The 72,089-nt window shown below is 31.2% G+C and overlaps 3 protein-coding genes, 1 long non-coding RNA gene and 1 other non-coding gene across 6 annotated transcripts; 2 read left to right on the plus strand and 3 right to left on the minus strand.

The window, feature by feature from the left end:
• Positions 1–171: 171 nt before the first annotated feature.
• LOC148764062 (small nucleolar RNA snoR8a) lies at positions 172–261 on the plus strand. Its single transcript, XR_016024957.1, has one exon. It is a non-coding gene; the product is annotated as a small nucleolar RNA snoR8a (small nucleolar RNA).
• Positions 262–23,356: 23,095 nt separating this feature from the next.
• Positions 23,357–25,820, minus strand: LOC18608871 (Uncharacterized conserved protein UCP015417, vWA). Its single transcript, XM_088803289.1, is given in 2 exon segments — positions 23,357–24,980; positions 24,983–25,820. Coding segments are annotated over 2 exon segments (1,827 nt in total). The 5' UTR covers positions 25,407–25,820; the 3' UTR covers positions 23,357–23,577.
• A 5,745-nt stretch (positions 25,821–31,565) lies between these two features.
• On the minus strand, positions 31,566–33,578 carry LOC148764063 (uncharacterized). Its single transcript, XR_016024756.1, has 3 exons — positions 33,296–33,578; positions 32,565–32,644; positions 31,566–31,700 (listed from the first exon to the last, which is right to left on the minus strand). It is a non-coding gene; the product is annotated as an uncharacterized LOC148764063 (long non-coding RNA).
• Positions 33,579–36,595: 3,017 nt separating this feature from the next.
• LOC18608872 (uncharacterized) lies at positions 36,596–38,562 on the minus strand. 2 transcript variants are annotated; one of them, XM_007043781.3, is made up of 3 exons: positions 38,302–38,562; positions 37,872–38,073; positions 36,596–36,896 (listed from the first exon to the last, which is right to left on the minus strand). In XM_007043781.3, the coding sequence occupies exons 1-3, from the start codon at positions 38,375–38,377 to the stop codon at positions 36,848–36,850; spliced, it is 327 nt and encodes a 108-aa protein (XP_007043843.2). In that variant the 5' UTR covers positions 38,378–38,562; the 3' UTR covers positions 36,596–36,847. The 2 variants fall into 2 exon arrangements, with proteins under 2 accessions (XP_007043843.2, XP_007043842.1); XM_007043780.3 differs by having other exon boundaries at positions 38,329–38,534.
• A 20,296-nt stretch (positions 38,563–58,858) lies between these two features.
• Positions 58,859–60,455, plus strand: LOC18608873 (GRAM domain family protein). The gene is made up of 3 exons (XM_007043782.3): positions 58,859–59,358; positions 59,511–59,785; positions 60,002–60,455. The coding sequence occupies exons 1-3, from the start codon at positions 59,001–59,003 to the stop codon at positions 60,209–60,211; spliced, it is 843 nt and encodes a 280-aa protein (XP_007043844.1). The 5' UTR covers positions 58,859–59,000; the 3' UTR covers positions 60,212–60,455.
• The last annotated feature ends 11,634 nt before the right edge of the window (positions 60,456–72,089 follow it).

A 72,089-nucleotide genomic window follows, 5' to 3' on the forward strand; every position in this document is an offset into this window, starting at 1 on the left:
TGTTAGAATAAAATAATATTAAAAGATTAAATAAATTTTTTTTCTTCTATTATAATAGTATAAAAATTTAAAATTTATTTGTCTTAATTTTTAACTTGAGCTAGACTCAAATTAGCAAAATAAAATTGATTTAGTTTTTTCTTTTAAAAAAATGAAGAAGGGAGATATGAAATTATGGATGATTATAAAAATAATTTCTCGTTCTAACTTGCTTAATTTGGGCATGACAAACCTCTTATTACACCCATAGAATCTAAGCTACTCCACCCTTTTAATTATGTATTTATTTTTTTATGTTTTTATTTTGTTTAATATTTAAGGTTATATCTTTTAGGTTGAAATTTCCCGAATTAAAGATCGCATTTATGACTGATAAAGTTAAATATAATTATAAATATTTATACCATTTTATTTTGTATTTAGGAATTTTTTGTAGATCTAAATTAATAATTTAAATTTAAATTTAGAATAATTTGATTGTGGTATTTGAATTTAAGTAAAATTATTTTACAAGAAACTTTGAGTAAACTTAAATAAAAGGTAAATTGGGTAAGGGTTGAATAATTTCAAAAGAATGAGTATTTGTAAATTGTGAAAGTTGTAACTAAATCATCTTATTTTGCTAATTTGAGTTCAGTTCAAGTTGAAAACTAAGTCAAATAAATTTAAAATTTTTATACTATTATAAATAGAAAAAATAAAGAATTTATTTAGTCTTTTTATATTATTCTATTATAATATAATGCAAGTTATTTGTCTAAATTTGAATTTAGATATGAAATTTTTTTTTCAAATCTCTTTTTATAGAAGGAGAATTCAAACTTAATTTTTGCAAAGAAGATAAATTAATGTATATATTCTAAAATCAAACAATCAAATAAGAAAATATTTATATATATTTTTTAACATCATAAATCTTTTACATTTAAATATTTGACTTATTAATAAGTATATCTATTATCTACTTAAATATTTAAAAATTTCAAATATTTTTTTAATTTAATTTCTTAACATCTCAATTTTGTTCAATTTAATCCCAATAACGTGGCAGAATTTCTTTTTGAAAATTTTTTTGATCTGCCACGTGACACTGACATGTTAGCATGTCAGTGCCACATTGGCATTGTCATGTCATTAAATTAGTGCCACACGGCACTACCATGTCATTATGTCGGTGCCACGTTGCATGCCCATGTCATTAAAATGTGCCACGTCAATGTCATGTTAATGCTGACGTCATCCCCTTTAACGGTAAAATTGGATGCCATTAAGAGGAGGGACTAAATTGAAGCAATTTCCAAAATCAAGGGACTAAATTGCTTCAATTTTGAGTATAGGTACTAAATTAAACAAAATGCATGAATACATGGACTTGGTAGGTATTGTGACCAATTATAATTTATAAATGATGTTTTCTCAAATAAAAATTAAAATATTTTGAATTGATTACAGTCTTTGGACTTATAAGTGGGAGAAAAAGAGAAGTAATCTACGAACAGATTTCTTGGCACACGACATCAAGATCTTTGTTTTTAAGGGTGGGCAAATAGGTGGATTGGTTGATTTGATCTGCCTTATCTAAGAACTAAATGGACTAAGTGTCAAACCCTACTTTGTAAAATAATTATAATGTCATTCACATGCTCGATAGAATGTTTGTATATTTAAGAAGTTCAAAAAATCGTTAAAAAACGATATTGCCCATAATGGTATTATTAAGTCGATTAAGCCTCGAACTAATTCAAATAGGAATTTTAAGGTGAAATTAAGAGTTTCACAGTTCAGGAATGACTCAAAATGGTAATTAGGAGTTCGAGGATCAATTCGGAGTCAAACCGAAATTTTCACTATCTAGGGGCAAAATTGTAATTTTTCCACCCGCGGATAAAATTTGAGATTTTGAGAGAATTTAGATCACATTTGACAAATTGGAGAATGGTATGAGTATAAGGGATGAAAAATATGTCTATGGGTAATTTTTTAGTTTTTGAGGTAAAAATGTAATTTTTCACTTTACGGGGGTAAAAGTGTAATTTTTAAAAATTTGCTCCACCAAAACTTTGGAAAAGTCTAAAAATTTCATGGAAGACATGGATAAGTGAAGAGGATTGAGTGGTAGAAAAAGAAAGTCAAAAAGATGGCTAAAAATAATAAAATAATAAAATATTCAAAAGGTAAATAAAATAATAATATTTTATTAAGCCTATTAAAAGGCTTGAAAATTCTAGAATTCTTTATTGGGATGGTCAGCCAAAACCAGCAGGAGAGAGAGAGAAATAAGAACAAACCCTAGAGTGAGAAAATTCAAAGAAAAAGTGTGATTTTTCAAGGAATCAAGTGTTTAAAGATATGATTTTTCAAGCTTAGCTTAAGATTTATCATTTCCATGCATTTCCCATCATTTTCCATGGTTGAATCATGTGATTTGAGGATGAATTCAATTCTGGAAAAATGGGTTAGGAGAGAGAAACTTGTTAGATTAATTTGATTCTAAGTTATGTTAGTGTTTTAAGTTAGTTTAGCATATTTAGGAACAAAACAACAAGAAAAGAATTTATTTTCCTCCATTACCATTATTGGCTGAATTTTCTAGGGGAATGTTGGCTGCTGATCTTGATGTTTATTTGAGGAATTATGATGAATAATGATAAATTATGAGCCTAAAAAAATAATGGAAATTTTCGGAGTAAAAATACGAATTTTTACCCACTAGGGGTATTTTCGTAATTTACTATCGAGACTGATAATTTGCACCACACTGAGGAACATTAAGTCAATTTGGGTGCAATTGAGGTATAGAAACTGAAAAAAATTAATTTGAGATTAAATTGGACGCGTTAGTAATTTAATTGGGTAATAGGCCGAATTAGGTTAGCACCGCATTTAAACGGTAGTCAGATAAGTTGCATGTCATATCATGCATATATACCGAGCCTGAATTGATTTTATAATGGTCAAGCATTGATGTGGTGAATTATGTATTGTACATTGTGGATAGGTGGTGAGCAAATTTGAAATACCCCATACTTTGATATGGTGATAAATAAAGTTGATCGAATGCAAATTGAGGTCAATTAAAATGTTTAAAAGTGATAAAAGACGAAATGAGTAGTTTAGGATAAAATATTTCAAAAGTGAGGCATAATAAGGTATTTCGGGTACCAAGGAGACGAGATAAAATTTTTAGAATAAAATAATATTTTATTAATAAAATAATATTAAAATATTAATATTTAGTCGGATATCGAAATCAGTCAAGAAGAAGGATCATATGGTTGATCCAAGTGAGGGAGAAGATGACAAGCCCGACTCTATAAAATATTTGTCATGACATACATGTGATGGATAGCATGTTTACATGCTAAGAGAGTCTCGAAAAATTTACAAAAGTCGGTATTGTACCTAGAGGTACAACAAAGTTGAGTTAAACCTCGAACTAGATCAAATAGAGAATTCATGATGAAATTAAGAATTTTAAAGTCCCAGAATGGTTTAATATGGTAATTCGGAGTTTGAGGTCCGATTTGGAGTCAATTCGAAAAATTGACCGGTTAGGGGCAAAATGGTCATTTGCCACTTGGGGACAAAATGAGAATTCTTAGAAAAGATTTTTGGCCCCATTTGACTTATTGGAGTAAGATTTGAAGTTTAGAAGTGAAAAATTTTAATTTCGGTATAATTTGAAGTAAAAGGGTAAAATAGTAATTTTGCCATCCGAAATCGAAAATTTAATTTTTAAAAGGATTTTGATCAAATTTAATTATTTAGAGTGTGAAATGAGTATGAGGAGTGAAAATTATGCATTATGACAAATTTTTAATTTTTGGAGTAAAAATGTAATTTTTGAAAAGTTCGGGGGTAAAAGTGTAATTTTGAAAAAGTTGCTCCACCAAAACTTTGGAAAAATCTGTAAATTTCACTTAATACTTGGATAAGTCAAAGGGAATGCATGGTGGAAAAAGTATGACAAGTGGATGGCTAGAAAAAAAAATGAATTAATAAAATATTCAAAATATGAATAAAATAATATTATTCATTAAACAATAAAAAGGCATAAAAAAATCAGCCCACCCATTCTTCTTCTTCAACATTCGGCCAAGCAATAAACAAGAGAGAGAAAGGAGAAAATAAAACCCTAGTTAAGAAATTTAAAGGGAAAATAGGTGGAAATTCAAAAATCAAGTGAAAAAAAAGGTAACATTTCTTAAATTTGTCTTGTGCTTTACCTTTCCCATGCATTTCCCATCATTTTTTATGGTTGAATCATGTGATTTGCGGATGATTTCAATTCTGGTCATATGGGTTTAGAGAGAAAAAGTGCTAGATAAATTTGATTTTAAGCTATGTTAGTGCTTAGTGTTTGTTTAGCATGTTTATGAGTAAAACAACAAGAAAAATATTTATATTCTCCATGAATTTCTCTAAGCCGAATCTAGCCAATGGTATGTGAGGATGAGGTTGACTTTATTTTAAGAGAATTGGGTGGAAAAATGATGAATTATGAGGTTGGAAATTAAATGAGAATTTTCGGTGCAATAAATTGAAATTTTTACCCACTAGGGGTAAAATCATAATTTATAGTCCGGACTGATAAATTGGACCAAATTCACAGTCATTGAGGTATTGTGGATATAATTGGATAATTAAAATTGAAATGGATGGAATTGGAGTCGAATTGGGGATTTTAGGACTTTACACCGTGTATAGGCGAGTTAGGTCAGACACCGCAATTAAGCGATTGTCTAAACATTTCAAATCCTATCTAGTGCATACGCATGGATAAGAGCCTGAAATAATTTCTGATAAATTGACACAATTTATTGAATTTTGTATCATGGATTATGGATAGGTGGTGAGTCAATTGTTTCGGGTAAGAGACTACACCTGAGGGCAGAAGATAGGAGTATTTCTACTCCTAATGCTGTGAGTGAACTTATTATCATCTTAATTATCTAGAGTAGTTTTATACAACTGTGTGATTTTATGGAAAATGGGTTTAAATGGTAAATTGCTATGTTTTAAGAGAAATTGTGATTTTATAAAATGATTTTATAAATTTTTTGAAAAATTGAATACTGGTTTTGAAATAGAGTAATTGGAGACTGCCTGCTTGTGTTGCAAATTTATGGTTTTGAATTGAATGGCTTATGATAATAAATGAGCATGAATGGCTAAATTGATTTTGGTGTTAGAATTATTTATACTGTGTACTTAGCCTTGAGAGGCTAGGTTGCGATAAATTACCATGTCATACTAGAATAAATTTTATTGATTGGTGGATTATATATTAATTATTTACTACAGAGGGGGTTTCGTGGACCAGCCTATTAGAGGGGCACGGTAAACTCCATTATATTATTACCTCGAACGGAGAGGCGCGTAGGGTATCTCCTAGGGTAAAGCTTAGGGTTCACTTCACGCCAAACCACCACGTGAAGGGGAACTCAGCCAACGCCAAGGAACGACTGTATTTTTCTCAAACTAAAATATATTTTAAGTGTATACAAAATTTTAACAGCCTTGGCGGACTCGGTTAGATGCCCTGCGCAAGGTATCACCGAGTATGAGTTTTGGCACGAGCCAAAATTTTAGGAAATTCATAAGCCAAGTTGATTTCTCGATTTATATGGATTGATTTTATTTGGTTGAAATAAGTTGAAAGCTAATGAAATTACAGTATGATGACTTATTTTAATTGTCTCCATTTACTCGACTTTAGATAGTTTAGATGGTATTTGTTTACTCACTGGAATTTTATAATCTCACCACCCTCATTTCTTCACATTTCAGGCTCGGGGAATTTCATAGTTATCTGACTTTGACAAGGACCTTCATTTGGACTCGAATCGGTAAAAACTGTAGGTTTCTAGCTTCAGATGCATTTTGGATAGATATGGGCCCACGTGTCACTGTAAACGAAATTTTATACTTTGGTTATTTGCTTTATAATATATATGAATATAATTATCTTTTACGCTATAAGAATTATGTACTGATAGTTTTACGAAAATTATTTTACAAGAAAATAGTTTATTTTATTGAATATTTTTATTATATTCAAATGGTCAAATTTTCACTTCAAATGAACGTTTTAGATACTTAATTTTTTTTAATCATTAAATATATATTTTCGGCTTACCTACTATATTTTTAGCAAGTTTCGAGATTTTCGACAAAAATGACAAAAATACCCCTGTGAGCCAAAAAAAAAATGTTATGTTATGATTTGGAAATGATTTGTAATCCTTCGTATTTTGATTATTTGATAACTATTGCTCACCGGGGAAGTGCGAAAGCTGATACGAGAGCCTTGCGAGGTTTCGATCGACATTCAGGGTGAAGAATGTTTGTCGAGGCTTCGCGGCGGTTGTCACAGACTCGATGGGGAGTTTCGGGTTGTGACAAAATTACACTAGTAAAAGTACATAAATTGTGCTTGAAGACTGAGATTAGGAGTACATCGACTCCTAGAACTGTGAGTGGACAACTTATCGTCTTAAATATCTAGAGTCATTATACTTGTTTGATGCTTTTATTGAATGGTGAGCTTAAATTATAAAATATTATGTTTTCTAATTAAAATGTTTTTTTAATAAAAATGAGATTTATATTGGTTTTGAAATCAATTATTGTTTTAGGAAAATTGAGTATATGGAGACTGTGTTGAAATTTATGATTTTATATGTTATTGAAATTGGGGCTTATGACACTATGGTAGCATGATGGCTAAATTTTTTGAGTTGGCATGAAATATATGAACAGTTTTGGATTGGTCTCGGTAGACTGAATTACATTTTATTCGCCATATTATGCTACTGGAATTTTTATGGGTCTGGTGGTATATTAAACGGTCACTGCAGTGGTGGAGGTTTTCGTGGACTACCTATGAGAGGGGCACGGTAACCCAATTATATATTTACCTCCGAGGGGAGATGTTGGATGAAGTATCTCCTGAGGTAAGATTTGAATGCACCTCACGGTCACTGCAGTAGTGGGGGTTTCCGTGGACTGCCTATGAGAGGGGCACGATAACTCAATTATATACTTACCTCTGGGGGGAGATGTTGGGTGAAGTATCTCCTGAGGTATGATTTGAGTGCACCTCACGTTCGGGCCACCACGTGAGAGTGAGACTCAGCCAACGCCAAGGAACGGCTGTGTGTTAGATGTGAAAACATGTTTATGGGTATGGGTCATTGAACAGCCTTGGCGGTCTCAGTGGGATACCTTGACGAAGGTACCCGCGAGAATGATTCTAGCAAGGGCCAATTTTAAGAAATTCATAAGTCGAGAAATTTTGATGAAAAGAAATTGTTTGGTATAGATTGAAACGAATTTTGTGTTATGAACATTATTGAGATATAACGTTTTTATATTGTCTCCATCTACTCGGCTTTAGATGCTTTTGATGGTAATTGTTTACTCACTGAGATTATGTAATCATAATCTCACCCTTCTTCCTATCCATTTTTTCAGGCTCAAGACAGTTTGTTGATAGTTGATTAAGACGAGAATTAATCTCGGAGTTGCATCATAGGAAGTAAGGGTTCGTAGCTCTATACCTTCTTGGTTAGTTGGGGGCCCACGTGTCACTGTAAACGAAATTTCATACTTTAATTATCTTTATTACTATATGAATAAATTTATTTTACTCTTATGCTACAAAAGTTATTTTAGAAAGACTTTGAAAATATTGTGTTTTAAGAAAATAGAATATTTTATTTAATGTTTTTATTATATTCAAATAGCTATAATTTTACTTTAAACGAATGTTTTAGACTTCAAAATTTAATTTAAATCATGAAATATGTGTTTCCACTTACATGTTACATTTTTTTTCGGATTTCAAAATTTCAAAAAAAAAAAGACGAAAATGCCCCTGTGAGCTAGAAAATAATATTTTATTATTTTGAGTTGGAAACAACTTATGTTTTCTTGAAATGCAAGATTTAATAGCTGTCGCTCACCGGGGAGATGCGAAAGTTGATGCTAAGCCTTGCGGGGTTTCGATCGGCATTCGGGGTAATGAGTGCTTATCGGGACGTCGCGGCGGTTGTCACGGGCTCGATGAGAGTTTCGGGTCCTGACAATTAAGTTGGTATCAGAGCATGATTTAAAGATCAGAGATTTTGATTTTAAAACTTTGGATTTTAAAGTTTTCGATTTTAAAGTTGTTTTAAGAAATCCACACTGACACTGAGTGACCCCAGATTAAATTAAATTAAGTCGAATAGAATGCATGAGTCTGCATATAGAGACCTATTTGTTTTCAAGGTGTATAAGAGATTAAGTGATTGTCGTTAGACATTCTCCCCCAAGCTGTGGGAGCGATGTAAGTAAGTGGCAAGAGAAGAAAAAGGGAAAACTTAAAACAGACTCGAAAAAGGATCAAGATGATAATGATCCTAAAGATGTTTAGTGCCTTGTTGAAGCTTGTAATAATGTAATCCTAGGCAGATGCAGTATAAGAAGGATAATAATCCCTTGTATAAAAGTCTTAAGAGTTGACTTTTGTTTTGTATAATATAAACGGATGATGGAGTAGTTGTTTAAAGGACAGAAGGAGTATAAAAATCTTTTAGTATGACAAAGGTAGATTAGTAATATAAGTATTGAGGATGAATAATTATCTTAGTGGCAAGATCAGTTATTTTAAATAAGTACTGAAGGCTGAAATAGAAAGCCATTAATGGTTTCAGCAATTATTAGATTTAATAACGATTAAACCTTGCAGCACTATGAATTGATCACCAGTTAACGGGGTTAAGTCAAGGATTATAAATTTGAGTATGGAGGGAATTAAAAAGTGATACCGTAAAATTTTAAGATAAGGAATATAATCGGTTTCGACTATGAGAATAGTGGGATACTATCAATAATGAATCCTTAGGCGTGTGATGAAGTTGTGATCTATTGAACCATATGGGAAGATTGTCCTAAGGTGGGACATAGGACATGAGGATTTTTGGAGATGCTTATGGAGGGAGATATAAATTGTAAAGTATGTTTTTCCCAAGTTTTAATTTATTTGAGAAATTGTCATGGTAAAGATATGTGAATATTGGTAATGAAATATGCCCTAAGGGATGACGGTGGCATATCACATAGATAATATGGATATGTTGGGGTCAGTATCCCGATCATGCATCTGTGATAAAAAATTTACTTAGCTAATTGTGGTATAGACTCAAAAAGGAGCCAAGCCGTTGAGAATGACTAAGGTAGTAACTCCAAAAATGAAAGATTTGTTTTAATTAAGCAGATTCCAACGGCTACATTGAAATAAATTACCTTGTGGAGTATTAAGATCAATAATGTATTGATCAAAGTCAAATCTTAAGAAATAAAGAGGATGAGAGATTAATGAGAAGGAACATCAATGTTAAGTAACGAATTTGTGAATAAAGGATTACGACGGTGGCATAGAAAATGAGTACTATAAAGGATTACTAAGAGGATTTATAATTCTTGTATTAACTCAGTTAAATGAAAAGTGATTAAATGAAGCAACTCTTGTGGTAAACAGCGGAATAGTGGAGTTGATGTAGAGTCTTGTTTATAGTCAGTGACTGCAGCACCGATTATAGATAGGAGGCTACGTAGACTCTTTATCTTGGGAAACCACTTAGTATAATCCTAAATGACATAAAGACTCATGATTGAGAGGATTATTGCTGATCAAACTTCTAAAGGGTAACAATAGATATAAGTGAAGTATTCAAGTTGAGTTGGAAATAAATACGAGGAGAAACTCAAGATTCCCTATAAAGGAGATAACAGGAGAAGTTGAGCATCGAATAAAAGATAATACCCCGCCTTTTATTTGAGTTGATAAGTGAAATTTTGAGGACAAAATTTTATTTTAAGGGGGGTAGTGTTGTCAAATCCTGTTTTGTAAAATAATTATAATGTCATTCACATGCTCGATAGAATGTTTGTATATTTAGGAAGTTCGAGAAATCGTTAAAAGATGATATTGCCCCTAATGGTATCATTAAGTCGATTAAGCCTCGAACTAGTTCAAATAGGAATTTTAAGGTGAAATTAAGAGTTTCACAGTTCAGGGATGACTCAAAATGGTAATTAGGAGTTTGAGGATCAATTCGGAGTTAAATCAAAATTTTCACTATTTAGGGGCAAAATTGTAATTTTTCCACCCGCGAACAAAATTTGAGATTTTGAGAGAATTTAGATAACATTTGATAAATTGAATAATGGTATGAGTATAAGGGATGAAAAATATGTCTATGGGTAATTTTTCAGTTTTTGGGGTAAAAATGTAATTTTTCACTTTACGGGGGTAAAAGTGTAATTTTTAAAATTTTGCTCCACCAAAACTTTGGAAAAGTCTAGAAATTTCATGGAAGACATGGATAAGTGAAGAGGATTGAGTGGTAGAAAAAGAAAGTAAAAAAGATGGCTAGAAAAAAAAAAATATATTCAAAAGGTAAATAAAATAATAATATTTTATTAAGCCTATTAAAAGGCTTAAAAATTCCAGAATTCTTCATTGGGATGGTCAGCCAAAACCAGCAGGAGAGAGAGAAAAATAAGAACAAACCCTAGAGTGAGAAAATTCAAAGAAAAAGTATGATTTTTCAAGGAATCAAGTGTTTAAAGGTATGATTTTTCAAGCTTAGCTTAAGATTTATCATTTCCATGCATTTCCCATCATTTTCCATGGTTGAATCATGTGATTTGAGGATGAATTCAATTCTGAAAAAAAGGGTTAGGAGAGAGAAACTTGTTAGATTAATTTGATTCTAAGTTATGTTAGTGTTTTAAGTTAGTTTAGCATATTTAGGAACAAAACAACAAGAAAAGAATTTATTTTCCTCCATTACCATTATTGGCTGAATTTTCTAGGGGAATATTGGCTGCTGATCTTGATGTTTATTTGAGGAATTATGATGAATAATGATAAATTATGAGCCTAGAAAACTAATGGGAATTTTTGGATCAAAAATACGAATTTTTACCCACTAGGGGTATTTTCGTAATTTGCTATCGAGACTGATAATTTGCACCACACTGAGGAACATTAAGTCAATTTGGGTGCAATTGAGGTATAGAAACTGAAAAAAATTAATTTGAGATTAAATTGGACGCGTTAGTAATTTAATCGGGTAATAGGCCGAATTAGGTCAGCATCGCATTTAAGCGGTAGTCGAATAAGTTGCATGTCATATCATGCATATATACCGAGCCTGAATTGATTTTATAATGGTCAAGCATTGATGTGGTGAATTATGTATTGTACATTGTAGATAGGTGGTGAGCAAATTACACTGGTAAAAGTACAGAAATTGTGCTTGAAGACTGAGATTAGGAGTACATCGACTCCTACAACTGTAAGTGGACAACTTATCGTATTAAATATCTAGAGTTATTATACTTGTTTGATGCTTTTATTGAATGGTGATGTCACGACCCGGAACTCCCCATCGAGCCCGTGACAATCGCCGCGAAGCCTCGACAAACATTCTTCACCCCGAATGTCGATCGAAACCTCGCAAGGCTCTCGTATCAGCTTTCGCACTTCCTTGGTGAGCAATAGTTATCAAATATCAAAATACAAAGGATTACAAATCATTTTCAAATCATAACATAACATTTTTTTTTCTGGCTCACATGGGCATTTTTGTCATTTTTGTCGAAAACCTCGAAACTTGCTAAAAATGTAGTAAGTAAGTCGAAAATATATATTTAATGACTTAAAAACAAATTAAATATCTAAAACATTCATTTGAAGTGAAAATTTGATCATTTGAATATAATAAAAATATGCAATAAAATAAACTATGTTCTTATAAAATAATTTTCATAAAACTATCGGTACATAATTCTTATAGCGTAAAAGTTAATTATATTTATATATACTATAAAGCAAATAACCAAAGCATAAAATTTCTTTTACAGTGACACGTGGGCCCACATCTAACTAAAATGCATCGAAAGTTGGAAACCTACAGCTTTTACCGATTCGAGTCCAAATGAAAGTCCTTGTCAAAGTCAGCTAACTATGGAATTTCCTGAGCCTGAAATGTGAGGAAATGAGGGTGGTGAGATTATAAAATCCCAGTGAGTAAACAGATACCATCTAAACTATCTAAAGTCGAGTAAATGAAGACAATTAAAATAAATCATCATACTGTAATTTCATTACCTTTCAACTCATTTCAACCAAATAAAATCAATCCATAAAAATCGAGAAATCAACTTGGCTTATGAATTTCTTAAAACTTTGGCTCGTGCCAAAACTCATACTCGGTGATACCTTGCGCAGGGCATCCAACCGAGTCCGCCAATGCTGTTAAAATTTCGTATACACTTAAAATATATTTTTAGTTTGAGAAAAATACAGCCGTTCCTTGGCGTTGGCTGAGTTCCCCTTCACGTGGTGGTTTGGCGTGAAGTGAACCCTAAGCTATACCCCAGGAGATACCCTACGCGCCTCTCCGTTCGAGGTAATAATATAATGGAGTTTACCGTGCCCCTCTAATAGGCTGGTCCACGGAACCCCCTCTGCAGTAAATAATTAATATATAATCCACCAATCAATAAAATTCATTTTAGCATGACATGACAATTTATTGCAACCTAGCCTCTCAAGGCTGAATACACAGTATAAATAATTCTAACACCAAAATCAGTTTAGCCATTCATGCTCATTTATTATCATAAGCCATTCAATTCAAAACCATAAATTTGCAACACAAACTAGCAGTCTCCAATTACTCTATTTTCAAAACCAATATTCGATTTTCCAGAAAATTTATAAAATCATTTTATAAAATCACAATTTCTCTTAAAACATAGCAATTTACCATTTAAACTCATTTTTCATAAAATCACACAGTTGTATAAAACTACTCTAGATAATTAAGACGATAATAAGTTCACTCACAATTCTAGGAGTCGATGTACTCCTAATCTCAGTCTCCAAGCACAATCTCTGTACTTTTACCAGTGTACTTTGTTCACCACTTATCCACAATGTACAATACATAATTCACCACATCAATACTTGACCATTATAAAATCAATTCAGGCTCGGTATATATGCATGATATGATATACAACTTATCCGACAACCGCTTAAATGCGGTGTTGACCTAATTCGGCCTATTATCTCCAATTTAACTCCAAATCAATTCTTCTCACTTTCTACACTCCAATTATAATTAAATTACCTCCATGACTGTGAATGAGATTCAATTTATCAATCTCGATAGCAAATTACGAAAATACCCCTAGTGGGTAAAAATTGTATTTTTGCTCTGAAAATTTTCATTATTTTTCTAGGCTCATAATTCATCATTATTCATCATAATTCCTCAAATAAACATCAAGATCATCAGCTAATATTCCCCTAGAAAATTCGGCCAATAATGGTAATGGAGGAAAATAAATTCTTTTCTTGTTGTTTTGTTCCTAAATATGCTAAACTAACTTAAAACACTAACATAACTTAAAATCAAATTAATCTAACAACTTTCTCTCTCCTAACCCATTTTTTCAGAATTGAATTCATCATGAAAACATGTAATTTAATCATGAAAAATAAAGAGAAATGCTTGGGAATAAGAAAACTCAAGCTTAATAGAAAAATCTCACCTTTTTCACTTAATTTCCTTGAAAATTCACACTTTTTCTTTGATTTTCTCTCTCTAGGGTTTTGTTTTTGTTTTCTCTCTCTTCTTGCTGGTTTGGCCGGCCATGGGGTGGAAGATGGGCTGATTTTATGCCTTTTTATAAAGAAATAATAAAATAATAAAGGTATGACACATGGCATCATGTCATTGGCCCGTTTTTAAAATTTTAAAATTTTAATCCTTTTTATCTCCACCACACAATTAGTCAATGGTCAAAATGAGGATAAAGGAAGACCATGTGCTGGAAAAATGTCCTGGTGGTGGAAAATTACAATTTTGCCCATAGGGTGGTAAAATTACCCTTTTACTCCAAATTATACCGAAATTAAAATTTTTCACTTCTAAACCTCAAATCTTACTCCAATAAGTCAAATTATACTCCAATAAGTCAAATGGGGCCAAAAAAAATATTTTCTAAAATTCTTATTTTGTCCCCAAGTGGCAAATGACCATTTTGCCCCTAGATAGCAAAAATTCCGATTTGACTCCAAATTGATCCTCGAACTCCGAATCACCAGATTAAACCATTCTGGGACTTTAAAATTCTTAATTTCATCGTAAATTCTCTATTTAATCTAGTTCGAGGCTTAAATCAACTTTATTGTACCCCTAGGTACAATACCGACTTTTGTAAATTTTTCGGGACTCTCCTAGCATGCAAACATGCTATCCATCACATGTATGTCATGATAAATATTTTTATAGAGTCGGGCTTGTCATCTTCTCCCCCACTTGGATCAACCATATGATCCTTCTTCGGGATTGACTTCGACATCCGGCTAAATATTAATATTTTAATATTATTTTATTAATAAAATATTATTTTATTCTAAAAATTTTATCTTGTCTCCTTGGTAGCCAAAATACCTTATTATGCCTCACTTGATTTCCAAATCTCCTTTTTTTCTCACAAATTCTCTTCTGATAAAATTATTATTATTTTATTATTATTTTCTCACTTGCAAAATATTTCATCCTAAACTACTCTTTTCGTCTTTTATCACTTCTAAGCATTTTAATTGACCTCAATTTGCATTCAATCAACTTTATTTATCACCATATCAAAGTATGGGGTATTTCAGGTGAGCTTAAATTATAAAATATTATGTTTTCTAATTAAAATATTTTTTTAATAAAAATGAGATTTATATTGATTTTGAAATCAAATATTGTTTTAGGAAAATTGAGTATATGGAGACTGTGTTGAAATTTATGATTTTATATGTTATTGAAATTGGGGCTTATAACACTATGGTAGCATGATGGCTAAATTTTTTGGGTTGACATGAAATATATGAACAATTTTGGATTGGTCTCGGTAGACTGAATTACATTTAATTCGTCATATTATGCTACTGAAATTTTTATGGGTCTAGTGGTATATTAAACGGTCACTGTAGTGGTGGGGATTTTCGTGGACTGCCTATGAGAGGGGCACGGTAACCCAATTATATATTTACCTCCGAGGGGAGATGTTGGATGAAGTATCTCCTGAGGTAAGATTTGAATGCACCTCACGGTCACTGTAGTGGTGAGGGTTTTCGTGGGCTGCTTATGATAGGGGCACGGTAACTCAATTATATACTTACCTCCGGGGGGAGATGTTGGGTGAAGTATCTCCTGAGGTATGATTTGAGTGCACCTCACGTTCGGACCACCACGTGAGAGTGAGACTCAGCCAACTCCAAAGAACGGCTGTGTGTTAGATGTGAAAACATATTTATGGGTATGGGTCATTGAACAGCCTTGGCGGTCTCAATGGGATACCTTGACGAAGGTACCAGCGAGAATGATTCTGGCAGGGGCCAATTTTAAGAAATTTATAAGCCGGGAAATTTTGATGAAAAGAAATTGTTTGGTATAGATTGAAACGAATTTTGTGTTATGAACATTATTAGGATATAACGTTTTTATATTGTCTCCATCTACTCGACTTTAGATGCTTTTGATGGTAATTGTTTACTCACTGAGATTATGTAATCATAATCTCACCCTTCTTCTTATCCATTTTTCAGGCTCAGGACAGTTTGTTGATAGTTGATTAAGACGAGAATTAATCTCGGAGTTGCATCATAGGAAGTAAGGGTTCGTAGCTCTACACCTTTTTGGTTAGTTGGGGGCCCACGTGTCATTGTAAACGAAATTTCATACTTTAATTATCTTTATTACTATATGAATAAATTTATTTTACTCTTACGCTACAAAAGTTATTTTAGAAATACTTTGAAAATATTGTGTTTTAAGAAAATAGAATATTTTATTTAATATTTTTATTATATTCAAATAGCTATAATTTTACTTTAAACGAATGTTTTAGACTTCAAAATTTAATTTAAATCATGAAATATGTGTTTCCACTTACATATTACATTTTTTTTTGGATTTCGAAATTTTAAAAAAAAAATGACGAAAATGCCCCTGTGAGCTAGAAAATAATATTTTATTGTTTTGAGTTGGAAACAACTTATGTTTTCTTGAAATGCGAGATTTAATAACTGTTGCTCACCGGAGAGATAAGGAAGTTGATGCTAAGCCTTGCGGGGTTTCGATCGGCATTCGGGGTAATGAGTGCTTATCGGGACGTCGCGGCGGTTGTCACGGGCTCGATGGGAGTTCCGGGTCGTGACACTAAGCATTTTTAAAAAATTAATTAAAATCGATGAAACATAGAGGAAGACCAAACCAACCAAAAAATCGAATTGGTTTGGTTAGTTTGGTTTTGGACCAAAATTTTATCACTTTTTTTTACAAATTATAATTTTAAAACTTATAAACTTCATCCATAATTATAAGATATACAAATTATGTATAAATTAAGTATATGTATATATAAGATATTACTTTATTATTATATAAAATTAATGACATAATTTAGAGGAAATTGTAAGAAATAACCTTCCTCATAAGCCCAATTCAAAAATATCATTTTTTATAATTTTAACTATTTTTGGTCAATTTTGGCATGACTTGACAATAATACCCTTTAAACAATTTCAGACAAATTAAAATGGTTTCAGTTTTCTTTCTCCCGCCATCCAGATAAAAATTTCAAAATTAAATCTCGATTTCTCTTTTTGCTCAAATATGTCTATCTCGCCATTCAATTCGCAGAGATGACATCAAGCTCTTTCTTATTTTGTTTTATTTTTTTGGATGGTGAATCTTGAGGTTCTTAAGGGCGATGAACAGTGATTTTGCTCTTTGCTGGCAGCAATTTTGCTCAGGGAGAAAAAACAGATAAAGCTTGTTTGATGGGTTTTATGGTAGTTTACGGTTTTGTTGTGTTTGGGATTGGGATGATTGTTAAGCATGTTTGCTACAGATTTTGATTTTTTTTATGGGATTTTGAGTTGAAATTATTTAGGAAATATTTTGTAAAGAGGGTATATTTTATTTTTGTATAAAGGGAGCGAGTAAGGTCTCCCGATAGGGATATATTTTCTCTTGCTTTGGAGGGTTTTGGAGTTTTGTAACCTATCTTTTATGAAATGCACAATTTCATGGCTTAGCAAAAAAAAAAGTATGTGTTTTAGGTTCTTGAGTTTATTGGTTTATTCATAGAACCCCAAAATTGAGTTTACTGATTTTTAGGTATTGCGTAACTTAATCATTGTGTGACTAGTTTTTAGGCATTATGTGATTGATTTTAGGCATTACGTGATTAGCTTTTAGACATTGTGTGACTGATTTTTAAGCAATGCCTAAGTCACAAAATGAATTACTAACTAGTCACGCAATGCCTTTCTAACAAATCACACAATACCTATCAACTAGTCACGTAATGTCGTATCAGAAACTAGTAACGTAATGCCTTATCAAAAACTAATCACGCAATGCCCAAAGTTAGTCACGCAATGCCCATCAACTAGTCACGCAATGCTTTATCAAAAACTAGTCACGCAATACCCAAAGTTAGTCATGCAATGCCTATCAACTAGTCACGCAATACCTATCAACTAGTCATGTAATGCCTTATCAGAAACTAGTCATGCAATATCTTATCAAAAACTAATCACGCAATGCGTAAAGTCAGTCACGCAATGCCTAAAAATTAATAACGTAATTCTCAAAAATCACCAAAACTATTAAATTTCATTTAATAAGATCAACAACTTCAAATGATACATCATATTCCATTTAACAACATAATTAACGGATATGAATGCTCAAATGTTCAAAAGTTTTTCTTCATATATAAAAAATTACTTTAAAATGCTTCAAAATGCTCAAAACGCTCACAGGTTTTCTTCGTATATTAAAAACTACTCCAAAATGCTCAAAATGCTTAAACTTTTTTCTTTCTGGTAAGGAATACTCCAGAGATGAATAGTTTGGTGAGGAAAGCTCAAAAAATATGAGTCAGTTTGTGGCGTAAATCTAAACATACTTGATCCATTAATAGGTTTCGGGTTGAGACGTGGAGCCAAATAAATGGGTCGATTTCATTAAAGATAGTTTTGTCTAAATTTTAATTCTCATGGCTAAAAATAGTTAAAATTATGAGGAGGTTTATTGTCAAAAACACGTTATGCATAAGGCCTATTTAAAAAAAGAACCCCATAATTTATATGTTATAATATTTTAATTTTTATATCAAAGTTTGTATAAATAATAACTAATTATAATAATAATATTATAAAAATTAAAATGATAACTAATAAAATTATTAAGTGTATTATATAAATAAAGTTTATTATAAGTTACAGTAATGCTTATGTGTAAATTAAATATAAGTATATATAATATATTACTTTATTATGTATATATGAAATTAATAACACAACTTATATGTTAAAATGTTTTATATCAAAGTTGGTATAAATAATAACTAATTATAAACAATATGTTATAAAAGTAAATGTGATAATTAAAGACGTTATTAAGTGTAATCATATAAATAAAATTTATTTTAAGTCATAGTAATGCTTATGTATAAATTATATATATATATATATATATATATATATATAATGTTTACGAAATTATATATATTCATAACATTTTATATTATGAAACATTACTAAGGTGTAATAATTAAAACATATTAATATGTAAGATATTTACTATCATATATTATAATATTAACATATAAGTTATATCATTTAAAAATATAACTTGTAATTTCATATTAATATAGATTTATAAATAAATAAATAAAACTAAAATTAAATTACTATGATTATGATTTGTATACTTATATATAATAAACTAACATATTTTAAATATATTGTTAATTAAGTTTACTATCAATTCTTTTTAATATATATTAAAAATATTATATATCAATATATATATATATATTTGCAAATATATAAAAAATTAGTTTGAATTTTTGGGTGGATTAATTTACAAATTTAAAACCAAGAACCAATTAAAAAATCAATTGAATTAAATATTTTAGACCAATTGATCTAATAGACTAATTAAATCAAATCGTTTTACTTAAATCACATTTGAATTAGATGAATAATTGATTCGATTGATTTTACTTACCCCTAATCCTTTGGTTCAAGTGATGCCCATGTATACCCAAAGGGACTTTACGCTATCTCTGCTTCACTTGAAGCATACTGCTTTACCTTTTTCGTGCTTTCTCTTTGGACTAAGGAAAAGGGCAAATCAATGTGATATGTTTTTTCCAGTTCTCACATGGAAAATGATACAAGCCTCTCAAATTCAAATTCCGATGAGTTTTTTTTTTTTTTGGTATGCTGTTTTTAACAAATGAAAAATATTTGGAATTTATTTAAAATATTGAAAATTCAAATTCAAATTAGAAGTCAAATGTGGATATAAATAAAAAATATATAAATTTATTTAAATAATCGAAAACTCAAATTGAATTAAAAGTCAAATGTAGATATAAATAAAAAAATTCAAAATTTATTTAAAATATTGAAAACTCAAATTGAATTAGAAGTCAAATGTATATAAAAAATAAAAAACATTTGGAATTTATTTAAAATGTTGAAAACTCAAATTGAATTTAGTGTGTAAGATTGATGTGATAACTAGAGGTGTCAATATGGGCTGGACTAACTTAACCTGACCAAAATTCTTGTGGATTGAAAAAATATAAATTGAGCTGGGTCAATTCATTTTTTACATGAACCATCAAAACTTTAACTTAACCCACCTATTATTAGCCCATAGAGCGAGCTGGGTAAGCTGATTTTTTTTAAAAAAAAATTATTTTTACAATTTTACTTAACAAACTTTCTATCAATAAAATTGTTGTATGATCTAATCTATAAATTGAATAATAAAAACATATTACAAACAAATAAATTACATCAAATATAAATAAGTAAATAAATTATATCAAATATAAATAAAATTTCAAAGTTTAACACAAATTACCATTCTATAAACATAAGTATATAACTAAATAATAAAAACTTCAAAACTCATTTATGTCCTCCTCAATCCTCATCTTCAAGCAAAATAATTAAATTTTATTTGGACGGTAATGATGTCTTAAGGTCTGAATCCTTATTAATTTATTATCTAATATTCATTACCATAAAAGAAAAAAATAAAATTATTAAATTAATTAAATTATTGATTTTTATTGACCCACTCTAACTTGAGAAAGCCCACTGATCAAATGAACTAACTTATTTAAATTTAGTTTTAATTTGGGCCTAAATTTTTAAATTTAACCTATCTCATTTTTAATAAAAAAACAAATTGAATGGGTTAGATCTATTTTGACAGGTACAACACATTTGTCTAATATTCACAAAACCAATTTTATAAATAATAGCTTATTATTTTCGTGAAATGATGGACGTGAGGTGACATAAAATAAATCATAAATAGCATGTGCATATGATCAACTATCCATGTAGTATGTGTGGTAAAGCATCAAAAGCTAAGTGCTCCTTGGTTGGCATCATGTGTATTGATGGAATGCATCATATCAAATCACTTCATTGTCAACAGTAACTCAAAACGTGTACATCATGGTAAGCGTGATTTTGTCATTCCGGTTCAGAAAACTACAGAAAATTATTGCTTTCCGTTTCAGATAGATATTAAGACACATGGGTCATTTAGCATCGATAACATTTTCACTTTGCATTCAACAAATTCGGACACCTAAAAATGGAAAAAGAATAAAAAAAAAGAAGAAAGAGTTTAACCTTTGATCCAGCTTTTACTAAAATGGACTTCTCACTCTTGCATTATCATTCTTGTCCTATATAATTTGATATCTCTTGCAAATATTAGGGATGGAAGGTTGTTAGTCTTTGCCGAGCTTGAAAGCCTTTTCACAATTAGTTGTTCAAAGGAAAAGTAATAAAAGAAGGCAAATACAAAAAAAATAGAAAAGAAAAGAAAAAGAAACCCATAGTAGTGGACTTGTTCATAGACCGTGCAACCCAATAAGATTGTGGGCTTAGCTTGATTGAAGTTAGGGTTTGGACAACTGGAACAAAGATTATTTTTATTTAATTTTAAATTTAAAATATATTTAAAATATTAGCATATTTTTAAATTTATAAAAATGAGAATAGATTTTGAAAAAATTGTTTTGATTAAGAAAAAGATGATGAAAAAAAATTTTTTTTTTGGGTTGAAATTTTCGGTCTTAGGAAATTGATGCCGACAACAACGTCAAAATATGGGTTTGGGAGTCAATCTAGGGTAGGGAAAGAAAAAATGAAAAACAAAACTAAATATGTTTTAAATAATGCCACCAAAACGAAGTCAAAGTACCCAATTGATTCATATTATTCAAATGTTTTTATCAATTTATTCCTTATATTCAAAAATTAATTAATTTAATCTTCAATTTTAAAAATTTATATAATTTAATTCTTCTCCGTTCAATTTTGTTTTCACCATTATTTTAATATAGTGCTAATATGATATGAACATGTTATATGATGTTAATGTGATTTGACATGTTATATCAAAAAGTAATTTTTTTTTTAATGTAGAACCACCTCATTTTATTATTTTTATTTAAAACACATTTATTTTTTCTTTTTCCTTCTTTTCCTCTCTCTAGCTCTTTTCTCTTTCTACTATTCCCTTCCCTGCTCAAGGCCGGCCACCAAACTCAGATTTCGATCCCCAGCTACCGATCTTTAGTGATAAAAAAATTCAAATAAGAAATACCAAAAAATTCATTTTTTCACCATTTTTCTTAATCGGGATAATTTTTTCAAAATCTATTTCGATTTTCTTAAATCTTTTCTATTCCATTTTGTTTAATATTGAGGGAAATACTTGGATTATTTCAAAAGAAAAAAAAAATTGAAATCAAGAATACTGTTCAAACACGAGAGACAATAAATAACATGTAATTTCACAATTAAAAAAAAATTACCATTTAAAAGCAAAGGATAACGGAATATGAGCATAATACTTTTCTAATTCACTATTATTGCCCAACCAAATTGAAAAGTCTGAGCTTGACATTGTCATCACTCGTTCATCAAAGTCAATCTGGACCGTGGAGACTTCACTAATTTTAAGGAATTGTAGGTGCTGATTGTTCCTCTGATACTTTCGTCTTATATAAAAAAAGGTATTTGTACTAACTTAAGAAAAACTAGTGAATTTTCCAAATACTAGGCAAATAATACGAGATCGTATTTGACTAAATTTTCAACCGTTTCAATCCAAGGAATCAAAGCTAAGACATCATTAAACATCAGTAATTAGTATCAAGCAACAAGGAGTGGTGCCAGAAGCAATAGGAATAGGATATTATGGATATGCAAGAAACCAAGTAACTTAGTCCTTAATGTGAAATTTCCAATTAGTATCGGTATCCAAGGAAATGATTATTGAATCACAAGCTCTCAAGCTTGGTGAGGCCCATGGATCTGAGTCTGCCAATTGCAAATGTTTGGAGAACAAGGTTTTGGAATTGTAACCATCAATTCATTTTGGCAGAAGGAAGATATAGTTCTTTTTTTTTTTTTTTGAAAAGCTGGGTTTCATTCAATTCATGATAAATCATATCAACACAACCAGGAGGAGATCAGCCTCCAACCACCAAAAACCATCTGCAAAGATCATCAAGAAACAATCTGCAGATCCTAGAAATCTTTAGATGCCCCAAAAGCAACACATTTAGATCCCCCAACCAGTAGTAAGGTTGGCACAATCTTAGCCAAACACAACAGAGGTAAACTAGGAACAAAACAAAAAAAGAGCCCCCATACATCAACACAATCATTTACAGAAGATTCCAATGACCAGAAAGACAATCAGAAAGACAATAACCAGAAGAAAGATATAGTTGAACATAAAAATCTATAAAAGTTTCAGTATATCACTACAATTAAACCAATATCGAAAATGCAGACAAAATTGATACCCAAATCCCACAACAATATACATGTCAGAGGACACAAAATTACTTATCTACCAAATCCCAAACAGTTCATGGTTCAGATATCTCAAAAAGATCGGTAAGCATAGGCGCTGAAACCTGGACAGCTGCTGTTAATGTTTCGAGAAACAAGTCTCGAGGTTTTTAATTATCAATATTAATCTTGAACATTCATCTGGTTAACAACTACTAAGGGCAACACCAAACCTTGTCAGAAATTAAAATTAAACTTACTCATACAGGCATATTTAACTTTCACAGTGCTAAAATGATCAAACCAGTACAAGCTCTTAGATAAAACAACGTGAATCTGTTATCAACAACAGCCCAGTCAAATATAAAGCACTAATAAACAGAGAATAGACTAGAAAAATATGTTGATGCCAGAATTCAACCAAGGATAACAGCAAACGAGAATTATTGGGCATTCTAGTTAGCAATTTCAAGTAAGACACTAATTAATTATGCAAAAGATTAAGCTGAGCTCCAATAAAAAATAACAGAGCAACTTTTTCATCATTGTCAGAATTCAGAACTACTATGTAAACATCCCAATTACAACAAATGAATTCAATCAAGAACAACCAATTTCTGATACTCCTCACCCGAAATAGCAGCTTCCATGACAGCCTCAGGGTTTATATCTCCATCTTCATCCAATAACATCTTTATCAAATTCTTTGAAAACCCACTAACCAAAGCCACCCCATTTTGACTGCCGGGAACTGGTGTAGTCCTTGAATCTCTCAAATTCCAAAAGACAATTTGTGGAATCGTGTCGCCATACCCTTTCTCAGTAAACTTCCTCACTATAACTTGATAGTCAGTCTCTTAGGGAGACGCTGATGCTTCATCAAACTCCATGTCACTAAACACAAACAACCTTTTAATCGTTTGTTCTGGCTTCAATTGGCCTCGGACAGCAACCTTTAAGATAAGATCAGACACTTTTTGAAAATCAGTGTTCATGCCCCATGCCATGCCCCTCACGAAACAAGTTTTTTCCTTCAAATTTTGACTTTCAACTTTTTGAAGTTTAGGATTTTTGCTGAAAGTAATAAGCTTCCCTTTCCATGGCTCCTCGCTTAGCTCTGACACCAATACTCCCAAAGCAACAGAAACCTCCATTGATATCCCACTCATGCTACCAGAAACATCGCAAACTGCCATGCAGTTTTTCAGCTTTCCCTTTTGTAGTAAATCATTAACCATTCTTTGCCATTAAAGCTCTAGAACATCTCCACCATCGTTATCATCCAACGAGGTGATTATTTCATGAGGAAGCAATGCATCAGCCGCAATTGTGGATTTCCCAGCCTTCACATCCTCCAAATACTTAGAAAACCGCCACTTATCATGCTTTAAAAATTTTTCCTTGTAAAACGTCATAGCCACAGAGGCTACTTTGTTGTAGGGAATTGAATCCCATTTGTTTGCACCAATATACACCTCTAGCAATTCTAAAACTTTATGAAGTGGCACTAGCACTTCTTTCCTCAATCGATCACGAACTCTGTAAGCGTAATGTGCTTCCTCGATGCCTTCATATTCGGGGTAGTTCTCATGAGGGAACATCTTTTTGGCAATACTTTCGCAAAGCAAAGTAGATTTATCAAAAGAAGAGTCAATGGAAGGGCACCACTTAGCAGCAAGACCAACCTTCCTTGATTGACCAAATTTCATCGACTCCATATCGGCCTTAAGACACTCGGCAAAAAGATCAGAGACACGCTCGTATAGGAATCTAAAATCCGGGTCACGTGAGTATCTCTCGAGAACCTTTTTGGCCATAGCAATCTTCTTCTCTTTCCTTAAAGCACTTGCATTTGCCTTCTCAATTTTAGCCATTTCAACAGCATTTAACATTCTAACTTTTTTGGGTACACTACATTTCTGCCCCCTAGTTTTTTCTTTATATTTCTTCGTAAACAGATGTGTCTGAGACTCAAGCGCCTTGTAGTTTTTAGACTGAATTTTCTCTAGTTCCACTCCTCCTTTTAAATCTTCCTAACATCGGAACCTTCAAGCATGCGGTAAAGAATCTCAAGAAGATCCTTGAAATAGCCGAAATCAGCAAACGAATCCAAGTTGCAGGCAAGGGTTTTGGGATGGTGCTTGTGCAGCCAAAACGTTACTGTATAAAACCCTTCCTTGTCAGATTTCCTAGTGCCATGTACACCGCGTAGGTTACAGATGTGTTTAAGAGTGGTCAAAGGGTTGTGGGCCCAGGCTAGATAGAGCCTCTCTTTGAGGGATTTGGGTGGGGTGTCAAGGACCACATGGAAAAACAAGTCGAGGCAAGGGTTGCCTAAGGAAAGAAAAGTGGCTGAACCGTTTTCGGTGAAGCCCATGGGAGGCAAGCTATTTGCTTTGTTGAAATCGGCCACCATGAGATCCATGAAGGGGCTGGTGGTGGTTTGGGGCTGTGGCCTTGGTGTGGTTGGGTGGCCGAGCTCAGGTGGGCCTAGGAGGGGTGGAGGAGCTATTGTTGATCTATTGTGGATGGGAACAGGAAATGGTTTTGGTGTGGAGATTGATAAATGGAGTGAAGAGATGGGGGTTTTGATGAAAAGAGATCTGCTTTCATGAGATATTTATACCGTCTGCCTTACCTTGGTCACCAAGTAAACAACTGTTTTTTTTTCTCTCTTTTAAGTCTACTTTAAATAAAGACTTCACAGTAAGGTTCCAACTCTCTTTCTACGTGTCCATGATCACTGCTTTTATTTTTTTCCCTTTATTTTTTAAATATACAAGTGTTATTTCCTTATTTATAATCAGTGGATAATGATTCCCATTTATCTTCCTTGATTTTCTGCTAAGGTTTTGGGATCTACCATGCTTTCTAATTGTATTGTGATTGATATATGAATATTGGGTTATCATGTTTTTTACTGGGCAGTAGCGGCAGAATCCATTATTTAATTGTCTTCTCATCCCAATTTAACATAGATATGCATTAGTTCTGAGGTAAAATAAAATGCTAAAATTTACATAATTGTTAATGAGTATTCTGCAAGGATTTTTATGTTGACATATAATTTTTTTTTAAGAAAATAATCATCGGTATGGTGTTTTTGATAGTGTCATCAGTCATTCATCAAGGTTAATATGGACCGTTTAGACTTCATCGACTCTAAGGAATTGTAGGTGTTGATTGTTCCTCTAGTACTTTCTTCTAATATAAGAAAAGAAAAGAAAGCACTAATGTTTTGAGATCGTATATGACTAAATAGGAGATGGTGTGGATAAGTTGAAAAGAACTAGTATGGTTTTTCTTCTTTTGATTTTTTTTGCGGGACAAAAGAATTGACATTGAAGCCAGAGGGTATAGGAAAAATGAGAAAAAGAAAAGAAAAAAGAGGTAGAAAGAGAAAGAAATAAATGTTACAAAATAAATTAACAATTATAAGAGAAATATAAGAAAAATTATTTAGAAGGAAATAAAGTATTTAGAGGGAATAAGAAGATTTTATTCAAATATGTCTTTACAAATGAAGTGAGAGACCTATTTATAAGTCAACAACCCTTTGAATCACAATCTTAATATAATTCTATCTAAGAGTTTAAATCATATTACATTTCTTGTATCTTACCTATTGAGCTGTTTAACTTGGTGTGCACTTATTGGGTCATAACGTAATGGACATTTACATATTTGTTCATAACACTCCCTTTGGAATGTCCATTGTATTAAGAATATGCTGAGTTAAAACCTTATAAGGAAAAAACCTCATGAAAAAAAAAAAAATCTAAGTGAAGGAAAAAGAGTACAAATCTTTTCAAGAATACGCTATTGAATACCGCCTTATTAAAAACCTTATCAAGAAAAATTCAATGAGAAAAACCTTGATGAAGGAAAAGAGTACAGTGTGTATTTTACTCTCTTGATGACTGCATTATAGAGATCTTTAAAATGATGCATTCTAATATTTTATACCAACATTTCAAATGTTGCATTAAAAAGGGCTTTGGTGAATAAATCTGTTAGATTGTCACTTGACTGAATTTGTTGAATATTAATTTCACCTTTTTCTTATAGATCATGAGTGAAGGAGAATTTTGACGAACTATATGTTTTGTTCGATCATCTTTAATATATCATTCCTTTAACTATGCTATGTAAGCAATATTATCCTCATATAATGTTGTTGAAATTTCCTTCTTGGTTGACAAATCACACGTTTCTCGAATATGTTGAGTTACAAATCTTAACCAGACACATTCACGACTTGCTCATGAGTTGCTAAAATTTTTGCATGGTTAAAAGAAGTAACAACTATAGTTTGTTTTACAAAACACTATGAAATAGTCATACCTCCACCTATGAATAAGAAACATTTTTGGAATTGAGCTTTGTGTGGATCAAATAAATATCCTGCATCTATATAACTAATTAGATTTTATTTTGATGCATTTGAATAATATAAGCCTATATCCATTGTTCCTCGGAGATATCGAAGTATATGTTTAATTCCATTCTAATGTCTTCGAGTTGGAGAAGAACTATGTTTTGCTAATAAATTCACAGCAATTGATATATCAAATTATGTATTGCTAGCAAGATACATTAGTACTCAAATTTTCAATAAGATACGGTACTTCAGGATCAAGAAGTTCTTCATTATTTCCACAAGGTAAAAAAAAGTCTCCTTTTTTTTTCACATCTAGTGACCTTACAACTATTGGTGAACTCAATAGATATGATTTCTTCATATAAAATTGTTTTAGAATTTTTACGATATAATTTGATTGATGGACAAAAATTCTATTTGCCAAGTGTTCAATCTAAAGACCCAAACAAAACTTCATTTTTTCCAAGGTCTTTCATGTCAAATTCTCTCTTTGAGTAATCCGCGGCTTTTGATAGCTCTTCAAGAGTTCCAATAATGTTCAAGTCATCAACATAAACAACAATTATAATAAATTCATTTATAAACCATTTTATAAAATACATGGGCATATAAGATTATTTCTATAGCCTCATTTCAACAAAAATGCACTGAGGGGATTATACCACGTGTCTAGATTGCTTTAATCTATATAAAGATTTATTTAATTTAATCGAATAAATTTATCGAGAATTTAAATTTTTGTGCTTTAAGCAATTTAAATCTTTTAGGGATTTTCATATAGATATCGATATCAAATGAGCCATATAAATAGGTTGTAGTTACATTATTAGACGCATTTCAATCTTCTCATATATTGCCAGACTAGTTAATATAGAATAGTAATTACATCCACCATAGAGAATATATCACTTTATATTTAATACCAGATCTTTGGATAAACCTTGTGCGACAAATCGTGTTTTATATTTCATAATCTCATTTTTCTCATTCTATATTCGCACAAGTACCATTTATATTCCATTGGATTAACACTATTTGGTGTACAGACTACAGGTTCAAAAACTTCATGTTTTGCAAATAAATTCAATTCCTCTTTAATTGCGTTTTTCCACATTGGTCAATCATTTCTATGTCCACATTCTTTAATAGACGTAGGTTCAAGATTCTCATTTTTTTTCATAATATTGAACTCTATATTATATACAAATATCATCGACGTTTATTTACTGGTTCCATCTTTTCCCATCATGATATAATTTATTGAGATATCTTTATTTTCACTGATTTCAAGTCTCTTCTAGAGTTTCTACTTTCTCTTTCTGACCATCTTAAATATTTGCTCCTTTTTTTTTGGAGGATTTTATATTTAGAAACGATTGGTCTTAACGCTTCTGGCGTGCCTTATCCTACAAGGATATTAATGTTAATAGGAGCATTTGTAGCTGGTATATAAGATTTAGTTATTCTTTTAGGTCAGTAAATACATCTGGCAACTGATTTACTATATTTTGTAAATAATTATCTTTTGAACTTCAAGTTCATATTGATTTGTGCGAGAATCAAAACTAGATAATGATAATTCATTCTAAGAAATTTTCTTTTGTAGCTGCTTATTTTTCTCTCCCTGATGTTGGAAAAATTGTTTCATCGATATGACAATTGACAAACTTTGTCATGAATAAATCTCTTAATGATAATTCTAGATATTTAATTACAAATGGAGATTCGTATCCGATATATATTCCTAACCTCCTTTGAGGACTCATCTTTGTGCATTGTGGTGGAGCAATTGAAACATATACCGCACATCTAAAGATTCTTAGATGAGAAATATTTGGTTCCTGATTATAAACCAAATGTATAGGGAGAATTTATAATAACTCATTTGGCTTGATGCATACAAATGCTATTGCATCTAAAATGGCATGCTCCCAAGTAGACATTGGGAGTTTGAATTTCATAAGTAATGGCCTTGCAATCAGTTAGAAGTGTTTAATGAATAATTTGCTAGACCATTTTGTGTACAAACATAAGTAACATGTTGTTCAATAGTTATTCCAACTAATATGCAATATTAAAGGTTTGAGACGTAAATCCACTAGCATTGCCAAGACAAATAATTTTGATTATATAACTAGGAAAATGTGCTTGCAAACGAATGGTTGCAAATGGTAAATTGCATGCTCATAATAAGCACACATGTGACCATCTAGTCGATGCATCGATTAAAATCGTAAAATATCTAAATGGTTCATGTGGTAGATATATGAATCCACATATAACTTAGAATATTATTCAAAAATATAGGAAATTCAATCTTAACTTTAGCTGGTGATAGCCTTATAATTTATTTACCTTCAGAGCAAACAACACATAAAATTCATTAGATTGAAAAATCTTTTGATTTTTCAATGAGTGATCATATAAATTTTCAATCATTTTTTGCATCATTATTGATCCGGGATGGTTCAATTGGTCGTGCCAAATATTAAAATCATTAGTAAACTTCTGGTTTAATATGAGTTTTAATTATTCTACTATTTGTATAGTTTAATTTTAAGAACAGAGCGAGTAGTTTTTTTTTCAATACACACTTTTTACTTGAGATAATAGATGTAATATAAAAGTATTAAGTGTCTCTTTCATTCGTTGTCTCAATATGATATCTATTCAGATAAATATTTTTAAAACTTAATAAACTTTTTTGAGACTTAATAGAAAATAATACATCTTCTATTATAAACTTTATTTCTCAAGGTAGTAAAATATTAACTTTTTTAGAACCTTCAATTAATCTTATACTACCAGATATGGTATTGACATTGTTTTTTTTTTTTTTATTGTTGTCAAGTGGGAAAAACATTTATTGTCTTTAAATATAGTGTGTGTTGTAGCAATGTCTACTAGACATGTATTTACATTATAGATCTTGAATCCAACAAGATGAATATCCATATTTTCTTCAATAAAATAAAATAAATATAATAAGAAATTTACAAACTAACATGAAATAACATTGAATATATAATTAAAACACATAATAAGAGCATATCCTTTAAATATAATAAGAACATATTAAAACATCTTCATAATATAGTTATACTAAAATGTACCAATTATTATTAAGTTCATTCTCGGATATTCCCATTACCATTTAAATGATCAATTTCCTTTTCAGGACAAGAAAATCAATAATGGATATTTTCGTTACTAATCATATAATCAATTCCTCTTTTAGGGTGAACAAATATCTTGATGTGCTATATCAACTTGGCCATGGTTAAAATCATCATAAGATGTTTTAGTTTTCAGTGATGCTTGATAAAATTCAAGATATATAACAAGTATGTAACCAATGGTCTTTTATGCCACACTAACGACAATACATTTTCTATATTCATTTTATTCTTTCCATTTTTGTCTTTTCATTATTCATCCACTTCTGGTGGGCTGAAAGTATTCATCCACTTTTTTGATGGGTTATTCACTTCTGGTGGGTTAGTGGGTTATGGCATTCATCCACTTCTAATGGTAAAATTATCCATCCACTTTTGGTGGTAAAATTATCCTTAGATTTTGATGTCCACTTCTGGTGGTAAAATTATTTTTTGAATTAAAATAGTGTAGTGTAAATTATTATAACGACCTCTTCCATGTCCATGATCATAATTATTAAATGATGTGGCATTCACTTCAAGGAATAGATAGATTCATGATTATGATTATTGTCACGACCCGGAACTCCCATCGGGCCCGTGACAACCGCCGCGACGTCCTGATAAGCACTCATTACCCCGAATGCCGATCGAAACCCCGCAAGGCTTAGCATCAACTTCCGTATCTCCCCGGTGAGCGACAGTTATTAAATCTCGCATTTCAAGAAATCATAAGTTGTTTCCAACTCAAAACAATAAAAATATTATTTTCTAGCTCACTGGGGCATTTTCGTCATTTTTTTTTTGAAATTTCGAAATCCGAAAAAATGTAATATGTAAGTGGAAACACATATTTCATGATTTAAATTAAATTTTGAAGTCTAAAACATTCGTTTAAAGTAAAATTATAGCTATTTGAATATAATAAAAATATTAAATAAAATATTCTATTTTCTTAAAACACAATATTTTCAAAGTCTTCCTAAAATAATTTTTGTAGCGTAAGAGTAAAATAAATTTATTCATATAGTAATAAAAATAATTAAAGTATGAAATTTCGTTTACAGTGACACGTGGGCCCCCAACTAACCAAGAAGGTGTAGAGCTACGAACCCTTACTTCCTATGATGCAACTCCGAGATTAATTCTCGTCTTAATCAACTATCAACAAACTGTCCTGAGCCTGAAAAATGGATAGGAAGAGGGGTGAGATTAAATAATCCCAGTGAGTAAACAATTACCATCAAAAGCATCTAAAGCCGAGTAGATGGAGACAATATAAAAACATTATATCTCAATAATGTTCATAACACAAAATTCGTTTCAATCTATACCAAATAATTTCTTTTCATCAAAATTTCCCGGCTTATGAATTTCTTAAAATTGGCCCTTGCCAGAATCATTATCGTGGGTACCTTCGTCAAGGTATCCCACTGAGACCGCCAAGGCTGTTCAATGACCCATACCCATAAACATGTTTTCACATCTGACACACAGCCGTTCCTTGGCGTTGGCTGAGTCTCACTCTCACGTGGTGGCCCGAACGTGAGGTGCACTCAAATCATACATCAGGAGATACTTCACCCAACATCTCCCCCCGGAGGTAAGTATATAATTGAGTTACCGTGCCCCTCTCATAGGCAGTCCACGGAAACCCCCACCACTGCAGTGACCGTTTAATATACCACCAGACCCATAAAAATTCCAGTAGCATAATATGGCGAATAAAATGTAATCCAGTCTACCGAGACCAATCCAAAATTGTTCATATATTTCATGCCAACCCCAAAAATTTAGCCATCATGCTACCATAGTGTCATAAGCCCCAATTTCAATAACATATAAAATCATAAATTTCAACACAGTCTCCATATACTCAATTTTCCCAAAACAATATTTGATTTCAAAACCAGTATAAATCTCATTTTTATTAAAAAACATTTTAATTGGAAAACATAATATTTTATAATTTAAATTCACCATTCAATAAAAGCATCAAACAAGTATAATTACTCTAGATATTTAAGACGATAAATTGTCCACTCACAGTTCTAGGAGTCGATGTACTCCTAATCCCAGTCTTCAAGCACAATTTTGGTACTTTTACCAGTGTAATTTGCTCACCACCTATCCACAATGTACAATACATAATTCACCACATCAATGCTTGACCATTATAAAATCAATTCAGGCTCGATATATATGCATGATATGACATGCAACTTATCCGACTACCGCTTAAATGCGGTGCTGACTTAATTCGGCCTATTACCCGATTAAATTACTAACGCGTCCAATTTAATCTCAAATTAATTTTTTTCAGTTTCTATACCTCAATTGCACCCAAATTGACTTAATGTCCCTCGGTGTGGTGCAAATTATCAGTCCTGATAGCAAATTACGAAAATACCCCTAATGGGTAAAAATTCATATTTTTGCTCCAAAAATTTCTATTATTTTTCTAGACTCATAATTCATCATTATTCATCATAATTCCTCAAATAAACATCAAGATCATCAACCAATATTCCCCTAGAAAATTCAGCCAATAATGGTAATGGAGGAAAATAAATTCTTTTCTTGTTGTTTTGTTCCTAAATATGCTAAACTAACTTAAAACACTAACATAACTTAAAATCAAATTAATCTAACAAGTTTCTCTCTCCTAACCCATTTTTCCAGAATTGAATTCATCCTCAAATCACATGATTCAACCATGAAAAATGATGGGAAATGCATGGGAAAGGTAAAGCACAAGTCAAAATCAAGAAATTTTACCTTTGGTCACTTGTTTCCTTGAATTTCTCCCCCTAGGTTTTTGTTTTTCTTTTCCCCTTTGTTTTCTTGCTATGGCCGGCCATAATGAAGAGAAAATGGTGGTGTGGGCTGATTTTTATAGTTAAATAATATAATAATCTAAACTTGCCACATGTCACTACATTATTGGTCCATTTTTTAAATTCTTATCTTTCAAGCTTTAAATCTCCACCACACATTATTCCTTAAAATATCCATAACTTAGATAAAATTCTCAAACTTATCCAAAGTCTTGGTGAAGTAATTTTTGATATTTACACTTTTGCCCCCGTAAAAATCAAAAATTATATTTTTGCCCCAAAAACTGAAAAATTGCCCATAGACATATTTTTTATCCCTTATACTCATATCATTCCCCAATTTATCAAATGTGATCTAAATTCTCTCAAAATCTCAAATTTTATCCGCTGATGGAAAAATTACAATTTTACCCCTATATAGTGAAAATTTCAATTTGACTCCGAATTGATCCTCGAACTCCTAATTACCATTTTGAGTCATCCCTGAACTGTGAAACTCTTAATTTCACCTTAAAATTCCTATTTGAACTAGTTCGAAGCTTAATCGACTTAATGATACCATTAGGGGCAATATCGTCTTTTAACGATTTCTCGAACTTCCTAAATATACAAACATTCTATCGAGCATGTGAATGATATTATAATTATTTTACAAAGCAGGGTTTGACAATTATAATTATTAAATGATGTCGCATTCACTTCAGGGAATAGATAAATTAATAATATTTTATTAGTAGCTCGTTTGTCACATTCACTTCAGGGAATGAATATTATAATTTTTCATTAATGGCTATATAATAGTAAATTCACTTTCCAATCAAGGGACAGAATATAATATATACTATATGATATCAAAATTCATATTAAGGTTGGTTTTTGGGGAATAAAAATATTAAAGAGATATTAAGTCACTTACTTGATTTGTTATAATCAAAAATTAAAGACCAACCATTGAAAATTCTTTTAAAGCTTGGAGATGATGAAAACAAAATAATAGCAACACTTACCTGATTTGCTAAAACTAAAAATCAAAATTGAATCATCGAAATCCTTTTGAACCTTGAAGATGATGAAAACAAAATAATTTCAGAACTTGAGAGATCAAAGAGTATCGTGCTGATAATGTATTGTGCAATAAATTTGAAAAGAACAATTATAAGAGAAATATAAGATAACGTATTTAGAGGCAAAGAAAGTATTTAGATGGAGTAAGAAGATCTTATTCAAGTATATCTTTACAAATGAAGTGAGAGACCTATTTCTAGGCCAACAACCCCTTGAATCATAATCTTAATATAATTCTATCTAAGAGTTTAAATCATATTACATTTCTTATATCTTACCTATTGAGCTGTTTGACTTAGTTTGCTTTTCTTGGGTCATAACATAATAGACATTTACATATTTGTTCATAACAATAAATAGATAGAAAGAGGCCTGTACTAGTTAAGAAAGATTATTCCCAACGTTCTTCATGAAAAGTCCAATTAGGGATTGTATCATTCTTGATGAGGTGAAAATTCCTTTTCTGGCTTTGCATAAGTTGCCAGCAAAGGTGGGGCCAAAGACAAAAGAATAGGAGTTAAAAATTTTAAAAATTAATATGTTCAATTTAATTAATAATCAAGAATTGATAATAAAATATAAGTTTATATAACATATAAGTGAAGAAAGAAAAGACTTACAATAATCTTTTAAAAAAGTTGTGCTCAATTTCTTGAATTTAAATTTATCAATTATTTATTCTGTACTGAAAAATATCTATATTTCTTTTGGATTAAGTATTGGATATTTTGATTTACATTACTTTTATTCTTGAGTAGAAACATTGAGGCTTAGTGGCTCAAATATAGGAGAATCATTTAAACGATTTACATATTTTCTTTTAAAGAATTTGTTAATTGTTTTCAACTTACTCATACTTTAATCAAACTTGACAAAAATTAATATAGTCAACATCTAATATTCTTATTTTATTTCTGTTCAAACTTATAATACGAAATATAAAACTATAATATATAAAATATAGATAGTTAAATACAATATACAGGATTAATAATTTTCTCCTATACAATCAGGTTTGTTTAAAGACTATATATTCAAAATAATTTCCTTTCAACTGAATATAAAAAGTAAAGTATCTGAAAAAGATATATTCAAAATAATTTTCTCTCACATAATCAGAATTAATAAAAAAAATAATATATTGATGAAATTTTAAACAATAGTGCAACACTACAACTTATATTTGAAAACTGCATAATAATTTATTAATTTTTAAAGATTAAAATCATAAAAAAGAAAAATCACATAATAGAAAAAAGAAGAACGTGGGAAGTAAAAAATGAAACCCATATATGGCATAATAATAAAAAAAAAGAATATGGGTGATGGTTCGTAAAAATTTTAAAAAAAAATCTATAAAAACTTAAAACATATAAATAAATAGTATAAATAAATATAAATAAAAATAATAATATAAATTAAAAGAAAAAAATAAAAAAATTTAAAATTGAGTGAGGCATGTGAGATATTTTTTATTATTCATTATTTGTATTAATTATTAAATAAAAAAATTATTTTAAAGAGACTCATTAAGAGATCATATTAAAAATTTTAAAAATTTTATATGGTATAAAAAATTTTTTAAAAATTTTGGGGGCATAGCTCCCCAAAGCTAAAGGAGGCTCCGCCCCTGGTTGCCAGTGTAATCATCTGTTCCTTCCAACTGCTCTGCCCAAGCCAGCTTTTAACGTTAGTGGGAAATACCATTCTTTTGGATCATTCCTCACTCATAATCCAGTGAAGTTTAACTTGACATCCTCCAACGTGCCTTCAAAATCTTCGACTAGCACGCACCTTCTCCCTGATTTCTTGGATGCAGTCAAAATTATCAATAACGTTAACTCTGAGACACCGTACCCGTACGTGGGCGCCTGTATCTCTGCTTGTCTGCGTCACTTTTCTGACAACTTTAGAACCGGAGAAGTTTCCCCTTGCAGTAATTCTTAATAAGGGAATAGAGAAGTTGAACATAACGATTCAAGCCAAGCAAGAAGTCTCTGCTGCTCAAGTATGGAAGTGAAAGAAACAAAATCTTGTGATGGTGGTGCAGAAGGTGTAAAGAGGAAGTAATAATGATGGTAATAGTTCCAGTAGAGAAGGAAAAGCGTTGGGGAGGTTCGAACAAAAGGGAACATAATGCAAATGCAAATGGGATACTCAGAGAGCACTCTCAATGTGAGTTCATAAGTTACAGATCATTGCCTTGTCAAACTGAAACGTGATTGTTTAGAAGGCTCAGCAGGGTATTGAATTGTCTTAGCAAAATATATAGGCTTGCCAGTTCTGAAGCTCATAAATAATAACGTGATGAAGCTCATAGGTTACTCATAGAAATTTCATACAAAAGTAAAAGTTTCGAAGTAAAATCTAATTCCAGCAAGTGGACTGACTACCATAATCATAATTTCCAAGCTGGACAAATAGTGGCTTAAAAGAAGCAGTCCTCCAACAAGCAGCAGCAACAAAGAGCTGCCAAACTGCAAATATAAACAGTGAGGAATTATAAGGAGACAAATAAATGGAGGGGAAGAAATTCCATCAGCCTTTATTTTTCCAAGATTCAGGATTCAGGATGAGATTATGCTTAAGGTTGATCAGTAAATTTCACTTTTCTTTTTGGTTGATTTTGCCTATCCTGACTGAATATTTAATTTTTTCTTGGTAAAGTGAATGCCAGTTAGTTCAATGTCTACTAAGGTGGTCTCTTTAAGCAATAATCTGAGGAGAGAGGATGGGGATTTGAACCCAAATCTTTGAGATGGACGACATATATACCAAGCCAAACATCTAGACATAAGGTCTTTCATGATAAATTTATTTTCGAATTATCTTTTCATTATGTTCTCTTCAATGTAAAATTTATCTTTTTTACAATTATTGAAGTTCAAAGTTCGAATTCTGCTCTCCCTATGTACTTCCCAAATGTACCGAAAAAGGTCAATTATCTATCTTATTAACGACTCGTAGGCTTCTTCTTTGGACTTACTAGACTCTGCCCAAAATCTTAGAAACCAAACATAGGAGTCATTACTAAATACGCCGAGTCTCATTTATCCGAGCCTAGGTATTTTCTGTTAAGGAGGAATGCATACCGTCATAAGTGAACCATCAGAAAGATGGTTAATGGTGTTAATGATAAAGTGAAGATTCTTATTGGTACAATTAGCTAAATGCGATATTTGGCTTGCTAATCACATGTAAGATTGTTGATGAAAATGTTCTTGGGAAATGCCTACGAAACAATACCTACAGTCTACAGAGGCACGATTATGTTATAGAATAAGTTTCTCATGATTAGCTAACAGCTATGACATTTAAATAAGAATATAAACCACATCCAAATGAAATTGCCTGGCTCTATATCCTGCCACGGGATTGCAAAACTTCTGTAATACTAGTAATATATTGTAAAGAATTTAAAGCCTAGTAGCATAGATAGAGAGATTCCGTACCACCCCGTTAGGAAGGATGAGCAACCATTGTGATGGTAATCATTCCTAGGAGGTAGCAGCGGAGGAGGCGGGGGAGGTGCTGATGGAGGGTAGCCTTCATAAAAGTAACCTTGATATCCAGGTGGAGTTGTTGGTAAGGGAGAATGATGAGTATGAGTATATCCAAGTAGTGTGGGCGGTGGAGGATATGGAGGCGAGTGCCCTGTTTTGCATTACAACGGTCAGTTAGATATTCTCATTAACAATCACTACTCATGTTCGACTGCTGTTCATACAAGTTGATTTCTTGCACTACTTGCGGTTCATGATTGGTAAAACAGGAAGAATTCAGCCACCCTGAAGCAATAAGTCATTCAATTGAACCAAGAAAATACTACTCAAATAGAATAAAAGAAAAAGAAAAGCAAGGGAACGAAGAACGGAAAGTTACCAACCAATCCTTCTGGTGGTGGTTTACCTGATGCGGGTTGAGGCTTGTGGAAAATATGGTGATGGTGGTAACTCATTGCTTGGAAATTGGGACTCTACTGGCTGAGAGACAGAGAGTGTGCTAGCTTTGTGAACATGGCACGGGACACAAATGACGTGGAAATTTAGTAGGAAGGTTCCCTTACCTTTTGTGAGTTAATTAAGAAAACAACTTGCTGTGACTTGTGCGCCAAAATACAAAAAGGGAAGCAGCAAATACACAAGGATTGAAAGTTGCTCCTAATCAAATACCAATTTCCAAGATTTAAGATTCAACATCGCATTATCATATTTATGGCCATGGCCCAACTCATCTTCTTAACCTCTTCTTAAATTTCAATACAATACATGCAGGGAAGGGGAGCTGGAGAACTCGTTCTTTAGTTTAATACGTCCAAAGAGTAAAATCTGAAGAACATAGATAGAAGACAAGTGAACATTAATCGACCTGTCTGTGAATGCTTATTTGCAAGAGTTTAGTTTTCTATTTTCTTGCACGAACGATATACTTGAGAATTGATATGTTCTGGATGGTTTACGATCATTCCAACCAACCGTATATATGAGCTCAGCTACGCGACTTGGCATGAGTTCCAGCTCCAACGTGGTAAATCCCCAAAAGAGCCAATCTATTTTGCCTTACCCATGTCGTATAAAAGGTTAAATTACAAGTAAAAAGAAGGGCAAAAGTAATAGTCTCCCGCTGGGTTTAGATCATTTCAGCTGAGGAACCAAAACTATAGTTTCGACGAATCTTATAGTCGTAGTTGATTGTTTTATCAAATGGCTAACAACTCTATACAAAGGAGAAAAATTTTATCCCATTACAAGACGTTATATGACTTCCAAAAATAAAGATTAATCATATACCATAAATGGGATTTGATCACATAATTTAAACTAACCATATAATGAATTGTAAAATAATAAATTTTATTGACTAGCTTAAGATAAATACACATGATTTGATCAATTGAATTTTAATGACTCATTTTATCTCTAAATAAATTAAGATAATCTAAAGATAATGCCTAAATTTGGTCAACTGAAATTTATCAATAAGTTATCTAATCTATCTCTAAAATAAATTAAGATAATTTAGAGATAAAATTCAAATTTAATAATCCAATTTACTTCTAAATATATTAAAATAATTTAAAGATAAAACTCAAGTTCAACCAATTAAAATTCAAGGACTTAGAGCTTGACCAATCATAACACTATGTACGAGTCATCATATTTTATCTCTAATTAAATTAAAATAATTTAGAGATAAATTAAAAAAATTAAATTCTTATAGAAATCTCTCATCGAGGCACTATAAATACAATACTCTTCCAAATCATTTGACACCCAAATGGGAAAGAAGAAGATTATGAAAAACAAAGTCTTCAAAACTCCCACACAAGTCTAAGAAAGAATATCTAAAGAATAAAGTCTCTAGACTTAACAAAAAATTGATAATACATTTGTATGTTTGTGAAGCCAATCAATACATATAGTTGATAACTCTATTTCATAAACTCTATTTCATAGAGTTATTTGGTCACATTTTAACTATTAAATTGACTAAATTCTTAAGAATTAAGATACAAATTAGTTATTTTTAGTTATTTATTTTATTTGAGTAAATTATATCGGGTTCAAATGCTTTTAAGTTAATTTATGATATTTTGCTTTAAGTTTAGTTATTATTTAAGTAACTTTGTAGTTTTTTTAGGTGTGTGATAACTCTATTTTATAGAGTTATTTGGTCTTAATAATTTCCAATATATTTTGTCAAGTTTTTTAAATTTAATTTAAATTTTAGGAGTTTTTAGCTATTAATTTAATTTAATTTTATTGGGTTCAATTGTGTTAAGTTATTTTATGATGTTTTATTCTAAGTTTAGTTATTATTTAAGTTTAGTTTTATGTTTTTGTAAATGTGCTTTGAAAAAAGGGCATGTTTAGTGACAGAGATTCATTTTAGATGTAGACTTCCACTGTATATATTGTAGTATTTTAAGCATATCATTCACTACAGAAGTCCAATTGATATGATTCTTAAACCATTGGAAAACTGAGCTACAACTTTTCCTAGTTCAGTCTATAAGGTGGTTAAAAATTATATTGAAGTCAAAGTAGTGTAGTAGAGTTTGAATAAGCAATATAAAGCTTTGAGCGCCACGGCCACCATGGGACCAATGCTACAGTGCGCAGTTTGAGAAGGTTGCCTCAAGGCACATATGTGCCTCAATGCCATAGCGACCAAGCACATAGCACCACAACGCCCAAAGGGAGACTTTGGAAAAAAAATATTAGAAGTGCACAGTGTCGCGAGGGCCTAATCAAGGAAGGTCGTGATGCCTAATGAAGAAAGAATAATTCTTGAGTTGTTTGACTTTTATTTGGCCTTGGACTTGAGCTTTATTTAATTCCCCTTTGAAAAGCACGAAAAAACATAAATTAGGCTAGGTTTTTTGAAATAAAAGAGATATTGAAGTTAGCAAAAAAGCAAGGTAAGCAAGGAAGATCGCTAACAAAAGATTTGATAATCATTGGAGTTTTTTCTTTCCTTGTTATCTTTATACTTTCTTATTTAGTTTTGATGGTTAAATTTCATTTTTGGATGATGTTTACATGCATTATGTTGAACTAAGTTTTTTAATTTAGAATCATGATTGAACCCAATGTATAGTTTGAGTTTTTAATATTCTTTCTTACTTATGATTGATAGTGTTTGAATTGTTTATTTCAATCATATTCTTAATGTGTTTGATTAATTGGCCACCAATTAGATTCATAGGGCAACCTAAAAAGAATTGAGAGAGTGAGTTTAGAGTAAACGTTGGATGAAATAGCATATGTTCAATGTCAATTTTATGAGATGATTGATTTGATTCGAGTGTAAGGTAGATATACATTTACATGTCATATATAGCTAAAATTAGAGTATACTTTTACTGAACATTTCTTAATTTCAATTTGCATAGACATATGGTAAACTGGTTGAGATAGATATTTTTATAATAAATTTGACGAATGTAAATACATAAATTAGAACTCTAGGTTAATAACTCAGTCTATTTAGTAAGCAAAAAAGGAATATAAGAGATTCAGATGAACCATTGAGGGGATATTGTGGTTTTGGACTTTTTTTTGATTGATTAATTAATTAAATTGCTATTTTATTTTTAGTTCTAGTTTAGTTGAGTTTATTTAATTTTCAGTAGTTTTAAATTCGGTTATTTGGATAAGATTGAGTTGTTTTAGTTTTAGTACTTAACAAAAGATTTGGTTAATTCTCCATGGGAACGGACTTTACTTTCTACTATATTACTTGTTAACGATATGTGTACTTGCGTGGTAAATTTAGCAAACAAGTTTTTGGCATCATTACCAAGGAATTGTTTAAAATCTTCTTTATTAATATTAATACCAAGCATTCTTAGTCTTAATTCAAATCTTCTTTTTGTTTGTTTTCAAGTATTTTTGGTTGTTGTAGGCGAAGAGTGGGAAGTTTTGGAGATCATTCCTTTTGATCTAGAAATCGAAAAGACTTTGAAGACTACGAAAGGAAAATCTATAAGCGTCAACTCAATTCGAAACAATGGCTGAACAACAAAGAGGTTAGCAAATTCAAGGGCAACTAGAACAAGAAAATAAATCCTTACGAGAATATATGCACCTCTCGTTCAAGGCCTTCATTCTAGCATCCGTAGACTTGCCATCCAAGCCAATAGTTTTGAAATTAAGCCAACAATCATTCAGATGATTCATACTTTTGTTCAATTTGAGGGATTACCGAATGATGATCCTAATGCACATATTGTGAATTTCTTGGATATTTGTGATACTTTCAAATATAATGGTGTTTTTGATGATGCCATTAGATTGAGGCTTGTCTTGTTTTCACTAAGAGTAAGGCAAAGAGTTTGTTAAATTTGCTTTCAGCTGGTTCCATCAATACTTGGGATGATTTAGCTTAGAAATTCTTGGCAAAATTTTGTCCACTTGCTAAGATAGTAAAGATGCGTAATGATATCACCTCTTTTATGCAACTTAATTCTAAAACACTGTCTGAGTCTTAGGAAAGGTATAAAGATTTGCTAAGGAGATGTGCTCACTGTGGGTTACCTAAATGGGTGCAAGTTCAAACTTTTTATAATGGGTTGTTGGAACCAATTAGAACCACAATTGATGTAGCAGTTGAAAGTGCACTTATGAATAAATCCATTGATGAGGCTTATAATTTGCTGGATGAGATGCTTCAAATAATTACCAATGGTCATCAGAGAGATTGGGGGCAAGAACAATTGCTGGTATCCATGAGCTTGATGTAATTAATACTTCTTTGATTTCACAATTGGTTGCTCTCATTAAGACAATTGATAGTTTGAGTGTTAATGCGGTTCAGAGCCCTTTTGTGACTTGTGATTTATATGGGGAAGGACATTTTAGTGACCATTGTCCTATTTAAACCAAAACAGCCCATTATGTTGGAAATAGGCAACCATAAAATAATCTTTATTCCAACACATATAATACGGGTTGGAGGAATTATCCTAATTTCTTTGGGAACAACCAAGCATCTTCGTCAGCTCTTAAGCCAAATTTTCCTCAAAGATTTCCACCACATCCTCGAGCTCTTATGCCAAAGAAAAAGCCAATAATGGAAGAGATTTTCATGCAATATTGAGTGTTCATTTCGAAAACTAATGGACTTGTTTGGAATTTCGATTAAAACTTAGTGGGTGAGGGTATTGTACCCTTATAATTATGAGAACCTTATTGCATTAAAACATTGTTCCTAAAATTGTTTCTAGTCGAAGTTTTATAAAGAAAAATGGATATTGATAAAACATAGAGACTGACACATGGTTATGTTCCTCACTTATGAAGTGGGTGGTCAATGTAATAGATTAAAGTATGGGGTTACTTGAATTAACATGTAGGTGCTTGTTACAAGAACAAGTTCACTGAACATGACCCTGTATAAGAATTCTATTTAGTATTGCACTTAAGTGTCTATGGAAAAAATTCTTGTGACAATTGTGTATGTGATACTTTGACTTGAGGTGATTAGATTGCCTTATGCATGGGTTGTTATTCTTTGATACTATCTAAAGTGGTTTTAGTCAACGATACTAAAAAAGGAAAGGATATTGAGAATAGCTAGAAACATATTAAGGTAAGTTAGTGATGATTAGAGGATTCATCACTTTAAATGAATCTAAGAGGAACATCCCATTTGCGACTTGAATGGTTATAACTCATGGAAGTTCTTAGCAAAGGCAACTAGAGATGGCAATATAAGAGTTTGTCCACATTTTCTTAATGAGTTTGATTACTTGATTCAAGTGCTAAAATAACATAGACAAATTTACAGTAAACATTGCACTATACTTTAAGTCTTGTTGAGATATTAGATGATGAAAAAATAATAATTGCACTATAAGACTATTCACTGAAAGATTGAGTCAAATCACTGTGACTCTTTTTAATATTTGGGTAGTCATGTTACATTGCTAGATGTTAATCTTGACTTGTAAATATGAACTAATTAATTGAGAATTGATGATGAATGCAAAGGAATTTGATTCATCTAATCCTAGTTCAACTAATTAGATTATAATTAATATTTATTGTCAACATGTTAAGAACCTAATTGGTCATACACATTAAGTGTTGGTACATTTCAAAATGAAAGGTTGTGTCCATAATCACTTAATAATGTGACTATTAAAAAACAACTCTAATTTAAAGGTTATGTCTTATAATAATTAAATTAAAGGTTATGTCTAAAAATAATAAGGCATTTCTAATTAAAGATTGCATCCAAAAATGAAAAGACACTTACAAGTTTATATAAAGACTTGTTGCCAACCTATTTGAAAGATTAAATGAAAAAAAATCAAAGAAAGGCATTTAAGCACATTAAGTTCCTACTGTTTAGTAAAATATTTAAATTTCTTATTATCTACTTGTTGCAAAAGAGGGCTGTAAGGCTATGACAACTGTGCAACCCTTTAGTCGTGTCTAGAAGTCTAATCTCGTAAGTATAATACAAAGTTAGATGTTGGCTTTATTGTGTCCTTGGGGTTACTCTCACATTACGTTTTGCATATTGAGTGGTGAAGGCAAAATAACCCTTAAAAATAGTGACTATTATAACACGCTTTGAAATCGATTTTGTCATTTCTTTTTGAATTCCATCACCCTTTCGTTCCAACATTCATTACTAAAAAATAAGCTTTATCGATGAAATCAATTCTGTTGGTAATTACAAATGAATTACCAATAGGAGAGGAATATGAGTAATACAGTTGGATTACTGACGAAAAATTCCAACGGATCTCAATCTATCGATAATCCATTGATAATATAATGGTGTGCATGAATAGTAAAATGACACAAAGCTCACCGACGAAATAATTTCGTCAGTAATATTTTATCGACAAAATTTACTAACCATTTTATTGACGAACTAAGTGGTAAGTAATTTGGTGAGACATTGATAACATTACTGACAGATTTGCCGATGAAAATTTCATCGATATTATTTTTTTATTTACTGACGGGATATTTTGTTGACGATTTTGTTGATAATTAATAATTAAAATTTGCATGTGAGATTTCCCCCATATTAATCCCTATTTTAGTTACTGATGGAATCTTCCGTTGATGATTCCATCGGTAAGTAAAATAAAAATCCCCACGTATGATTTTCCCCTTGATTTCTCCCTTTACTCTTTTTTCCCTTTTCTCTTCTCTCATTTTTGCTATCTCTTCATTCTCTTGCAGCCCTACCGTTTGCCCCACTTGAGTGCACCCTCTGCTGATGACCAATGCCCCACGCTGACCACTAACCAGCCTTCACATTTTTGAGTCCCTTTCCTCCCACTTTTCTCGCTTCTCCAATCGCCCCTTTCCTTTTGAGTCTTTCGATTTTGCTTCGGCTGGTGTTGCGTTTGGGTTGCTCAGAAGGTAAGGTTTTCTTGCTTTTAATTTACCATATATTTGGGTTTAGATTTTGTTATTATCTTTGGGAATAATCTCGTTGGTAGATTTTGTTGATATTTAAGGTTTAGGTTTGCTTGTATTTTGAGATTGTTGCTAGTATTTTGGTTGCCCAAAGTGTTAATTCATGGTTGTTGTTCATATTTTGGGAATATTGTGTTGATTCATGGTTGGATTGATTGATTGCTAGTATTTTGCATTGATTCTAGCTGTATATGTGATTCATTGTGGCTGGTATTTTAATTGGGAATAATATGTTGATTCATGGGCATAAGTAAATATTCATGGATTTTTAGGCATTAAATCTTTTAAACTTTTAGTGATTAAGAAAATTAGTAAGGTCTTATTAAATAAAAATTTAGTAATAAAGAAAATTAGTAATTAAGCAATTAAGAAAATTAGTAAATACCTTAAAATTTATAATTACTTAAATTAAGGTTTTATTAAATTTATGTAAGATTTTAACTAATCAAATGATAAAATGTTTTAGTAATTGAGGAATTAGTTAAATTAGTTATTAAGAAATAAATTATATAAGTAATATTAGATAATAATTTATTTAAATAAATTAATTAAGAGTTTAGAGAATTAATTACATAAATTAATTAGTTATGAATAATCATGTGTTGATAATTAAGTAAATAATTAAATTAGCTAATTTAGTAAAATTTAAGGTGTATTTAAAATAATTAAAAATTTATTAAATTAATTAAATGTTTAGTAATTAAGCAATTAACTTAATTAATAATATTATTTCATTTTAAAAATATTTAAATAAATTAAGATGTTAATTAATGAGTTAATGTGTTATAAGTAATTAAGCAATTACTTAAATTTGTAATATTATAAATAAATAATTAAACTACTGAAATGAAAAAATGTTTGAGTACTTAAGCAATTAACTAAATTAGAAATATTATTTAATTTTAAATATATTTAAATAAAATAAGGTGTTAATGAGTTAATTAACTAATAATGAAGAATCTTGAATTGCTAATTAATCAATTAATTAAATTAGTAAATTTAGTAAAATTTAAAAAATTTTAAATTAATTAATGTTTTATTAAATAAAATAGATAATTAAATTAATCAAATGAAAAAATGTTAGTTCTACTTAAACAATTAACTAAATTAGTAATATTATTTAATTTTAAAAATATTTAAATAAATTAATTAAGGTGTTTAGTGAGTTAATTTAATAATTTATTTAAGGTTTAAGGTTTAATGTAATATGTTATAATTAGTAATTATGCAATTAATTAAATAAGTAATATTATATAATATTATATTTATTTGATGTATTCCTCCGACCTTAGATAGATTAAATTTCTGCAAAATGAAGAGATGGTCACGTGAGTTGGTTGCAACTGAAAGTTCTGTGGTACGTATGAGTTAAAACTTCTTTATTTTCACAAATTAAAACTTAGATTAACAATCTAAGTTTTCGTTTTAATATTGAAGAAGTACGTGTTCTGCAAAAGCTAAAGTTATAGCTTCTTACAGTGGTCAAATATCAGATGCTTATAGTAGCCTCAACTTTAAGTCCAAAAAACCTCCTTTGTTGAAGATAATTCTCAAAAATGCTATTTAGCATAGAAAATTGGTGAGTAATCTTTTTTCAATTATAAAACATAATTTCAAATGTGATTCTAAAGTCTACTTTATGAAAGATATTCTTAGCATACAACAGACTTTAAAATCACATTCAAAATTATGTTTTATAATTAATTGAGAAAAGATTACTCACTAGTTTTCCGTGATTAATAGCATTCATAAGAATTATCTTAAAGAAATGAGGCTTTCTTGACATAAAGTTGAAGCTGCCGTGATCATATCTCTGGCCACTGTAAGAAGTCATAGCCTTAGCTTTTGTACACCATTTCTTTAATATTAAAACTATAGCTTAGATTGTTAATTTAAGTTTTAATTTGAGAAAAAAATCATTTATTGACGGAATTTTTTGTCAAAAAAATACAGGCGAAAATTAGCGATGAAATTCTCCATTTGCCAACTAAAGAATCGATTGACGAAAAAACCCTTTATTAGCTTAATTATCGACGAAATATTTAATCGGTAAATTACAGACATAATTTTTTGTTACCAATGGATTTGCTTTTACCGATGACGGTATTTGCAATCGAATACCGATGAATATTTTCGTTGGTATTTTCATTGGTAATGTAACATACTGACAGAATCATAACTATTATTGATGGAAAATTTCGATGGTAATACCCTATTTTTTGGTAGTAATTTTTAAGGCTTATTTCTGTATGTTTGGAATTTGACAAAAATGACTTTCCTAAAAGAGATTGCTACCAACATTGTTAAATTATACCATTTTGAAGGAAGGAATTTTATGTGTTGGCAAAAAAAGATGCACTTTGTCCTTGTAACTTTTAAGGTCATTTATGTTCTAACTACATCAAGATTGTAGGCAAATGAAGAATAATCTATGGACTAGATTCATTTGAGGCAAAAATGGGATAATGACGATTACATCTATATGGGTCACATTCTTAACAGAATGCCAGATGCGTTGTTCGATGCGTACCAAAATAAGACTAATGCAAAACAACTTTGGGACAAGTTGGAAGCAAGATACATGCATGGTTGAAGACGCAAGCAGTAAGAAATTTCTAGTTAGTCATTTCAATAATTACAAAATGGTAGATGATCACGTTGTTATGGATCAATTTCATGAGATTGAAAGCATTCTTAACAACTCTAAGCAGTGTAATCTTAACATGTATAAGGCTTTTATGGTGTCTTCTATAATTGACAAAGTTATTGTAGATTCTAAACCATTTATTATAATAAAAGTGTACTTTGTTAATCCTATATTCTAATTGGAAAGTACCTTTATAGAGGAAGTACAACCTACACATGGTTAGCAAAACGGTGAAAAAGAACCATCAAAGCTAAATGGAAAGAAATTGCCTTCATCTATTAAACGATATGATGAAATTATTCAAGGTTAAAGAATTTGACTTTCACTGACTAGTTTGGAAGAGTCAAAAGTTTCTAAGCCTCCATAGAAAGAATTCCTAAAGCCATCAAAAGGACTGTTGGTTGAATACAACAATCTTCCTTCTCAATGAGCCAATAGTTTTGATTCTAATGTTTACAAACTTCTAAGAAGGGTTTGATATAGGTAAGAAGATATTGCAACATTGGTACATGAAGTGAACCAACTAAAGAAACTGCACAAAACTCCACCAAGATTTGTCAAGTTTGACAAAAGAAAACTAATCTTGTTAATACTTCAAAGTTGGGGCTTGGATTTTCTCCATTAAAATTGAAATTTCACAAAGAAACTTCAAGATACATAACAGCGGAAGAAATTAATGATGAGCAAAAAAAGCCAATTGAATTATCTAGACTTTTAGTTTTTGATCGCTTGGTTATGCCTATGACATGTACTTCATTTTTTGATCATATGAGCATGCTTTCGAATCAACTTAAAGTTTTGGATCAGATTGAGGAAAAACACATCAAAATTTCTTTAAGTAAGCCTATTAATGCAAGGCCTAGAAGTCCAAATGTCATGACCTAAATTCGAGGTCCGTGACCGGTGCACGACCTTAGTAGGCAAGCTCACTAAACCTGATCAAGCCTTAGAATCCAATATCATATAACTCAAGTGCTGAGGGATTTATAATCAAATATTCATAACAACTTCAAATATATTATATTGTCCTTGGCTCACAATCCATACAATTATTCATAAGGCTATACATTAGCTATCAAGTCGGGTTCGTACATAACAACCCTTATACACAAATTCATATGCCACGTTGTGCCTCACATATTTCACCAATTAATCAAACTAGAAGATGGAAGGCCCACACATACTCAGCAGAGTGACATTTTGGGAGGGAGACCTATTGAATGCCAATAAAATGGCCGTCTAATCAACTACACTTGCCACGTGACCCCATAGCTTCTCTTATCTGCACATGGTACAACAGAGGGTGAGTCATCTAATACTCAGTAAGGGGATGTTATCACAACATAATATTTCATATATATGTTATATATTTGGGCCTATCTAGCCATAATATATTCATATTCAAACATCTCCAACTCAAAAGTGATAGGATCATCCTAGTATCTTACATGCACAACTCATAATATCAAATCCTGCCGGATCACATCACAATGGCATATTATAACCACAACATACCACAAATTACATTTATCAATTCAAGATTTATCTTTAAAGCCATCACCATCAAACTAAGCTTTTTAGGCATATTTTTGTTGTTGAGCAAAACCTCAAATTTCATTCACAGTCAGTTACCACAACTTCATATCCAAATCAATTCATGCCATACCCAATGCATGTCGTCATAGCCAAATGAAATCAAATGAGTGGTTTTGCCTTGGATATAGTCAAATCACACTCGGTGGCCAACCGGTGGAGAATCAAATCACGCACGTGTCAAAGCAATGGCTGGAGAATAGAATAAGCACAGTGCCAGAACAGCTAAAACAATGGGCCTTTATGACTTTAACTCCATATGTGTACTCATCATATTCAATCAAATCAATCGTGGCTTAACAGCCTTATACTTATTCTCAATTAGCCATAAATACGTGAGCATTCTCACATAGATCATGTTTATAAGCAATCATGGCTTTTTGGCCCCACATATTCAGTATCACTTAATCGATGTGCCATTAACCCCAAATACACATCATGCCCATATACCTAATTGGGAAGTCCATTTATCATAATTTGGCACAGTCCTTAATTCATAATTCGTATTACAACATGGTAGGTCTTTTGCCCTAGGTCTTACATACCATGGGTTCCAACACAATGCCACCATGTGGCTCACCACAAATCACACAATCACAAATTTATTATTCCAGGTAACAAATTAGCCTAGGCATCTTAATTTAGGCACACAATCATAATTGTTCTTTAGGCCAGGCACATACCCTTGGGCACACATACATATATATACATACATATTAATTCTCTAGCCTAGGCATCATTATCTAGGCATACCTTATACACACATATATAGTTTTCTAGCCTAGGTTCATCTGTCTAGGCATGTATCTTTTATCCTAGTACCATGGCAGCACACTTATTGTGCGTTATGCATTACGTGCATTAACTTAAATCCCACTCACCTTGACAATCGAAGGCACGTCCATAGTTGAGCTTTGATTCTTAACCTTTAATTGTTCTTCATCTCACAAATTCATCAATAGCCTCCATTCTTCCTTTAGATACATTAAAGCATCAAAATCATAATTATTTCCTAACTTTCGAAAATATCCCAACTTTTCAAAAATACCAAAATTCAATATATAAGCTCAATCTTCCAACAAATGAGCTAAATCCTTACCTTAGAAGTTGGGTCGCCCAAATCTTGACTCCAAATCTCTAATAAACTCAAGGAAAGAGAATTTAGCCAAATCTGAAAATATTTAGATCTGAGGTTTCTAACTGATTAAATTGAAATCAATCGGTAAAAATGCATACTCTTACATCTAGATCATTTCCCAAGCTTGGATCTAGCTCAAATGGGCTTCAAATGGCATTTGGGGGCTTAGGTTTCGTATGGGGTAGAGAGAGAATAAGAGAGAGCTGAGAGAAAGAAATAGGGCGGAATGGCCCAAACACCTTTTTATTTTTACCATTTCTCTTTGATGTATCGAAACATTTGGCAATGTGTCGATACATTTGCTCGTATTTTGAATAAATGTATCGATACATTAAGGTAATGTATCTTACATTTCAAGTAGAATAGTTGTCACAGCCCAAATACCGGGCCATGATCGACGCATGGGCCCAAAGGGCATAGCCCATTAAGCCTAAGCAAGCTTATTTATGAAATTCAGATTATCATTCCCATTTATCATCTTTAAAATGAAGTGCTGTAACTCTCAAAAGTAAATGTTCCAGTAATATTTTATAACAATTGAATATTCATATTTATATTATATCAAAGTACTGTCATCATCAATCTAATATATACATACTTCATTTATAACATGACTCTTAGTAGTTTACATTACATATACATGTTCATAAGCAATAGACTCGAGACCGACAACGAAGTGACTCTGGGTGAAGATACAGCGACTGAGATGCCATAGTACCTACCAAGAAGATGAGCATATGTGTGCGACTCAATCTAGGTCCCAACTGCCTCCAAATCTGAAAACATGAATTTTAAAAACGTGAGTACGAAACTCAGTGAGTGAATATAATAAGGGAACAAGCAATCAATAGGAAGAATTTGAAAATCATGATGCATTTGTTTAAAAAACAATGCACTTGATTTAATTTCTTACTAAAAACCCCTTATTTCAAACCTTGATTAATACCCTCATAGTGTTTCACAAACCCATAATTAATCCATGAAGTTAAATGGGTGAAAAGTAGGTCAAAATCAAGTAAGGTAGCAAGCATGGTAGCAAGTTTCTTGCTGCAGCGAAATTCATTCTCACTGCAGCGAGATTCAGGAGGCCAAAACAGAAAGTTTCTTGTTGTAGCAAGAAATAGTGTCAGTTTGCATCTGTTTCAGTTTTTCTAGCATATCTCCCTATACAGACGTCCAATTGACTTGATTTTTGACTATTAGAAAGCTAAGAGGTAGGGATAAAACTTTGATGTTTACCACTTTTCCCAGTTCGGATTGAAAGGTGGTCAAAATCTTCATCAAAGTGAAGGAACTGCATTAGAACTCGAGAGTTTCTCGTTGCAGCGAGTTTCTGGCTGCTAAAACAGAATGTTTCTCGTTGTAGTGAGAAGTAGGGCACCTAAGTGAAAAACGACCTCCTTTGCACTAAAAATCTATTTGGTGTTGCAATGAACTCAATTTGCAAGAAAATAAGACATTCTCAAGATTCATCATGCCAATTTCAACATGAAATGCTAAAAAATTTCCAAAGTTTAACATGCCAAAATTTCACATGCATTACAATCATATACCATATTCATGAGCTTTCTATAACACACACATTTACATATGTATATATGTATATATCCATCTCCATGCACACCCTCCCATCATCATCAGCTCATGTGCACTCCCTACTCGCACATAGCTAGGTCAGTAGCGGCTTATGCGCACTCCCTACTCGCACATAGCAGGGTCAGCATCGGCTGATGTGCACTCCCACTCGCAGATAGCTGGGTCAGCATCGGCTTATGCGCACTCCTACTCGCACATAGCCGGGTCAATATCATCATACAACATTATTTATCCATGTACAACATATATTCGTATATATATATGTATACATATATATATGTACATATACATGTATATGTACATATATATATATATATTATGTATATCAACATAACGTGGTAGTGCATGAATCCATAATTGCCACATATCACAACACAAAGACAATTTATCAAGGGCTTGTTCCTAAGGCACCCATTTTTAAGAAAAGTTGGGTAAAATCATTTAAAGTCTTGTGCAAACACATTCACATTCCCAAAAATATTTTGAATTGCAACTTCACTCACCGGTCTTGTTGATTCTTTTACTTGACTCTAACCTCAACTAAAGCTCCAAATGGACATGTGAGGCCTTGTTGGAACCTATATACACACAACATCACAACCAACCCAAATTGGCATTAATACCATTCCAAAACTATTTTCTAAATTGGGTTCTACTAGTCATTCCTAACTAGTTTCCAACCACCATTAAATGGCTATTGTTTGCAATTCTCTAGTCACACTAAAATGAATAACAATCCCAATAAATAAACTTTCACAATTCTAAATACTAGACATTCTCAACACCTAAAAATCAACTATAGTTCACTACTCACCTTGGTAGCTTTATAATTGAAATTCTTTCCAAAAATCATCAAGCTACTATGGAAGCTCCCTCTTTCTCTCTCTAAAACTTTTAGCTAGTGAGAGAAAATGATGAACAAAGACTTTTTTTTGAGGGTTTTAAGGTGTAAAAGTGGAAGAGCATGAAAAACCGTATGAAAGAGTGGGAAAAAACATGAAATTTGGAGCTAGAGAGAGAAAGTTATGGAAGTTGCAAAGCAAGCTTCCATGGAGGATGGAAGCAACGTGAGATGGAAGAAGAAAAAGGAGATGAAGCTTATAGAGAATGAAGAAGCTACTGGAAGAAAAAGATATTTATAGCTCAAGCTTATCCATTCCACTTAAAATTACGAAAATGCCCTTAGCACATTAACTTGTTCTCCTTCAATCCTTGGTGTAATCATTTTACTCTTTTTATACCACGACAAGGTCCATAATAGTCTAAACATGCTCGGGTTTACAAAAACTTAAAAATTTTGACCCGAGGTGCAAAATGATCATTTTGCCCTTCTTGTGAAAATTATTGTCACTTATAGTTTTCTTCGTGTTTTCATCATTACACATCATTTATTCATTCCTTAGGCCTATTTAAACCTTAATAGCATAAAAAACCCCACTCGTAGGAACTCACCAAGAGAAATTACGAAATTACCCCTTGTTCGCATTATCTCTTCTACTTCTAGTTGCATGTTTATAGAGATCGAGATTTCACGGGTTCACTTCTAAATTACCCTTTTAATTCAATAATCAACCTCAATTGGTATCCGTAAACTTTATTAGCCACTGTATCAAAATACAAGGTACTACAATAGTCTCGGGTGTTCTCTACTTCAAATGTATCGATACATTTGGACAATGTATCGGTACATGTTCATCTTTAACCCAATCTATTGATACATTCTTGAATGTATCGATACAATTCCTCTTGTGGGCCTTGCATTGTTCATCCTATCATGAATGTATCAATACATTTGGCAATGTATAGATACATTTTCCCTTGTAAGTAGTTCCAAGCCTTTTCTAATTGCCAAAAATCCAACTTAACACCCAAATTCCATTTCTTATTAATCTTTTACCTCAAGTAACTCATATAATTCAAAATCCTCATATATATGTCCTCAAACATGCATCAAATTAAATCAAATCCTCAATCTATACAATTAAATCATCATTTTCATTGATATTTACCTTAATGTCATACTTAGATATCAAAGTGCTAAACATTTGTACAATTTCATTAAGGATTTTAATTTACCCCCCACATTCATAGTTATTTATCTTTAGACATAATCATGTTCATCAAAACTTAGATAAGTCCTCAAGTCACTTGGCCAATTTCACATATAAGCCATATAAAAAATTAAGGGTGTTGCACCAAACTTCAAAAAGTTCTCACAAAAGAACAAAAGAAAAAGATTCATGTTAGATGAGTAAAAGGATTATGACAATCACTTCTCCAATGAAGAGATAAACCAAATGGATTGTAACAACTAGTGGAGCATTAAAGGCCAAAAAGCACATAGAGCATTGGACTAAACAAGTTTTATCTATATAGAAAGAAGGACTTGAAGAAATGGAGATCCACACATCCAATCATGTATTGATAGAAGTGGTGCAAAATCTCAAGAAGATTGCCTTATCAACAACAAGTTCTTGAAGCACTAGTAAGCTTGAAGATCACACACTCGTAGGTAAGAACCTAAACTGTCCTTAATAAAAGCCCATCATGTTGTAAATCTTGTAAAAGACAACTTAAGCAAAAGTTAGTACATCAAAAAAAAGTTTTTTAAGGTTGAAAATCTTGTAACTGACAAATATAGGCAAACTGTTGGGGCACCAAAAACAAAAAGAAGCATAAAAAAAAAATGATGAACTACCTTTGACCTTGATCATTCATATTTGGAAGTATAAAGGCCTCTTGATCTCATTGCCAAGTTTAGTCAAGCCCAAAAGAAAAGTCTTTTAGATTAAGAATTAATGATCCAAATCTCTTCACTTGAAATATAAGTGTGATGATGAAATTACCAAGATGATAATGATACTTGAAGAGTAAATCAAGTTTGTACTTCTTTTGAAATTTCATGATTCAAGCCATCAAATTTTAAGTGAAGCATATTGCTTTTTTAAGTTGAATTTCTTTAAAGCTTAATTTGTGATCAACACAAAGGTTGAACGTAAAAGTGTTTCAAAATGTTGATCTTAAGAACTCCATAATTCTCTTAACAAAAGCTAAATTATATTCCAAATCAATGAGTATTGTAAGGTTCTATAATAATGGTTGTACTGCATCAAACAAGCAAGTAGCGGAGTGGACACTAGAGAGATAATAAGTATCTTATTATCAATGATAATCTTATCTCTATTTTTAGAAAGAAAGTTAACATTCTAGAAAAGACTATGTCAAATGAAGTTGTGTCTATTTACCATGCAGAGAATACGTGTCTTTAATGTATTGAATGAAGAGGTGTCCTTACCGTGTCATATGCCTTATGTGCATGATATACAAATCATTAAAAGTGAAAAGAGATCAAAGATTTCGATTGTTGAAAAAAGATGGGCTATGGATTATTTTGGATTCAATTATGTCAAAAAGATGCAAGCAAAGGAAAATTTCCAATGAAAGTTAGTAATTTTACTTAAAGACTATGAACACTTCTAGTATGGGCAAGAAATTTAATTTGTTCTTGGTGATTTCTTGATATTTTGGTGTGAAGAAAATTGGCAAAAGAACTCTATCTTTTATAGAGTAAAAGTCCTACTCCTAATTGATTATGGAGTGCACTACCAATTGCAAAATAACTCTTCCAAGATTATTGTTCTATGGCAAGATATTTCTACCAAGACAATAATTCTATTGCCTTTAAGCAGGCTAAGCATAATTCAAATTAAAACTGAATTGAAAATTTGCCAAGGTTAAACCAAGGCACATTAGGATTCCAAAATACCTAGGAAAAGAATTTTTTTTTAGTATAATGCTCAAAAAAGTTCTTGAACTATTCAAGAAAATTGAAATGAGTCTTTATTCTCTTATTGCATTCAATCAAGCCCTTATATTTTTATTTTGAGTTAAATTAACCATTATGACTAATAATTAACTAATTGTCGTTACTCAAAATGTTCATTGTCATTTTATGTCTATGTGGGCCAAAATAAACCATAATAATGTATCAACGTGCCATATTAGTATCACATCAACGTTATATGGCATTGAATGACAAGTGGCATTTTAACTAAGTAAACTATTAGTCATAAGGACTTATTTGACTCAAAATAAAAGTACAAGGTCTTCATTGAACACAATAAAAGTAAAGGCTTATTTGAATTTTTCTAAATAGCTTAGAGACTTTTTTAGATATTATGCCTTTTTTTTCATTAAAAGTTCAAACCAAATGAAGTGCTAGCAAATATGGTGCCAAAAAAAAAATTGAATTTCAAGATTTGTCCACTTGTTGGATTCATCTTATGTGAACAAGTCTTGAAAGGGCATTTATAGAAAGAGAAACATTTTATCCAATTACAAGATACTACATGTTTTTTGAAATTAGTAAATTGAAGAATTTTTCAAAGATGAATCATATATCACCATGTGGACTTGATGACATCATTTAAGTTAGACATGTAATTGATTACAAATAATTTATTCTATTGACCAAAGTAAGATAAAAACACATGATTTGACAAATTAAATCTTAAAGACTCACCATTTGACTAATTAAAATTTACTTATGCGTCATCCATTTTATCTCTAAAAAAAATTAAGATAATTAGAGATAATACCTAAATTAGATCAATCAAAATTTACCTGTGAGTTATCCAATTTATCTCTAAATAAATTATGATAATTTAGAGATAAAATCCAAATTTGGTCATCCAATTTATCATTAAATAAATTAAGATAATTTAAAGCTAAAATCAAATTTGGTCAATCAAAATTTAAAAACTCGGAATATGGCCAATTAAAAGACCATCTATGAGTCATTATTTTTTATCTTTTATTAAATTAAAATAATTTAAAAATAAACCAACGAGATAAAATTCTCATGGAAGTCTTTCATTTAGTGTCTGTTTGGCTTGGTTTTTTCTCAATTTATCTATATTTTAAAAGCAGAAGTCGGGCCAAATAGGATTTTGAGAAACTCTAAAAAAAAAACAGCTTTTTCTTTAAAGAACAAAATCTAAAAAAAAAAGCTTTAGGAAAAACTCCAAAGAGGAGCTTTCTCTTCCCTTTATTTAAAAATACGTCAGCATTTTAAGAGATTTTTTTTTCAAAAATGTCTTCAACTATTAAATATAATCTTAATATTAACCTCTCAAAAAATACCTCCCTCTCAATCGATCTCCTTCTCTTTTCCCTCTCTTTGCAAATCACCCATCTCTAACACAAATTGTAATCTCCCTTTCCTCTACGTCTCTCTGCAAAGACTACTAAAAAGGAAAAGGAAAAATAGAAAGTGTTACATGGGTAAAAAAAGGGAAAAAAAGAAAGAGACTATTAATAATAATGAAGAAATGAGTTCATATACTTATAGAAGGGTATTGGATGACAGTAATATGGATAGAGTTCGCAATCAAATAGCTGTTGCATTGATGGAAAATAGAAATCGTTGATTTATGAGATATTTATGAATTATGTGTTGCTCATAAATTATTTGTGGAACTCTTTTTTTTATGATTTATTATTAATTATAAACTTTATGTTATATTAAAAATACTTTTATATTTTTAAAAATTTAGTTTAAATAGATAAAAAAATAAAGTTAACTTTTTTCCATCGCAAACAAAAGAATTCGTGATTAATAAACAGTTATTTATTAAATACCTTTTATGGTAATTTTAATAAAAATTAGAGCTTATATAAGTTGTTCTTCCAAACAACCTATCTATAAAAAAGAGTTTATGAACGTAAATTTACTAAATAGTTTTAGTTTAATTTTAAAAATTATTATTTTTTATAAAATTTTTATAATAACTTTTAAATTAAAAAAAAATCAGACCAAACAGTTTTCATAAGAGTTCTTAGCACTATAAATATATTGCTCTTCCAAACCATTTGACACACAATTAAAAAACATTTGATACACAGTTAAAAAAGAAAAGGATTCTAAAGAACAAAAGGATCCAAAACTCCTCAAGTTCAAGAAAGAAGGAAGATCTGAAATTTTGTTAAGAGTTCCAACCTATTAGTCCAAGAGGAAGATCTAATATAAAAAGTTTTAAAAAATGAAAAAATTTTGAAGAATACAAATATTAGACAAGCCATTAAGAACTTGGAAGTGTATTTTTATTCATTATTCTTTCATTTTAAAGAATTTTCAGTTGTTATTTGTCTCTAAATTTTTCTTGTCTTGATTTTTGACACGAAATTTACGTGTACAATCACAAACGGCGGATTAAAACCCTTGCCCAGCTTTTTTTTTTTTTTTTAAAGAAAAACTCCTACCCAAGTCCTCATCTCATGCATGGTTTGTAGAGTACAGCGAACAAGACTATTCCCTCTCCATAGTAAAACAGCCCAACAAACTGGAAACTTCCTTGGTTTTTCTCCTGATAATAACAACCGGTCAAGAAGCCAAAGAGTGCTTGAATTTACAAATCCGTTTACTTAAATACCCCTTCTGGAAACACCCTGCCGCTGAGGGCGTTCTTGCTTATCTAAAAGCTTGCTTTTCTAGACAGTTCTTCACTGCAAAGGAAATAACACCGTCTATTGAACACCCAGCTCTGGAATTCTCCTCTATATATTGCAAGTCTTTCGGCTTTCAAAGCAACAATCCATCAGAAAATAATCCGCCAAAAGAATTTCCAGTTGTGTCACAAATCTCCATTTCCCGTTCAAGACCATGACAACAACACCTGAAGAAAACGCTAGAGTAGAAGGATCGCATGAGCCATCCCCAACCTCCACCACAACAGATGCATCACAACCTCATCAACCTTCTATGCAGGCACCACCATCGGAAGAAGACGCTAAGAAATGGGGCACGCATGTCATGGGGCCGCCAGCAGCCCCAACTGTCCACCCTGACAACCAGAAGGCAGCTTTATGGCGTGCCAGTGACCAGCAAATCTATGAGCTTCCCTACCTCGTTTATTCCCCTGCAGAAAAACCAAGCCACAATCCGTTTGAACCTGTGATTAACATGTTCAATTCCTGGAGTAGGAAGGCCGAGACCATAGCACGCGACCTCTGGCACAACCGTAAGTTGATATTGCAAACTATGAATTTTATCTCAGATGTTTATTATATAATTGAATGTGTCTCTTAGATCATTTCCAATTAAATTTTCGTGATCGAAATCTGAATAATTACATGATTAGATTCTTACATGCATCTATAAATGAAATTACAGTTAAAACTGGACCGTCTGTGTCTGAAGCGGCATGGGGTAAAGTAAACCTGACAGCGAAAGCAATAACAGAGGGTGGGTTTGAGTCTCTCTTCAAGCAGATTTTTGCAACTGACCCAAACGAAAAGTTGAAGAAGACATTCGCCTGTTACCTCTCTACAACAACTGGCCCTGTTGCTGGAACCCTCTATTTATCAACTGCTCGGGTGGCCTTCTGCAGTGATCGTCCCTTATCCTTCACTGCTCCATCAGGTCAGGAGACTTGGAGCTACTACAAGGTAAGATGCACTTTAAAATCAATGATAAATGGACCACTAGTGTAGGCAATTGGGCATTACTGAAATTGTTGTTGTCTTAATTGGTTGGGGAAGGACTTCTACATATGATTCTTGCTCATATGATAAATAGCAAATTAAAAAAACAAGGACTAACTAAATTTAGTTAAATTTTGCATTAATTGGTAAGGACCTGAACAACAAGACTGTCTTGAACAGGTTATGATACCTTGGGCGAATATAGGCACGGTTAATCCTGTGGTCATGAAGGAAAATCCACCGGAGAAGTACATCCAGATTGTTACCGTCGATGGTCATGATTTCTGGTTTATGGGATTTGTTAATTTTGAGAAAGCATCGTTTCACCTTTTAAACAGCGTGAAAGATTTCGAGGCAACCCAGAATGCAGCGAAACCAGTAGTTGCGTAGTGGAAGAACGGTAGTCACCTCCTGGATCCTTTGTATTTGTACTCGTAGAAATGTTGGTTTTCTAACTTATTTGTTACGATTTTTTTTCCTTATGTCGAGAGTGGGGGGTTTTTGCTTGGCTCGTGTCTTTTTGCTACATATTTGTTTGTTTATCTATGTGTGTTCCTATAAAAACTGGAGATGGCATCTCCCCTGTTGGAAATTTGTATTTCAATATGTTCAATGAAACTTTCTTTCTATTCCATTTACTTTAGAAATTAAATCACACAAATCTTACTGAAATATTGATATTCTCTACATCAGAAAAATCGAAGGATAAAATGAAACAAACGACCAAAAGATGGAAAATGAACGAAGCCCAAGTGGTCAATTAGGCCTGCCATTCCTGGACTTGGGTTAGGAATTTTCGACCCAATCACTCAAATTTGGCTGTGTGGTTTTGTTGTAAGCAATTGAGAGACTAGAGACTCAATAAGCTAATTTATCGGCCTTTTGAGAAAGGATTAAAGAGTTAGGCCCAAAAAACAGCCCTCAGCTTTGTCACGGGGATTTTTGGTCTATAGCTATTTTTTATTAATCAAAATAATTAAAAAGTCCCTACACTATAGCATTGTTCAATTTAATTATTCTATCTAAAACTTGAATAATTAGCCTTTGTGCTTTAAGTGTAATTGGGTTCATATAAGTAACTCCATCCAAATTGATCGTTAATAATACTGATGTGGTGCTAAGATGGCACTGATGTGTCAGATAGTGCCATGTGGCGTTGATGTGGTTTTTCATTTTTGTTATGAAAATATACTTAAAAAGAACAAAATAAAGATAACTTGACAGAACAATTAAAGAAAAAGAAGAAAGAAAATATTTAGAGAGAAAAAGAAGATGTTATTGAAGTGTGTGTTTACAAATGAAGTGAGGAGCCTATTTATACGTATATAGCTCCTTATCTCAATAGAATTTACAAGATGAAGATAATACTAAGGGATTAGATGGATTAAATCTTAATGTTGATTCAATCTAATTTATATTCAAATTTAGATATAGATACATAAATAAATATTCACAAAAATATTCATAACACTCCCATTTGAATATCCATTGTATAAAGAATATGCTTTGTTAAAATCTTACAAGAAAAAAATCTCATGGAAAAAAATCTGAATGAAGAAAAAAAAGTACATAATTCTTTTCAAAAATACGCTTTTAAAATACTACCTCATTAAAAATTGTATCAAGAAAAACCCAGGGGGAAAAACCTTGATGAAAGAAAAAAGTACAGTGTTTATTTTACTCTCCTTGATGACTGCATTATTTAAGATCTTTAAAACGGTGCATTCCGATCTTTTGTACCAACTTTTCAAATGTTGTAATAAGAAGGGCTTTAGTGAACAAATTTGCTAGATTGTCACTTGAACAAATTTGTTAAACACCAATATCATTCTTTTCTTGGAGATTATGAGTGAAGAAAAATTTTAGTGAAATATGTTTTGTTTGATCACCTTTAATGTATCATTCCTTTAATTGTACTATGCAAGCAGCATTATCCTCGTATAATGTTGTTGGAATTCTTTCTTGGTTGACAAGCCACACGTTTCTCAAATATGTTGAGTTACAAATCTTAACCAAACATATTTATGACTTGTCTCATGAATTGCTAAAATCTCTACCTGGTTAGAAGAAGTAGCAATTATAGTTTGTTTTATAGAACGTCATAAAATAGTCGTACCTCCATATGTGAATAAGTAACCTGTCTAGGATCGAGCTTTATGTGGATCAACTTAATATCTTGCATCTACATAACCAATTAAATCTAATTTTAATGCATTTGAATAATATAAGCCCATATCTATTGTTCTTCGGAGAAATCGAAGCATACATTTAATTCCATTCCAATGTCTTCGAGTTGGAGAAGAATTATATCTTACAAATAAATTCACAACAAATGGTATATTAGGTCATGTATTGCTAGCAAGATATATCAGTACTCCAACTGCACTAATATATAGTATTTCAGGATCAAGAAGTTCTTTATTATCCTCAGAAAGTCGGAAAGGGTTTTTTTTACATTTAGTGACCTTACAACCATTGGTGAGCTCAATGGATATGCTCTGTCCATATAAAATCATTTTAGCACTTTTGCTAAATAATTAAATTGATGGATAAAAATTTCATTTCTCAAGTGTTCAATATGAAGACCCAAACAAAATTTTATTTTTTCAAGGTCTTTCATATTTCTTTAAGTAATCCACAGCTTTTGATAACTCTTCAAGAGTTTTAATAATGTTTCAATCATCAATATAAACAACAATTATCATAAATTCAGATATGAATCTTTTTATAAAAACATATGGGCATATAGGATCATTTTTATAACCTTCTTTCAAAAAATATTCACTACGGCGATTATAACACATGCGTCCGAATTGTTTTAATCCATATAAAGATTTATTTAATTTAATCGAATAAATTTTTTGAGAATTTAAATTTTGTGTTTTAGGCAACTTAAATCCTTCAAGGACTTTCATATAGATATCATTATCAAGTGAGCCGTATAAATAGGCTGTAACTACATCCATCAAACGCATTTCAAGCTTTTCATGTAATGCCAGACTAATTAAATATCAAAATATAATTACATCCACCACATGAGAATATGTCTCCTCATAATCAATACCAGGTTTTTGGGTAAAACCTTATGCGACAAGTTGTGCTTTATATCTTACAATCTTATCTTTCTCATTTCGTTTCCCCACAAATACCCATTTATATATAGTTGGTTTTGCACCATTTGTTGTACAGACTACAGGTCAAAAATTTTCACGTATTGCAAGTGAATTCAATTCCATTTTGATTGCGTTTTCCACATTGGCCAATTGTTTTTATATCTACATTCTTCAACAGATGTAGGTTCAAGATCCTCATTTTCTTTCATAACATTGAGCGCTACATTATATGCAAAAATATCATTGACGTTTATTTCATTTCGGTTTCATCTTTTTTCGGTCATAACATAATTTATTGAAATCTCTTCATTTTCTTTGATTTTAGGTACTTGAATTTCTTTTGTAATTATGTCAAGAGTCTCTTCAGGAGTTTTTGTTTCCTCTTTTTGGTCATCTTGAATAGTTGATTCTTTTCTTTTTTGAGGATTTTTATCTTTAAAACGAATTGGTATCCCACGCTTCTAGCGTGTCTTAGACTCATTAGAAATAGCAGATTATCCTATATCAATTCTGATTAGAGCATTTGTAGCTAGTATATGAGATTTAGTTACTCTCTTTAAGTCATCAATTCGCTTGGCAATTGATTTGCTATATTTTGTAAATGAATTATTTTTTGAAGTTCTTATTCACATTGGTTTGTACGAGGATCAAAAGTAGACAAGGATAATGTATTTCAAGATATTTTTTTTTCAGCTACTTATTTTTTCCCCTTAATGTTGGAAAATTTGTTTCATTAAAATGACAATCAGCAAACCTTGCGATGAATAAATCTCTTGTTGAAGGTTTTAGATATTTAATTGTAGATGGAGATTCATATCTAATATATATTCCTAACCTCCTTTGAGGTCCCATCTCTGTGTGTTGTGGTGGAGTAATTGAAACATATACCGCATATTTAAAAATTCTTAGATGGGAAATATTTGGCTCATAACCATAAACCAATTGTATAGGAAAGAATTTATGATAACTCGTTGGCCTGATGCGTACAAGTGCTGCTACATGCAAAATGGCATGCCCCTAAGCAGAAATTAGGAGTTTAGATTTCATAAATAATGGCCTTGCAATCAGTTTGAGGAGTTTAATAAATGATTTTGCTAGACCCTTTTGTGTATGAACATTGGTAATAAATTGTTCAACATTTATTCCAATTGACATGTAATATTCATTAAAAACTTGAGACATAAATTCGTCAGTATTGTCAAGACAAATGGTCTTGATTACATAATTAGAAAAATGTGTTCGCAAACAAATTATTTGTGCAAGTAATCTTGCAAATGCCAAATTGTGAGTTGATAATAAGCACATATGTAACCACTTTATCGATGCATCGATTAAAATCATAAAATATATAAATGGTTCACATGATGGATGTATGGATCCATGTATATTATCTTGAATATGTTTCAAAAATATAGGGGATGCAATGCCAACTTTAGTTGGTGATGGTCTTATTATTAATCTACCCTAAAAGCATGCAGCACATGAGAATTATTTATATTGAAAAATCTTCTAGTTTTTCAATGGATAACCACATGAATTTCAATATTTTTTAACATTTTTATTGAGCCGTGATGGCTTAACTGGTCATGCCAAATATTAAAATTATTATTAAACTTCTAGTTTACTATAGCATAAGTTTCAATCATTTTAATTTTTGTGTAGTACATTCCAGAGGACAAAGTGGGTAATTTTCCAATACACACTTTTTACCCAAGATAATTTGTCTCAATATGATCTCCATTTAGATGAATATCTTTAAAACTTAATAAATTTCATTGAGACTTAATAAAAAATAATACATTTTTTATTATAAACTTTGTTCCTTCGGGTACTGAAATATTGGCTCTTCTAAAGCCTTCAATTAACTTGTATTACCAGATATTGTATTGGCATTAGTTTTTTCTATTGTCAAGTGAAAGAAATATTTCTTGTCTTCAAATATAGTGTGCGTTGTAGCACTATCTATTAAACATATATCTTCATTATTGATCTTGGTTCCAACTAGATGAATATCCATATTTTCTTCAAGAAAATAAAATATAATATAGTAAGAAACGTACAAGTTGACATAAAAGAGCATTAAATATAAACTTTATTATTTTAAAAAAAATCTTCCTAATAGACATACTAAAACACATTAACTTTTTAATAGAGTTATACTAAAACATACCAAGTTCCTAATAAAGTTATACTAAAACACATTAGCAAACAATTTAAGAAATTTCATTATTGGGATTTCCATCACCAATCAAATGATCAATCCGTCATTCAAAGTGGGCAAAAAATCAACAATATCTAAGTGTCTTATATCAACTTGGCTATCATCTTCAACAAAATTTATTTCAATATTTTTTTCTTTATCTTTCAGTGATGCTTGATAAAATTTAACAAGATGTTTTGGTTTACGATAGGTACGTGATCAATTTGCCTTTCATGCCACATCGATAACAAACATTTTCTATGTTCTTTTTATTTTGCCCATATTTGTCTTTTTCTTATATCTCTTCACTATTTATCCACTTCTAGTTGGTGTTCTTATTTGTGTAATCACCACAATTGCGATAATTATGGAAACCTCTTCCACGTCCATGTTATGACTGTGATTACAACCACGATCACGACCACAACCACGACCATAATTTCTAAATGAAGTCGCGTTCACTTTAGGGAATGAAGCAGATCTAGTTAGGCGAGATTCATGTTTTTTATCAATAGCTCGTTATTTTCCTTAGCCACAAAAAGACAAGAAATCAATTTAGAGTATTTCTTGAAGCCTTTTTCACGGTATTACTACTGCAGGAGCACATTTGAGGCGTGAAAAGTAGAAAATTTTTTTTCTAACATATTGGCATCAGTCACCTTTTCTCCACACAATTTTAGTTTAGAACTGATTTTATATAATGCCGAGTTATACTCACTTACAATTTTAAAATCTTGCTATCGTAGATGCATCCAATCATAATGAGCTTTTGGCAGAATTACTGTTTTCTGGTCGTCATATTTTTTCTTCAGACTTTTTTAAAGATCGATTGGATCTTTTATTGTGAGATACTCAATTTTTAATCTTTCATGAAGATGGTGGCGAAGGCAAATCATTATTTTTGCCTTATGTTGATTGGTTGCTTTATTTTCTTCTTTGATTGTGTCTCTAAGACCCATAGCATTTAAATGAATTTCAGCATTTAGAATCCAAGATAGATAGTTCTTGCTAGTATTATCAAGGGCCACAAATTCAAGCTTTGTAGGATTTGACATGGTGATGGCTTAAAGGAAAAACATAGATGTTAGTGTTACACAAACTATAGTTATCGGCAAGTAAAACAATAAATTGGTTGATGATAACAATTAATCTAAAATTGAAAATTGACTTATTATAGATTGGTAAAATATGGGCAAAACAATAAAGCGACAATAGACAAAAATTACCTAAAGAAAACTTGAACTTCGTAAAGTTGAGAGATTAGAGAATTGTGCTGATAACGTATTATGAAAATATAACTTAAAAGAATAAAGATAATTTGAAAGAACAACTAAAGAAAGAGAAGAAATAAAGTATGTAGATGGAGAAGGAAGATGTTATTGAAGTGTGTTTTTACAAATGAAGTGAGGGGCCTATTTGTAGGCAAATAACTCCTTATCTTAATAGAATTTACAAGATGAAGATAATACTAAGGGATTAGATGGATTAAATCCTAATATTGATCTAATCTAGTTTACATTCAAATCTAGATATAGATAACATAAATGGATATTCATAAAAATATTCATAACAATTTTCTTTTTTTCAATTTTTTGTCTAAAATTACACCATTTTGGTGGAAAAAATTAAAGCACATTTAGTTTTTTTTTCTTATTTTTCCTTATTTCATTCTTTCTCTAGCTATCTTTTCTCTTTACTCTGCCTTTCTTTTCTCAAGACTAGCCTTCCCAAATCCAGATTTCGATCGTCGTTGTTGCCATTTGTTGATCTTCAATGGCAAAAAATTTTAAAAAAAATACCACAAAACTCTTTTTTTTGGTCATTTTTCCCTTAATCAGAATAGTTTTTTCAAAATTTATCTCAATTTTCATAAATCTAAAAAAGAAAGAAATCTCAAAAAATATAATTTCTAAAAAGGTATTGAGATTATGTTAAATGAGGCAAAAAAAATCAAGAAAAATCATGAGTTATGAGGCATAAGGAATGCTGGAGATTTGGTAATCAAAAGATAAAAAAGTAGTCTTCTGATTACTACTTGATCACTCATTATCTTTCCAGATTTGTCCAATAAATTTTTATTTAATTTGCATATGGTAGATTTCTAACTAATGCTATCTTGAATAATTGGTTCGATTTGATTGAAATGGGAAATTTATATGTAATTTTTTTTGCTTATTTCATTGTTAAATTAAAGGCAATAAAGAGCAATAAGCATATGTTGAATATTATTTTTTTTTGAAATATTGGTAAGTAAAGAACGAACCTTCTTTTATATATAAAAGATATGAAAGCTTACATTTGTAGGTACTCCAAATCCAATAAATTCCAGCAACATATGAAAGATTGACTTAAAACCCATCATTCCTTCATCCAAAGTTTATCCTCAAAATGCATAGATTGTTGCACCCAAAATATTATACTTTGATTGGATCACATTTTTTTTTGAAAGATGGAAAGTAATTTCATAAATCAATGGGGAAAGTTTTCCCTCAATCAGTACATCAGTAATCGAATTTTGAGCTATTATGTTACAAGATGCATAACATTGCAAAATCTCAATTTGATCACATGTCTAAGAAATCTATAAAGGGTTCTTCTAGTAGGGAGAAAGGACGCGTTGTAGTAAGTAAAATGGAATGCACTAGAGGTAGCAGAGAGGAAGATTGGAGCAGTCCTTAAAGCGTAAGTGCTGTTGTGTTAGGTGGTGAAGAATAAGAAATAGAGGAATAGGTGGATAGAGCAGTGGAGCATGGTGGATGGAAAGAGTTCAATAGAGAGAATATTTAGAAGAGCTTTGAGAGAGAGTTTTAAAAGTAATTTGTAATGATTTTCTGATTTCTTGCTTAATTATCAAACTCCCATATTTATACTAAATAGGAGCACTTTCTTAAGAGTAGTTGGTGGAAGGAGAGCACTTTTAAGAGAACAAGTTATGTCTGGAAAAACGTGCTTGTTATGGAAAAAACGCGTCCATTATGGAGAGAACGACTTATTGGATATTATGAGAAGATCATGTAATTGGATAGTGTTTTTAAGAAAACACATTTTTGTATGGAAGAACGTGCTTCTTATGGGAAGAGCACGTTGACTATGGGAAGAGTGTTGGATGTGGATTGTAGTGTATGGTTGTAATTGCATAACCTATGGATTTCAAAAATTTTTTTATTATGGAAGCAATTTATCTAGTTACACAAACAGAAATTCACAATCATATATATGTAAATCAAAACAATCGCATCAATAATCAAGAATCAAATAGTTAGAGATGTTATCTACTTCGTCCTAGGAATATATTTGATTCTTCTCTCCTAGTAAATTATGGTAAATTCATTGCCACATCAATAATTGGATTTCTCGACCAATATTACTTACCTCTTATTCTTCAAGAATCTTTCAATATCAAGCCTAGAGTGGGATAGGTGTGGAATACTTTTACAGATGGTAACTAGATAGTTTTCTTTCGATTTCTTCTATTGCAATTTTTCTTTGTACAAGACTTATAGAAAATTACTAGAGGGAGCAAGAAGAAAAACTAGAGAGAAAGTGATCTGGAAGAGTTTAGCTATCACTAAAAGGTGGCTAAGGTTTTTGGTCAAAATCACATATTTATAATGTGATTTTCGACCCTATTAATAAATTATAAAGATATTTCTCTTTTTCAAACTCCTATTAATTTAATTAAAATTAAAGTAATATTTGTCATCTACAATTATAATTAATAAATAATTTATTTATTTAATTATAATTGCCAGTCCATGTCAAAATAGAATTATTTTATTTTATTATTAGCCATTTTTAATTACAAAAAATTAATAATAAGATAAGAAAATCCTAATCACACATTGAGTAATATAATTATCTCATAATTATAATTAATTATAAATAAAGAATTAACAATTTTAATTCTTATATTTATAGTTAAATATCCTCCACTATTATTTGTATTTATAAGTCAATAATTATCTTAATAAATATTTTCTAGTTAAGACAATTTTTGTCTTAAAAATATTTCTATATTAAGACAATTTTGACTTGCTATATGTAATATGATTAAGACAACTCTTGTTTCAATCAACCCACATATACTCATGTCTATAATTAAGACATTATATGCACCTTGTCTAAATTAAGACAACTCTTGTCTTAATGAGTTGTCTGAATTTAGGCAACACTTAGTTACCAAATTTGAATATTAATTTGTATAAATAATTAAACACGCATTCCATCTTAAGCTAGTTGAATTCTACGAAGCTAAGTGGGGAATCGCATTGGATGTAGATATTTTAATCTCCAATAAACATAGAACTAATACTGAATCTCATTAAAATAATTCTAATTTATTAACCATAGAATCAATCCATCATAGATTTATGGTTGCACTCTTGAATTATCTGCAATTTTGAGAAATATCCAATGTTTAAAATTTAATATTGGTTTGTCCAATTGAAAAACTTATGTTGTGAACCCTTATCGCCACCCAATCATAGAAGGAGAATTTACCGTTTTAACCTTTATGTCAATTTTGTCACTTAGTCTTATATTTTATCCAATTGGTGATCCAATGCTTGAGATCTAATCTTTTGAGTATTAAGATGTGATGAGTAGCTAATACATCAATCTACTAAGCCTAGATTAATCACCAATCTTTTTAAAATCACTAGAAGTGATGTTAATTGTCACAACCCAAATTTCGGGCCATGACCGGCGCATGGGTCCAATGGACGTAATCCACTAAACCCAAGCAAGCCTATTATTTATCTTACTTATAATTCCATCTATTATCACTAAGTCATATTTCATAACTTTGAATCAAAATAGTGATATACATTGCCAACTCGTACTGGCATTACTCATTTAAAATTTACATTAAGTTCATCTATACATAACAAAATAATACTCGACTTCCAGCGGAGGGACTCGGATGAATATATAGCTACCGAATGCCGAGACACCTACCAAAAGATGGACACAGGTCTACAAGGACACCTCGTCCTAATTATCGGCTGCCTCGTGATCTGAAAACATGAATTTGAAAATGGTGAGTATAAACCCAGTGAGTGAACAAGGAAGGGATCAAGCAATAATTAGGGAGAATTTAAAATCATGATGCACTTGTTTCAAAACAATGCAATTTAGTTCATTCCTATTTAAAACCCATCCAAACCCGAGAGTTTCTCGCTGCAGCGAGCATGAATTTCGCTGCAGCAAAAACAGAGCAACAAGAGAAACATTTTTCCTCACTCAACAAAAAGCCATCCTGCTAAATTCATGAAAATTCTCAAAGTACAATGTGTCAAATTTCACGTACATTACAACCATAAATCATTGTCCATCAATTTGCTATAACACACACATTTACATATGTATATATATATATATATATATATATATATATATATATATATATACACGTATATACCCATCATCATCATCACCAGCTCATCATCATCATCACTAGCTCATGCGCACTCCCTACTCGCACATAGTTGGGTCATCACCGGGTTATGCGCACTCCCTACTTGCTCGCACATAATCGGGTCATCCTCAGCTTATGCGCACTCCCTACTCGCACATAGCCGAGTCAACATAATTACACAATATTATATTCAAGCATATATGTATATCAACATAATGCAGCCACATAGAAATCCATAATAACCACATTTCATAACATAAACCTTTTCTCAAAAGCTTGTTCCCAAGGCATTCATTTTCATGAAAAATTTCATAAAATCATTCAAACACTTTGTTCAAAACAGTTATATTTCCAAAACAATTTTGATAGGCAGTCCATTCACAGGTGTCGAAAATCTGAATTTCGGGTGCACTCGAACTAATAGTCCTCAAGCACAATTCCTTTGCCTTTTCCGGACGTCTCACTACCTTGACAAATAACAAAGTCGAGGAATTTACTATATTGTCCCTAAATTGATATAAACTAATTTAAATTACTAATGCTTGATATGTAAATGCAAAAATACATTCGATTACTGCTTAATCGCGATATCGATTAAATTCGACCTATCACCCGATTAATTGGCGATTGTGTCCAAATCACCTCTAAATTAATTCATTTTTCCTCTAATACCTTAATTTACCACATACCATTTAAATAAAGCCAAATTCAGCATTAGAACCCTCACAGTTCCTTATAGAAAAATTCGGTCATTTGGTGCACTAGCACCAAATTTTTTTTCTACATAACCGTTTCACCTTAATTCATCATTTTCCAAGCCATTTTCCTTGAAATAAAAACAATCCCCCATTGATATTTAGCCCTCATGGTTCGACCAACAAGGAACCCTAGAGAAATTGAATATTTCTTTTGTATTTTTGTTCATAACCATACTTAACTATCCCTAAACACTAACATAGTCTAAAATCAAATTATTCCAACAACAATTCCTCTTCCATACCCATTTTTCAGAATTGAATTCATCATGATAACTCAATATTCAACCATGGAAATCAAGAACAAAAGCATGGGTAAGCTAGGTATAAAGGAGAATTAAAGAAATTTTAACTTACCTAGCTTGTTTCCTTGATTTCTTCACTTTTCTTTGAATTTCCACCTAGGTTTTCTTGTTTTTCCCTTTGTTCTTCCTTTTTTTCTTGTTGCTGGTTGTCTATGCCGAATATGGTGAGAGAATTGGGGATTTAATGGGCTGATTTCTATAGAAAATAATAAAATAATCAAGCATGCCACGTGTCACATGCTTATTGGCCCAATTTTTAACTTTTTGACTTTTTTTTCTTAATTTTCCACCATAATTATTCTGGTATTTATCAAATCCTACCATATTTAAAATCCCTTGGTCTTCACAAGTGTTGGGGCAAAAAATTTACCGATTTGCCCCCAAGGAGAAAAAATTACGATTTTACCCTTATACTCTGAAATGTACCGGAATCATATTATTTCTACTTTTCAACCTCAAATAACACTAATATTGATCAA

This window comes from Theobroma cacao, chromosome 2, assembly GCF_053813885.1.
Source record: "Theobroma cacao isolate CCN51 chromosome 2, ASM5381388v1, whole genome shotgun sequence".
Taxonomy (NCBI): Eukaryota; Viridiplantae; Streptophyta; class Magnoliopsida; order Malvales; family Malvaceae; genus Theobroma; species Theobroma cacao.

Bases quoted from the DNA above. Each gene is read 5' to 3' on its own strand.
- LOC18608872 (XM_007043781.3), bottom strand. From the start codon at position 38,377: ATGAGTTACCACCATCACCATATTTTCCACAAGCCTCAACCCGCATCA. The intron at 38,074-38,301 runs GTAACTTTCCGT...AATGCAAAACAG, and splicing joins ACCACCAGAAGGATTGGTTG to GGCACTCGCCTCCATATCCT. The intron at 36,897-37,871 runs GTACGGAATCTC...TTATATTTGCAG, and splicing joins TCATCCTTCCTAACGGGGTG to TTTGGCAGCTCTTTGTTGCT.
- LOC18608873 (XM_007043782.3), top strand. From the start codon at position 59,001: ATGACAACAACACCTGAAGAAAACGCTAGAGTAGAAGGATCGCATGAG. The intron at 59,359-59,510 runs GTAAGTTGATAT...ATGAAATTACAG, and splicing joins ACGCGACCTCTGGCACAACC to TTAAAACTGGACCGTCTGTG. The intron at 59,786-60,001 runs GTAAGATGCACT...TGTCTTGAACAG, and splicing joins AGACTTGGAGCTACTACAAG to GTTATGATACCTTGGGCGAA.